Genomic DNA, 72,089 nt, shown 5'->3' with positions numbered 1-72,089 from the left:
TTATTATTTAGGAGGGCAGAATTATCTGTAGTGGCCGGCCTGCAATGTACTTATCCAACTTTATGGAAACCAGAAGGCTAAACCAGGGGCGGCCCAAGGGCCCAGCCATCCCAAGGGCCAACCAGCTGCACCACCGTACTGACCAGGTGGTAACCTGCGCTGAATCACAAGTCAATATATATATATATATATATATATATATATATATAAGAGTATGTGTGTGTCACAGTACAAACAGACAACATATAGACACAGTAGTGTGTACTATAATATATATATATACACACACAGTATATAAATACATAGTGCAGACACACAGGGTATACACACAGTATATATAATATATACCCAGCCTGCCCGGCTACAGATGTCCCGGCATATTGCAGCCCTGTCCAGCCTATATACTGCACTGACTGCACACAGCTGTGTCCGCACCATCATGGTCGCCTATAGACTACATGACAGCAGGGACCGGCTCACCCTCCGCACAGGCCGCTCGGTGCTGTGGCCGCTCACCGTATCAGCGCCTTGGGGGTTAGGGCATTAGCGTAGTCCCGAGCGCTCTGCATCCTCCCGTGTGTCCGCCGTCCGCTCTCCCCGCCGAGCACTGAGCAGCGGCAGGTTGACCTTTCCTCTACTTCCAGTGATGGAGACGCTGGATCTCCTCCCCCCGCCCCATCACTACAATGCACTCCTCCTGCACTACGGCCCATACACTCCACGTCATGTGTCACTTCATTCATGGAGAACCGGGGGAGACCGTGTAGTGATCAGTGTGACGGCAGCACACAGCGGGGACGTGTATGACGGCCGCACACAACGGGGACGTGTATGACGGCCGCACACAACGGGGACATGTATGACGGCCGCACACAGCGGGGACATGTATGACGGCCGCACACAGCGGGGACATGTATGACGGCCGCACATGGCGGGGACATGTATGACGGCCGCACATGGCGGGGACATGTATGACGGCCGCACGGGACATGTATGACGGCCGCACATAGCGGGGACATGTATGACGGCCGCACATAGCGGGGACATGTATGACGGCCGCACACAACGGGGACATGTATGCACAACGGGGACATGTATGACGGCCGCACACGGCGGGGACATGTATGACGGCCGCACATGGCGGGGACATGTATGACGGCCGCACATAGCGGGGACATGTATGACGGCCGCACACAACGGGGACATGTATGACGGCCGCACACAGCGGGGACATGTATGACGGCCGCACACAGCGGGGACATGTATGACGGCCGCACATGGCGGGGACATGTATGACGGCCGCACATGGCGGGGACATGTATGACGGCCGCACACAACGGGGACATGTATGCACAACGGGGACATGTATGACGGCCGCACACGGCGGGGACATGTATGACGGCCGCACATGGCGGGGACATGTATGACGGCCGCACATAGCGGGGACATGTATGACGGCCGCACACAACGGGGACATGTATGACGGCCGCACACAGCGGGGACATATATGACGGCCGCACACAGCGGGGACATGTATGACGGCCGCACATGGCGGGGACATGTATGACGGCCGCACATGGCGGGGACATGTATGACGGCCGCACACAACGGGGACATGTATGCACAACGGGGACATGTATGACGGCCGCACACGGCGGGGACATGTATGACGGCCGCACATGGCGGGGACATGTATGACGGCCGCACAGAGCGGGGACATGTATGACGGCCGCACACAACGGGGACATGTATGACGGCCGCACACAGCGGGGACATGTATGACGGCCGCACACAGCGGGGACATGTATGACGGCCGCACATGGCGGGGACATTTATGACGGCCGCACATGGCGGGGACATGTATGACGGCCGCACACAACGGGGACATGTATGCACAACGGGGACATGTATGACGGCCGCACACGGCGGGGACATGTATGACGGCCGCACATGGCGGGGACATGTATGACGGCCGCACATAGCGGGGACATGTATGACGGCCGCACACAACGGGGACATGTATGACGGCCGCACACAACGGGGACATGTATGACGGCCGCACACAGCGGGGACATGTATGACGGCCGCACACAGCGGGGACATGTATGACGGCCGCACATAGCGGGGACATGTATGACGGCCGCACACGGCGGGGACATGTATGACGGCCGCACACGGCGGGGACATGTATGACGGCCGCACACAACGGGGACATGTATGACGGCCGCACACAACGGGGACATGTATGACGGCCGCACACAGCGGGGACATGTATGACGGCCGCACACAACGGGGACATGTATGACGGCCGCACATGGCGGGGACATGTATGACGGCCGCACATGGCGGGGACATGTATGACGGCCGCACATGGCGGGGACATGTATGACGGCCGCACATAGCGGGGACATGTATGACGGCCGCACATGGCGGGGACATGTATGACGGCCGCACATAGCGGGGACATGTATGACGGCCGCACATGGCGGGGACATGTATGACGGCCGCACATAGCGGGGACATGTATGACGGCCGCACATGGCGGGGACATGTATGACGGCCGCACATAGCGGGGACATGTATGACGGCCGCACATGGCGGGGACATGTATGACGGCCGCACATAGCGGGGACATGTATGACGGCCGCACATAGCGGGGACATGTATGACGGCCGCACATAGCGGGGACATGTATGACGGCCGCACATGGCGGGGACATGTATGACGGCCGCACATGGCGGGGACATGTATGACGGCCGCACATAGCGGGGACATGTATGACGGCCGCACATGGCGGGGACATGTATGACGGCCGCACATAGCGGGGACATGTATGACGGCCGCACATAGCGGGGACATGTATGACGGCCGCACACGGCGGGGACATGTATGACGGCCGCACACGGCGGGGACATGTATGACGGCCGCACACAACGGGGACATGTATGACGGCCGCACACAACGGGGACATGTATGACGGCCGCACACAGCGGGGACATGTATGACGGCCGCACACAGCGGGGACATGTATGACGGCCACACAGCGGGGACATGTATGACGGCCGCACACAGCGGGGACATGTATGACGGCCGCACACGGCGGGGACATGTATGACGGCCGCACATGGCGGGGACATGTATGACGGCCGCACATGGCGGGGACATGTATGACGGCCGCACATGGCGGGGACATGTATGACGGCCGCACATAGCGGGGACATGTATGACGGCCGCACATGGCGGGGACATGTATGACGGCCGCACATAGCGGGGACATGTATGACGGCCGCACATAGCGGGGACATGTATGACGGCCGCACATAGCGGGGACATGTATGACGGCCGCACATGGCGGGGACATGTATGACGGCCGCACACGGCGGGGACATGTATGACGGCCGCACATAGCGGGGACATGTATGACGGCCGCACATGGCGGGGACATGTATGACGGCCGCACATAGCGGGGACATGTATGACGGCCGCACATGGCGGGGACATGTATGACGGCCGCACATAGCGGGGACATGTATGACGGCCGCACATGGCGGGGACATGTATGACGGCCGCACATAGCGGGGACATGTATGACGGCCGCACATGGCGGGGACATGTATGACGGCCGCACATAGCGGGGACATGTATGACGGCCGCACATAGCGGGGACATGTATGACGGCCGCACATAGCGGGGACATGTATGACGGCCGCACATGGCGGGGACATGTATGACGGCCGCACATGGCGGGGACATGTATGACGGCCGCACATGGCGGGGACATGTATGACGGCCGCACATGGCGGGGACATGTATGACGGCCGCACATGGCGGGGACATGTATGACGGCCGCACATGGCGGGGACATGTATGACGGCCGCACATGGCGGTGACATGTATGACGGCCGCACATGGCGGGGACATGTATGACGGCCGCACATGGCGGGGACATGTATGACGGCCACACAGAGCAGTGACATGTATGACAGCCGCACACAGCGGGGACATGTATGACGGCCACACAGAGCAGTGACATGTATGACGGCCGCACATAGCGGGGACATGTATGACGGCCGCACGGGACATGTATGACGGCCGCACATAGCGGGGACATGTATGACGGCCGCACATAGCGGGGACATGTATGACGGCCTCACATAGTGGGGACATGTATGACGGCCGCATATAGCAGTTGGCCGCACATGGCGGAGACATGTATGACGGCCGCACACGGCGGGGACATGTATGACGGCCGCACACTGCGGGGACATGTATGACGGCCGCACATAGCGGGGACATGTATGACGGCCGCACATGGCGGGGACATGTATGACGGCCGCACATAGCGGTGACATGTATGACAGCCGCACACAGCGGGGACATGTATGACGGCCACACAGAGCAGTGACATGTATGACGGCCGCACATAGCGGGGACATGTATGACGGCCGCACGGGACATGTATGACGGCCGCACATAGCGGGGACATGTATGACGGCCGCACATAGCGGGGACATGTATGACGGCCTCACATAGTGGGGACATGTATGACGGCCGCACATAGCGGTGACATGTATGACAGCCGCACACAGCGGGGACATGTATGACGGCCACACAGAGCAGTGACATGTATGACGGCCGCACATAGCGGGGACATGTATGACGGCCGCACGGGACATGTATGACGGCCGCACATAGCGGGGACATGTATGACGGCCGCACATAGCGGGGACATGTATGACGGCCTCACATAGTGGGGACATGTATGACGGCCGCATATAGCAGTTGGCCGCACATGGCGGAGACATGTATGACGGCCGCACACGGCGGGGACATGTATGACGGCCGCACACTGCGGGGACATGTATGACGGCCGCACATAGCGGGGACATGTATGACGGCCGCACATGGCGGGGACATGTATGACGGCCGCACATAGCGGTGACATGTATGACGGCCACACAGAGCAGTGACATGTATGACAGCCGCACACAGCGGGGACATGTATGACGGCCACACAGAGCAGTGACATGTATGACGGCCGCACATAGCGGGGACATGTATGACGGCCGCACGGGACATGTATGACGGCCGCACATAGCGGGGACATATATGACGGCCGCACACAGCGGGGACATGTATGACGGCCGCACACAGCCGGGACATGTATGACGGCCGCACACAGCGGGGACATGTATGACGGCCGCACATGGCGGGGACATGTTTGACGGCCGCACATGGCGGGGACATGTATGACGGCCGCACATGGCGGGGACATGTATGACGGCCGCACATGGCGGGGACATGTATGACGGCCGCACATGGCGGGGACATGTATGACGGCCGCACATAGCTGTGACATGTATGACGGCCGCACATAGCGGGGACATGTATGACGGCCGCACACAACGGGGACATGTATGACGGCCGCACATAGCGGGACGTGTATGACGGCCGCACATAGCGGGGACGTGTATGACGGCCGCACATAGCGGGGACGTGTATGACGGCAGCACGGGACATGTATGACGGCCGCACATAGCGGGGACATGTATGACGGCCGCACATAGCGGGGACATGTATGACGGCCGCACATGGCGGGGACATGTATGACGGCCGCACATGGCGGTGACATGTATGACGGCCGCACATAGCGGTGACATGTATGACGGCCGCACATAGCGGGGACATGTATGACGGCCGCACATAGCGAGTACATGTATGACAGCCGCACATAGCGGTGACATGTATGATGGCCACACAGAGCAGTGACATGTATGACAGCCGCACACAGCGGGGACATGTATGACGGCCACACAGAGCAGTGACATGTATGACGGCTGCACATAGCGGGGACATGTATGACGGCCGCACGGGACATGTATGACGGCCGCACATAGCGGGGACATGTATGACGGCCGCACATAGCGGTGACATGTATGACGGCCGCACATAGCAGGGACATGTATGACGGCCGCACACAGCGGTGACATGTATGACGGCCGCACATAGCGGGGACATGTATGACGGCCGCACACAGCGGGGACATGTCTGACAGCCGCACATAGCGGGGACATGTATGACGGCCGCACATAGCGGGGACATGTATGACGGCCGCACATAGCGGGGACGTGTATGACGGCCGCACATAGCGGGGACGTGTATGACGGCCGCACATAGCGGGGACATGTATGACGGCCGCACGGGACATGTATGACGGCCGCACATAGCGGGGACATGTATGACGGCCGCACATAGCGGGGATGTGTATGACGGCCGCACATAGCGGTGACGTGTATGACGGCCGCACATAGCGGGGACATGTATGACGGCCGCACACAGCGGGGACATGTATGACGGCCACACAGAGCAGTGACATGTATGACGGCCGCACATAGCGGGGACATGTATGACGGCCGCACGGGACATGTATGACGGCGGCACATAGCGGGGACATGTATGACAGACGCACATAGCGGTGACATGTATGACGGCCGCACATAGCAGGGACATGTATGACGGCCGCACACAGCGGGGACATGTATGACGGCCGCACATAGCGGGGACATGTATGACGGCCGCACATAGCGGGGACATGTATGACGGCAGCACACAGCGGGGACATGTATGACGGCCGCACATAGCGGTGACATGTATGCCGGCCGCACATAGCGGGGACATGTATGACGGCCGCACATGGCGGGGACATGTATGACGGCCGCACATGGCGGGGACATGTATGACGGCCGCACATGGCGGGGACATGTATGACGGCCGCACATGGCGGGGACATGTATGACGGCCGCACATGGCGGGGACATGTATGACGGCCGCACATAGCGGTGACATGTATGACGGCCGCACATAGCGTGGACATGTATGACGGCCGCACATAGCGAGTACATGTATGACAGCCGCACACAGCAGGAACATGTATGACGGCCACACAGAGCAGTGACATGTATGACAGCCGTACATAGCGGGGACATGTATGACGGCCGCACGGGACATGTATGACGGCCGCACATAGCGGGGACATGTATGACGGCCGCACATAGCGGGGACATGTATGACGGCCTCACATAGCGGGGACATGTATGACGGCCGCACATAGCGGGGACATGTATGACGGCCGCACATAGCAGTCGGCCGCACATGGCGGGGACATGTATGACGGCCGCACACGGCGGGGACATGTATAACGGCCGCACACTGCGGGGACATGTATGACGGCCGCACATAGCGGGGACATGTATGACGGCCGCACACAGCCGGGACATGTATGACGGCCGCACACAGCATGGACATGTATGACGGCCGCACATGGCGGGGACATGTATGACGGCCGCACATGGCTGTGACATGTATGACGGCCGCACATAGCGGGGACATGTATGACGGCCGCACGGGACATGTATGACGGCCGCACGGGACATGTATGACGGCCGCACGGGACATGTATGACGGCCGCACATAGCGGGGACATGTATGACGGCCGCACATAGCGGGGACATGTATGACGGCCGCACATAGCGGGGACATGTATGACGGCCGCACATAGCGGGGACATGTATGACGGCCGCACACAGCGGGGACATGTATGAAGGCCGCACACAGCGGGGACATGTATGACGGCCGCACACAGCGGGGACATGTATGACGGCCGCACACAGCGGGGACATGTATGACGGCCGCACACGGCCGGGACATGTATGACGGCCGCACACGGCCGGGACATGTATGACGGCCGCACACGGCGGGGACATGTATGACGGCCGCACATGGCGGGGACATGTATGACGGCCGCACATGGCGGGGACATGTATGACGGCCGCACATGGCGGGGACAAGTATGACGGCCGCACATAGCGGGGACATGTATGACGGCCGCACATAGCGGGGACATGTATGACGGCCGCACATAGCGGGGACATGTATGACGGCCGCACATAGCGGGGACATGTATGACAGCCGCACATAGCGGGGACATGTACAGTATGACAGCCGCACATAGCGGGGACATGTATGACGGTCGCACATAGCGGGGACATGTATGACGGCCGCACATAGCGGGGACATATATGACAGCAGCACACGGCGGGGACATGTATGACGGCCGCACATAGCGGGGAAATGTATGACGGCCGCACATGGCGGGGACATGTATGACAGCTGCACATGGCGGGGACGTGTATAAACACAAAGAAATTTATCGTCCTATAGTAAGACTCTCCATGTTGCACACAGCAGCCAATCACAGATCAGCTTTCAGTTCTCCTTTTGCTGTGGTAAAATGAAAGCTGAGCAGTGAGTAGAACCCTAGTACAAGACAGCTTAGCTGGCATCAGTACTTCTATTCCTGTACTGTCCTGCCAGCACCTCTTGCTTCTGTATACCATCTGAGAGAGGGGTAGTTAGGGGCATGACAGGCACACCTTTTATTCTTGAAGGGTGACATTCAACTGTGTGTGCATATTAAGGCTAGGTTCACACTACGTATATTTCAGTCAGTATTGCAACCAAAACCAGGAGTGGATTGAAAACACAGAAAGGCTCTGTTCACACAATGTTGTAATTGAGTGGATGGCCGCCATTTAATGGCAAATATTTGCTGTTATTTTAAAACAACGGCTGTTGTATTGAAATAATGGCAGTTATTTACCGTTATATGGCGGCCATCCACTCAATTACAACATTGTGTGAACAGAGCCTTTCTGTGTTTTTAATCCACTCCTGGTTTTGGTGGCAATATGAGGACCACAATACTGACTGAAATATACGTAGTGTGAACCCAGCCTAAAGACGCACAAACAGTGATAAGCATGCTGCATCTGACAGAACAGAGGTTCAGTGGCTGCCTGTCCTGTTGCTTTAGCCGGCTTTTCTAACACAGGCTAATAAATCTCCTTAGTGTGTTTTGAGACACTTTGGACAAAACAGTAACATCAGGTACATCCTTTTTTTTTTCACCTTAGCTGCTTGGCGTCGGCATAGAGACCCCGCGGTTCCCACGCTCAGCGACTGTTTTCCCAAGCACTAGCTCAGAGCAAAGGGGGCCTTACCATTGATTGTAATGGAGCTGCGTCACAGACAGGAGGGGATATCTTCACATTGGGAGGCGTCAGGCCCGTCCCCAGTGCTCCAAACCTGGCCAGTGCTTCGGAAAAGAAAGAAATGTACCTGATGGTACGATCGCTTTAAACTGTGTATATAAGCATGTAACATTAATACTGTATATATGAGACCATGGCCCAGATGTACTAGTATGTCTGCAACAGAAATCTATCCAAGAAGTGGCACGCGTTACTGCTTTGTTTTGTACAGAGTGTCTCAAAAAAACTTAAAGTACATAATCTTCATAAGCGACAGATTTATCAGCCTGTTAGAAGAAGCGACAGGACAGGAAGCTGCTGAACCTCTGTTCTGTCAGACGCAGCATACTTTCAAATGTTTGTGCGTCTTAAAGGTGCACACACAGTTAAACGTCAGGCACCATGGATATAGGTGTGCTTTTACCTTATGCCCCTGGCTACCCCTCTCTCAGATGGGGCTAAGGTAAAAAAAAAAAAAAAAAAAAAAAAAAAAAAGGTAATATACCTGATGGTACTTTTGCTTTGAAGGGGTTGTCCAGCAAAAATCTTTTTCTTTTCAACTGGTGCCAGAAAGTTATATAGATTTGTAAATGACTTCTATTAAAAATCTAAAGTCTTCCCATACTTATTAGCTACTAAATGTCATGCAGGGAATGTTTTATTTTCAGTCTGACACAGTGCTCTCTGCCGAGACAGGAACTGTCCAGAGCAGGAGAGGTTTTCTATGGGGATTCATAGAAAACGAGACAGAATTCCTGTCTCAGCCAGAGATGTCAGCAGAGAGCACTGTGTCAGACAGAAAATAAAACATTTCCTGCATGACATACAGCAGCTAATAAGTGTGGGGAGACTTGAGATTTTTTAATAGAAGTAAATTACAAATCTATATACTGTAACTTTTTAAAATCAGTTGATTTGAAAGAAAAAGTTTTTCGCTGGACAACCCCTTTAAAGTGTTTGCCTTTTTGTGCACTCCTTGATTTTGTTCCAATGGTGCTTAGGAGGCTTTTCTATGCCTTTGTTGTCTTGTGGGGGTTGTTTAAGGTTCATGACGCTGTCCTCAAGGAGAATTATTATCCCTTTGGTTCCACATCAATAGGCTTATGAATAGTCAGCCAGCACCCTGCTCGGAACTGAGGAGGGCAGTTACCCTGAAACAGCTGTCTACAGATGGGTATTTTTTCCTACAGATGCGGATATTTTTGGCTTGACATACATCTCTAGTAGAGATGAGCGAACTGGGTTCGGGTTCGAGTCCATCCAAACCTGAACGATCGGCATTTGATTAGTGGCGACTGCTGAACTTGGATAAAGCTCTAAGGTTGTCTGGAAAACATGGATACAGCCAATGACTATATCCATGTTTTCCACATAGCCTTAGGGCTTTATCCAACTTCAGCAGCCACCGCTAATCAAATGCCGAAAGTTCGGGTTCGGATGGACTCGAGCATGCTCAAGGTTCGCTCATCTCTAATCCCTAGTCATGTTCTAAGACTCCTAGTTGGAATGAAGCACTGACTTGAAGGTAAAGTTTACTATGTATGGGAGAGCTATTTTGCATGTAGCGCTGCCATATCAGAGAAGCCTTAATTAAAGACAGTAGTAGTAAGGGCAATACTAGTGTCTAGAGATAAGCGAACCTTGAGCATGCTCGAGTCGATCCGAACCGAACTTTCGGCATTTGATTGGCGGTGGCTGCTGAAGTTGGATAAAGCCCTAAGGCTATGTGGACAATATGTATATAATCATTGGCTGTATCCATGTTTTCCAGATAACCTTAGAGCTTTATCCAAGTTTAGCAGCCCCCGCTAATGAAATACTGAACGTTCGGGTTCGGATCGACTCGAACCCGGTTCGCTCATCTCTACTAGTGTCATATCTGGATGTACCTTTCCCCTCTAATGAGAGACTTTTATACCACTCCAGATAGAAACTCAAACTGGTGGCATCTAACCACAACAGGGCTTTTTCAGAAAACATTACCTCAGTTCTCTAAGTCCAATCACTGCACTTACCACAGACTGTCAGCCTGTTCTTAATGTTTTTCTTGGAGAGAAGTGGCCTCTTTTCTTCTCTTCTTTACACCACACCGGCACTTTCCTTGCAATGTGTGCAGATGCACTAAGGGGTGTGTGAAGATTTAAAGGGGTACTCCAGCAATTTTTTTTCTTTCAAATCAGCTGGTGTCAGAAAGTTATACAGATTTGCAATTTACTTCTATTTAAAAATCTCAAGTCTTCCAGTACTTATCAGCTGCTGTATGTCCTGCAGGAAGTGGTGTATTCTTTCCATTCAGACACAGTGATCTCTGCTACCACTTCTGTCCATGTTGGGAACTGTCAAGAGCAGTAGAGGTTTTCTATGGGGAGTTGCTTCTGCTCTGGGCAGTTCTTGAGATTTTTAAATAGAAGTAATTTAAAGTTCTACTTTAAACACTTGCAAAGCTCACAGCATCATAATGAATTGTGATTCTGCATTTTGGTTCCTAGCACATCTTCCGTGCATGGACTGTAACCACAGATTGTGTGAATGCCCCCTTACACCTGTCTGCAGCCATTCCTGAGGAAGCTTTGCACTGGTGTTGAATAGAGATGAGCGAACCTGCCGAGGCTGTATCCCAGTTTTCCAGGCGGTCCTCCAGCTTTATCCACCCTCTCCACAGAGCGGGCAGACAGTGGCAGTCAGAAGCCGAGAGTTCAGGTTCATACGAACCCGAACCTCGGCCGGTTTTCTCATCTCTAATGTTGAACTGATCCCATAGCTGAATTCTTTTTTAGGAGTTAGTCCTCGACTTGGGTGCCCTGAACCCATCTTCTTTACATCAGTTGAATTTCTAATTCTAATTTCTATTGAATGATCTAATATGTGGTTGATTTAGGGCAATCTTACAAGTAGCAATGTCCTTCACTAAAGATTTTTTGATGGAAGAAAAAAACTTCTTCTTCTCTGAACTGTCCAGAGAAGAAGAGGTTTTCGATGGGGATTTAAAGAAAACCGAGACAGAGTTCCTGTCTCAGCCAACAAAACACAGTTATCACTGAACTTAAGGAGAACAGTGGAAAAAAAACTCCAATGAAGTACTCAATCAAAAGTCTCCACTAATGCCCCCCAAAATTTAAATATGCAAAACAAGAGTCTCGGTTGCGAGTCTCAAAACACGGGATAACCAGATATCTCTAGCCTGTTACCACGGGGTGCCTCCATGATGGGGAGAGCACCACACCACCCTGATAAATAGCCCCTAAAGTCCCACTCAGTTGCGAGTATTGGAACATAAATAGGGAAACACCGGGTGGCCTATTTTTGTCAAGGTCTAACTCAAGGTGCGAGTATTGCGATCATGACAAGGGCTTGCCAAGGCAGGCTTCCATCCACAGAGTTCCTGTCTCGGCCAGAGATGTCAGCAGAGACCATTGTGTAAGACTGAAAATAAAACAACATTTCCTGCATGACCTAAAGCAGCTAATAAGTATGGGAAGACTGGAGATTTTTTAATAGAAGTAAGTTACAAATCTATATAACTTTCTGACAACAGTTGATTTGAAAGAAAAAGTGTTTCGCTGAACAACCCCTTTAATGAGCATGGGGAGCATGGACCACAGTTTGACAGGATGTATAACGTTGATTTAACAAAGAAAATTTAAAAACAAAAAATTTACAGTGTCTGGTACACTTTCTTAGGGCATTGAGGGACAATTTTTGCCTCCTCAAACGGGGGCTCTCTATGCTCTGTGCAGACGTAAATAATGCACACATAGGCCTTATTCACACGCCCACAAATTTTGTCCCATGGTTTTCTATGCAACTATTCACACATCCACAATTTTTATAGATTTGCAAATTGGCTGCAAAAAAATAGGACATTTCATAGTGCAAACACATAATTGCGGAACGAAACACTGCCTATAATGTAGTGGTGTGTGAATTGCATTTGAATATAGCCTGGAGCTGGAGCATATCTATTGGATGTGTCATAGAATGGCTCATTTATGACCAATGGAACCACCGTTGTTCTACTTGTTCCCATTTAAGAGTTGGCTGCTCATGTGAGTGATTTTTTGGCTTTGGAGATTTCTTCTGCATACCATCACTCTCCATTGAAGGCTATGAAAGTTACAGAAACAGCTGAATAAGCTTTCTTCTTTGTTACTGCATCTCACAGTGGTAACAGACGGTTTAGCAAAGTTATGGCATAATAATATGGATTGCCTAAACATTTGTTCATAGTAAAAGCCTTAATTACCTTCATAAGCATTTATGGTAAACTTATATTGCTGCTTGAATGACTAACTGTAATCTCCAGTGTTTAAAGAATCTGTCAGCTGTAATTCAGGTTCCCAACTGCTGAAATTCTTAGATAGCCATTAGGTCAAGGAGAAACATGGTACCTTTCATATATCTGTCTGTACTGTACATCCAGAATGTAGAAAACAGCTGTTATTCTGCAGTGCAATGAGGCTGAGAGGCTTTCCCTAACTCACAAACTGCTCAGGGTTTGTAACACTTCCTTGCTCCCCCTCCCATCCCTGAACCTGCTAGGGACTTAGCTTCTATCTGACGGACATCAAGAAGGGATTAGGATGGGAAGTGTGTGTGTGTGTGTGTATGAATATTTGAAAGGTGCCATTTTCCTTCTTGGGCTATCAGCTTTCTAAGAGTCTTACACAGCCACAGATGAGCATCTATTAGGGTGGGTTCATACTGAGGAATTGTCGTGGATAATGTCAGCGGAATTCCGCTGTTTGTCACGCGCGCGGACAGACAGCAGAATTCCGTGAACATTATCCGCGACAATTCCTCAGTATGAACCCACCCTTAGTGAGATTAAAGGCCTTAAAGGGGTTATCCAGTGCTACAAAACATGGCCACTTTCCTCTTACTGTTGTCCCCAGTTTGGGTGGGGTTAGGGGGAAAAGTGGCCATGTTTTTGTAGCGCTGGATAACCCCTTTAACAGTGTCAGCTGTTTAGAACCTAAATTGCACCTGGCAGATTCCCTTTAATGGAGAGGGTCAAATGCAAGCATGGCCACCTCTCTGTTAAACTCCATTGAGAGTGCCCTGAATTTGCAGTTGGTCATGTGACCCCTCTTCTCCCAAGAGGTGGGAGTCCCAAAGATGGGACCCAAACTCACAGTATCATTCATAGCATAGGCTGTGAATAAGATAATAACCTTTCTACAATGGTTACTTTTATTTAAAATGATACATCAGAGAATCTAATAGTTTCTTTAGCTTTTGCATGTATGATACAGTAGAGATAAATGATCTTTTATGGAGAAAACCAACACCATACAGTGCTTGCAGTGTAAGGGCTAGCAATGAATTGTCGCAGTCTGGTGAATTCAGGTCAGACTTTTATTGTCATGGTGATTGTGTGCAGTCAGAGTTCTTTTTATTCTAGAACACGATGTTCTGTATAGAGCAATGCGTGAGTCCATAGGCTTCCAGCAACTTGATGCACTGCTATTAGCAGAGTTCATCAATGAGATGAGACTTATTGTCTCTTACACTCTGCTGACCATTTTGTTTGCTTTAGATAGAAATACTAATCATCACATTACTTGGTGTCTGCACACTACATTACCATCACACATGCTGTGACATAGGAACTTGATTCAGTTAAATCCAGTAAGAAACATTCACCATTTCCAATTATATATTATTTTTCCTATTGAAATACAATTCAAAATTATCAAAAGGCATTTTCAGATGTTTAATTCAACCTACAAATTAACCCACATTAAATTTTTTATTATTTTTTACATTTTACAAATTTTTTTGGGGGGGAAAAAGAAAAATTTCAACAAACATGCAGGTCTACAAATTAACAGTGCTCTCAAAACATACAGAAAATCGTCAGGTTTATGGCACTGACCTTTCATTCAAGAATTACAGTCTAGAGTATCTATGTACATCCATTAACCAGAATATAAAAAAAAAAAAAAAGCATGGAGGAGTTGTTGGGATGAATGAAACTATGTGTGAATGTAATGGTTATATCTGTAAAGTGTTTACAATGTGAATACGAAAGGATATGTTTATTGACGAAAACATTAGAAAGTTTTGAAAAGCTCTAGTACCCTGCTGGGCCGCCTCAATACAAGATGAGATATGGTTAGGCATGGAGGCCCACAGGTTCCATATAGCATCCTGTGGCACATCTGCCCACAGATGTTGCAGCTGGGACTGTAGATCCTGCACATAGGTTGCTGAAGCCGGCATCCCAGCTGGTGCCATAAATGCTAAATTGACTACAAATGTAGTGACCGGCAGGCCAAGAAAATGTAATCTGGTGGTGACATTCCTGGCAAATCCTTGCTGGTTGTGGGTATTCATTATTCGGGGGGGGGGGGGGGGGGGGGAATTGAGGTGGAAGACCTACCATGAGATGCTACACGTGGCCCTGGACATATCGCTGAGATGTTAGTGTCCCTCATATCACTAATAAGAATGATGGGTTGTTTTATGCGATGGCTTCCCAGATTTTTTTTAAAAAAGCAGCGGTTGGGACCATTTGTCCCTCTACAGCAAAGACAGAAATACAGTATTTGCTGCAAGACCTCACAGTCATCTGATCCCAAACAGAACCTGTATATCGGTCGCTAAAGAAAATACAATTCTAGTCTATAGCAGTCTAGGTTTCTCATTTACAATACCACTACAAATTAAGGTAATAGTGGCGGTCAGTGTCAGGACTGTAGGAGGCGCGTGTCACGGAGGGAAAGGCTTTCATTGCACAACGGCCCTAATTAGCATATCGGATTACAGTCAAATACAACAAGAACCAGGTGGCAGATTCAAAAAAGCTTTACACCAGCCGACATGGTGGTATATAAATGTTATTACTGGTCATTTGCTTTAATTCAAATAATTATTCTATATGAAGACATACCAAGCATGAAAAATATTGAGAAAACTATCAATATTTTAACTATGTGCATTAATATATTTATTATTCTATAAGCACACCTATGAAACATGTGACTTTTAATACATGTTGCACCCAGAAGGTAAGGGCAAGTGTGTAGATTTAAAACCCCCATAATTTACTATTCAAGTGTCAAGTAGTAACATATGTGTAATATTTGGCATGCAGAATGTATTTGAAGTGGTGGAGCAGGATAAAGTTTCACTTCATCAGAGATGAGTATAAACTAAGCACTTTGTTAGCTCGGCAGTCAGCTTATCAGCCGGCTGCCTTTAAATTCCGCTTGTCTGAAAAAGCGGGATACAGTCATAGGACAATTCTTCCAGTTTCCCTGGCACCCAGAGAGGAGCAGCATGGAGTTCAATGGCAGCCAGCTGACAAGCTAATGAAGCGCTCAGCTTATACTGTAAATTCTCTAGTTCTCAGTAATGCAGAAAAAGGTGCAAGTTTACAATATGCCAAGTGTCTACTTTCAGAAAACATTTGAATAAATTAGTTTTGTAAAAAGTTGTAAAATTTGAAAATGATCTAGCAGTGAAAGTCTGGAGTCAGTCAAAATGCAGTTTATACAGCTTTCTTTTTAGATTTCTTAGTTTAAAAAGTTGGCCAGGAGCAATTAATGGTTGCCACTTCATAAAAATGTGTCAGTAAACAGTCACCTAATTTCTTTTACCAGTTAAGACAGATACTAAAACAAACCCTTTTCCCAAAAAGTTTTATTATAAGTTTTATTAATTTTTTTTGTACATAAGTATATAGGCAGACATCTTGCCCATGCTGAAGCTTTACTTTGGTAACAGCAGTTCAGTGATCTGCTTTACAGATTGACATCTAATAGGGAGTGTCCTAGGCATGCTCTATGACCTGAGGTCACTGGGGAAGTAGCAAAGAGAGGTAAACTGTGACCATCACTTGTTGTCAATGACGGATCCTGTTTATTAGCTTCCAGCTTTATAATAGAGGTGTTACCTTTAGTTACAATCCTGCCTGTGGTGGTGACTGCTGATCAGCACAGAAACACATTTTTCTGTGCTATTAGTACCATGTTTATGTACTACATGTACTGCATACACAGAAAAGTTTGGCACAGCTAAGCATTCCTTCGTTCTCAATGAAGAAGAGAGGGTTATCTCTCCCAGAACAAAGGGGTCAGGCAGTGATTTTCCATTATGCCCAACCCCTACCACCACCTCCATCATCAGAACACAAGAACAAGGGGGCACAATCAGATACAATGCAAGAAAATATTACTTTACTGGAAAAGTAGTATATGCTTTGAACAAACTTCCAGCAGATGTGGTAGGTAAATCTACAATGACTGTAAACCTGCCTGCGATAAAAAAGGAAATACTAAATGATCCACATGGTCTTTTTCTGCCAGCAATCTTCTATTTTTTTTTTCTGTCAGTGCACAGTCAGGAGAGACCCATACACTATATACTGACAAAGTATAACGTGTATGGGAATTTTTAAATCTATACTGTACCCCCGGGTGTTCCAATTGGTCAGGGACAGGTGTCGCTCCTGTTGCTGACACACTTAAACGCTGTAATTGCTTAAGATTGCTGCTCTTAAGGGGTTAGGGCCCAAGCCTTCTCCACACCATCTTAACTACCCCATGACAAAAAACAAATCATTGGTTGTTAAGGGGTTAAAACAAGCATCAGCCAGCCAATCACTGCCCACAGCAGTGTCCTGTCTTGGCTGAGGTGGCAGGTCCTGCTTAAAAGGAAAGCATGAGGGAAGACTGGGGGACTTTCTTCTTTTTAGACATACCACCACATTCCAACCCCAACCTTTCAGCAGCAAAGTCATTTTTAAAGAGGGGACAGAACACCTCTTTCAAATAATGTATTGCACAAATTAGTTTTTACTTATTAGATCTAGATAATTTTTTTTGTAGTACATTATGTGGGCTGTTTTTAACAGCATTTAATGATATGCTTTACAGGACCCCTAATGAGCATAGACACAATGAACATCTTTCCACCCTATTTCTTGTATAAGACACATTTGTAAACATACTTTGTGACATCATTCCACAGAAGAGGGGGCCTAGTCGCTATTATTTTTGATATCAAGAGGTGTCACCTATTGCTGTAATGCTGTACAGATCACTTTTCAGCAGCCCCCTACTTATCAGACAGAACATTACCATTAAACATTACCAAACACATAAAAACTTCTTGATTTAAACAATAAGTAATTTTTTGACAACACATTCCCCTTTAAGGCTTACAATACAATGCCCACACAATAAATTTACACTCCGATTTTCAAGCTACTATTCAATGTAAGAATGCTGCACATGTAAAACATGGATTGTATTATGCAGTGTTTCTACCTAAACAAAGAAATGCAAGCAAAAGCACAACAAAAATACGGTGTGTTAGTCCAGAATAATAGTTCATAAATTTTACATAAAAGCAAGATTGCATTTTAGAATTCTTTATATTAGGCGTAGCCCAACAAACAGCAGTAGTGTTCTATTCTCACAGAAACTTAGAAAGGGATTGTGAAAAAATAAAGTTTAATTTTAGTTGTATATTTCACATAACATCTTGGATTAAAATGATAGGACAGATGTAAAATATCTGCTTATCTTCTGGCAATTTGCCAGCAAAAATTAAAATAAAGAAAAACTCTTTGCTAACAAACCAAAGTGACTAAAATAATAGTAACAGAAGCACATTTACAATGCTCTACCCATCTTGGAAAAACACAAAACAATACAAGTAAAAAACAATGGTATGCTTGTACACCAAAGTAAGTGTGTGTATGTCCACAGATAGGTAAACATACAGTAAGTCTTAAATGTCAGTCATCATCTCTTCCATAGTCAATAGGCTGCAACTCATGAGCTATACTCTTTGCCAGCTCCATCGTACCAGCTGCTACCACACGACATGACATAAGGTCCAGAGGTCCACCTAGAGAAACACAATGTCATCAGCAAATTGTATATTTCAACCTATTTGCTGTTAATTTGTAAGTGAAATTTGCAGAACACACCAAAAAAATAAATTAATAAATAATAATAATTCTGGATTATTAAAAGTTACTTATTTTTATGCAAGCCACACCTTACATTCACTACATGATCTGAGCTTAGCAGGAGTGTAGGCTACTGCACCCTTCTATAAGTCACCCATGAACACTGGTGTAAAATTATAGCATGATTTGCACAGACATTGAGAGATGCCTTAAATTAATGGGGGGGGGGGGGGGGTTACAGCCATACAGCCTTTTTGCCTGTGCTTCCTGAATGTAGAAAAAACGCTTTTCTCCAGTGAAGGTATGAGAAGTGCCTTGTGTGTCTCTGACCAACAGCTCTAAGAATCTGTCTGCTGCAATTCAGCTTCTGATGCGCTTTAATGCATTTGTGTTGCAGTTCTCTGCATAGCACCTTGTTGGGCTGGTGCTGTGCAAACCACCAACCAAAAGAGATCACTAGTCACAGTGTTTAGACACCTGTGATCTGTATGTAACAATATACCTGAGTAACCACTTGAGAACATACCTGTTACAATAGCTTATCTTAAGAAGTCACTTGAAGTAAGTACATTAGAAGCAACAATGTATCTGGTTGGTGAGTGGAGGCCGACGGCCATAGTGTCTGCCATACACTGTGCACGCACACACACAAATATTTTTATATATATATATATATATATATATATATATATATATATATATATATATACATACATACACACACACACACACACACACACACACACACACACAATCAACATAGAAAACGATGATAAAGCTGAAGTGAGCAGTCTAAATGTGTACAAATCCCTGGGGTGAGATTTCTTAAGGGCCTTTTACACAGTGCAATTAGCTTCCAGGAGTGTTGTAAGACACTCTCCTGCAGCCAATAATTGGCCTGTGTAAAAATGACAGCGATCAGCTGAGGACCAGGAAAACGCCCAATCCTCAGCTGATTGAGTCTTTAGAGCTTGCTTCAAAATTTATCGCAATCAGCCACACATCCCAATACATGGATTGTTCGTGCAGCCCGGCTGCCCAGTTTGTTATGCTGTGTAAAGGCACTTAAAAGGAGCACCAATCTCGCTGATCGGTGCTTGTTTGCAGCTGCTGGCGCAAACAAATCTGTTCATGTAGAAGGACCTTTATTAACAAATTTGTCTTTTAGTGGTCTTTCGGCAATAAGTGTGTTCTTTGGCACTCTCTCTCCTATTTCCCCCACCATAGACTTGTATTGCTTATAATCTGACCTCTGAGCTAGCTACAATTCACAACCAGTAAACAAAGGTTGCTGTTTAGAAGGTAGGCTAAGGGAAGGATGCTTGATAACAGGAGAAAGACATTTATATAAACACAAACCTAAAGGACAGAAATGGCTGCACATCACACCCATGGTTGACATGAAAGTTTGTTCAGCTGCATTAAAAACCAACATCAGAAGTTGGTATACAATTTGATCAAACCATATTGCCTCATGTACAACAAGCAGGTCTCTAACCAAGTCCCTAAACAAACAACACTGCCGGTCAGAGAACGCAATCCCCGCAAAGCATGCACAAGCAGGGAAGGGGGACCACGGAATGGCCCTGCAACCCCACTGTCACAGGACCAAACCCTAAAGCCCCCCCCCCCCCACAAACCCACAGGCGCCACCAGCGGAGAAAACTGCCACCAAGCAACACAAGTGTGAACAAGCTGGTTAGGGACTCCTATGTATCAGAGACCTGCACTAGTACATGAGGCAATATTATTTGATCAAATAATATACTAACTTCTGATGTTGGTTTTTAATGTAGCTGAATAAGCTTTCGTATCAACCATGGGTGCGATGTGCAGCCATTTCTGTCCTTTGTGCATATATGTATGTATATATTTTGTGTATTCTGTCCCTTTTTTCATTGTGGCTAGCAGTCCTCTTTTCTAAGATCCATGTGATCCAAATTAGCAGGAAGCACCTGTGTACATATAGTAAGTACCTCCTTTGTTTCTCTCATTCTACCTGCAGGAGCAATGTTGAGAGGTAACAGCTTGTTCACACTTGTGTTGCTTGGTGGTAGCTTTCTCCGCCAGTGGCGCCTGCTGGGTTTGGGGGGGCCCTTGGGGTTTGGTCCTGTGACATTGGTGTTGCAGGGCCATTCCGTGGCTTCCTTATCCCTGCCTGTACACGCTTTGCGGGGATTGCGTTCGCTGACTGGCACAGTGTTGTTTGGTTAGGGACTCGTGTGTTTCAGAGACCTGCACGTTGTACATGAGGCAATATGGTTTGATCAAAATATATACACTAACTTATGATGTTTGTTTTTAATGTAGCTGAATAAGCTTTCATGTCAAACATGGGTGCAATGTGCAGCCATTTCTCTCCTTTAGGCTTGTGCATATTTATATAACGTTTCTATATTTGCTTGCACTATTAATCAATTCAAAGTTTGTTAAAACTATAACGCCTACTAATGCTTATGACTATATGGGTTCAACGTAGGTCACAATTCTAATTTCTCATATTATAACACATTTCTTGGCAGGAAACAATATTTTCGTCAAACAGATTACAAAAAAACTCTGTAGTTTTAGGAGATAAATTTGTGACAGAAACTGAAGCTTTTAAATATAGATTAACACCTACCTGAAGTGTCTATTACAAACCCTCCAGCTTCTCGAATTATTACAGTGGCTGCTGCCAAATCCCAGCAGTGCAGTCCAAACTGGTAATAGGCATCAGCAGCCCCTGATGCTAGGAGACACATGGCTAATGTGGCACTACCAATCACTCGAACACTGTAAACAGACAAAGAAGAATTAAAAAAAAATAATAAATTAGAATTGTGCCTTTCCTCTTCATTTTGATCTATATGTACACACAGCAGTACATTAATTTGTTGTAGAGACAAATGCAACTGAAATCCAGAATGTACAATTAGGCTAGGTTCACATTGCGTTTTCAGCATCCGTTTAACGGATCCGTTTTTTTTAACGTCCAGAAAAATAGGGTCAGCAACGTTTTTTGGTCCGCCAAAAAAAACGGATCCGTTTTTTTTTATAATGAAAGTCAATGGAAAAACGGATGCACACAAATGAATCCGTTTTTTGCAATCCGTTTTTCATGCGTTTTTTGCAAAAAACGGATGCGTTAAACGGATGCTGAAAACGCAGTGTGAACCTAGCCTTAGGTTGTTACCAAGATCAGCTACTATACCGCCCCTAAACTAAATTTTGTACACAAATCCAGTTCGCTTAACCAGATTACGCAAAGTATTAAGAAATGTGGACTGTGTAGTGAGTGCATTTAGGGTGCAAGGATTTAACAAGATGTTAATTATCATCAACCGGTCTTAAGAAAGAGTACACACAATCATTTACTTCTTCTGACATCTCTGCAGTTGAATAGAGATCACAGCTGTTACATTAAGAAACAGAGCTACAGTGTTTACCCGAAAATAAGACACCCCTACAATCTACCCTATAGTGTAAAGTAAGGCATTCCCTGAAAATAAGGCACCCCCTACTCTAAACTAGGGCACCCTCCGAAAGTAAGGCCAACCGCCACCCACGAATCCCCTAATCCCCTCATGGAGCTCGACCGGCGCCACAGGAGAGAAATAAGACATAGCCCGAAAATAAAAACAGACATAGTGCCTAATATGAAAAAAAAAAAAAAAACATATATATATATTATATATATATATATATATATATATATATATATATAAATAAATATAAGGCACGGTCTTATTTATTTTTTGGCGAAAAACGGTATTACTTAGGGTACCTTTACACAGAGAGATTTATCTGACAGATTTTTTACGTCAAAGCCAGGAATAGATTTGAAAAGGAGAAAGTCTCAATCTTCCCTTTATGACCTGATCTCTGTTTATACAGGGGTCCCTCAACATACGATATTAATTGATTCCAGGATGACCATTGTATGTTGAGACCAAAACTCTATGGAAAAACTAGTAATTGGTTCTGAACCCCCAAAATCTCATCTCGAAATGAGAAAAAAAAAAAAAAATTAAATGAAAATTTAAAGGAAAATAAGCAGCTAACTAACATGGTAAAGCAAGTCCTTACATACAACAGTCAGAAAGAGCTACTGAAAGCTGTGAATCACTTTCTTTATGGAAGACGGGAGTGTTCAGGGTCATGTACAGATCACACAGGGTCCCAGAAAAATAAAATGAAGCTGTCCTCACCTGGTGGCCAAAGGAGCAACTCATCCTGGTGCAGGTAAAGAGCAGAACCGGGCATGTAGTATCATTCTGTACTATAGGGTGGGGATACTAGACAGCCAACCAGTGCATGCACTTCACCAACACTGGTGTTTTACCAGTAAAATGGGCACTTTCATTGGTGGAGTATCTAGTTTATTTTTTTACATGTTCCGCAGATCTGGACCATCTGTAGCATTATTTGTTGAGTCTGGTCTCAAGTTACGATGGTCTAGAAAAGAACACTATGTCGAAAATATTGTATCTTGAGGCCATTGTAAGTTGAGGGATCACTGTAGTGTTCCTGGCTTTGGCTTCAATGATCTGTCAGATAAATCTCTCCGTGTAAAGGCACCCTTAGAGGCATCCTACAGGGCAGGGGCAGGATTGTAGAAACCTCTAGATTACAGCGGCTTGGAGCCCACAGCATGAACAAAGGATGCTGTGCGCCGATTGGGTCACCAGGTATTCCAGTGACCCCACTGGGGCAACAAAAAAAATAGTATCACTATTACCAGCCTGTGTCTAAGTGACACAGAGCATATGTATAACCTGAAAAATTGATACCTTCTTAATACAGTATAAACCAAGGCCTCATACAGCACAGTAATAAAACTGATGCACAAAAAAGTAGTATTCTTGTTTTCAGACCACTTCAATGTAAAACACACCTGTTAGCAGGGAAAACCTAGCCATAGCCTTATTTACATCCATGGTTTTCCTGCTTAAAGGTCCACTTTAAACCCCTTAAAAACATAAAAACCACACACACACACACACACACACACGGTTAGTGTTAGAATGTACAACTACTTACCCATGAGCCTGGAATGTTAAGAATCTCTCCATATTGCTCAAAAACAATTTTAAAGTTGCCGGATCACGTTTAGGACCAATTTCAGTTAAAATTAAAGAGTTCTTGATACCTAACAAATAGTAAAACATACAATTAGTGAACTTATTCACAGTTGCACAAAATACACAACTAAAAGATGTTTTCTGGAAACTACAGTGATAGCCTTTGCTGTCAGGTCAGACTGAGGCTCCATCACATTGAACAGAACTATAAGCAGTGAATCATTCATTTTAAAGTGGTGGCTCAGCTTCCATTCACTTCAATGGCAGTTGGGCTGTATAAACCCAAAGCCACCACTACACACGAGAGTGCTGCAGCCACTGACTGGCTGAGCAGGACATCCAGACACCAGGAATCCCAAAGCAAGCTCGCAGTGGGACGTCAATGAGTATTCTCATTGAGAATGAAAGGCAAGGGATCCGCAGCGGATTTCACGCTGCAGGTTCGCGGATCCGGTGTGTTTCTACCCTTAGTGGGATCAGCTGACTTCCTGTGATGGCAAAATATAATCATATACCTTCCAGGCCTTTGTTACGTTACAGTGTTGCTGTTTTGTCATTAAATTCCCAAACTATGCTAGAAACAACAAATTTATACTGAGATTCTGGGAACACCCCCCACGGCAAAACATGTAATATTTTATTAAATGCATCAAAACTGCATAATATATGAGAACCAGCTGCTGTCTTAGGAAAGAGAAGTCAATTTCAACACAAGTCTTGCACTGTCCCAGTGTGGGCAATTAGCAGCATAATGCACCTGACACACATCTGTCTGGAGTCTTAATTCGACATATGTACAATCCGACTGTAAAAAGTTGCAATATACAACACCGTATTGCATGCACTCTTTCTCCTATACATATGCATTAATGTTATTTTGGTTTAAGAACTTGTCTAAAGGCCCTATTACACCAACAGATCTGACGACAGATTATCTGCCAAAGATTTGAAGCCAAACCCAGGAGTGGATTTGAAAAGAGGAGAAATCTCAGTCTTTCCTTTATGACCTGTTCTCTGTTTATAGTCTGTTTCTGGGTTTGGCTTCAAATCTTTGGCAGATAATCTGTCGTCAGATCTGTTAGTGTAATAGGGCCTTAAACATGTTTTGAAGCCCTGTACCGTTTTTGCTGTGACCAGATCCTGTGGTAGACTGTTCCACAGTTTATGGTAAAGAAGGCTTGTCGCTTCTGAAGACGGAACCTTTTTTTCTCCAGGCGGAGGCAGTGCCCCCTTATGGGTTTTTACCTGGAATATATTTCTTGTAGGGACCATTAAACATACTTAAATAAATTAATCATATCTCCGCTTAAACATCTCTTCTCCAGACTAAACAAATTTAGTTCTTTTACTCTATCCTCATAACTAAGGGTAGCTTCACACGTACCGTATCGCTGCGTTTTTAACGCTGTGTTTTTGGTGCGATTTTTACATGCGAGTTTTGATTTTCACATGAAAATCATGTGAAAATCAAAATGTGCATGTAAAAAAACGCAGCGATAAGGTACGTGTGAAGGCACCCTAATGCTGCGTTTACACAGATTTATCTGACAGATTTTTTAAGCCAAAGCCAGGAATGGATTTCAAAAGAGGAGAAATCTCATTCTTTCCTTTATGACCTGTTTCCTGTTTATAGTCTGTTCCTGGCTTTGGCTTAAAAAATCTGTCAGATAAATCTGTCTGTGTAAACGCACCCCAAGATGCTTCATTCCCCTTATTAGTTTAGTTGCCCGTCTTTGTACCCTTTCCAGCTCTAGGACATGAATCGGGTTCCAAATCTGAACAGCATACTCCAGATGAGGCCACACAAGTGGTAATTTATTAATGTTCCCACCAACTCCTGTCAGTTTTTTTTTTCTCTTTGCTTGGACTACCCCTTTACCTTCTCTAGAAAGTACATTAAATGAAAAGTATATTTTCACCGGCATATGGCCTAAAACACAGGTGTCAAACTGCTGCCCTTCAGCTGTTGCAAAACTACAATTCCCATCATGCCTGGACAGCTTTGGAACAGCTGACTGGCTGTGAATTTGACCCCTGGCTGAGAAAATTTCAGATACTGACCCGTTTCTTTTGTTACATGAAGTCGCTCTTGATTGCAAAACGCTCCTTGCCCTTTTCTTGCAGTGTACAATTTTTCATTAGTGCAATGGTAGATTACACCAAATTCAAGCTATAGGAAAAAAAAACAAAAAACAAACTGTTGTCGCCGTTTCTGTATTTGACACCTTAAAGCCCTCCCTGGGCTTTTTCTTTTTACCTCAGAGAAGGCTATGGATGACACACTGGTCTCATTTATTCTTGCTTTGTTAAGCTATGTTTCCATACAGTATTTTTGCAACCAAAACCAGGAATGGATTGAAAAACACAGAAAGGCTATGTTCACACACAGATGAAATTTAGTGGATGGCTGCCATTCAACGGCAAATAATGGTAATTTATTGGAAACAGCCCTAGTTTTAAAATAAAGGCGGTTATTTGCCATTAAAAGACTAAATTTCATCAATCATCATCAATTTCATAGCCTTTGAGTTTTCAATCCACTCCTGGTTTAGGTTGCAAAAATACTGTGTGGGATTCCGCCGAATTTACACAGTGTGAACTGGCCCTTAAAGTGCCACTGTCATTAAGAGTTTTTTTTTGCAAAAATCAATAGTACAGTCGATTTTAAGAAACTTTGTAATTGGCTTTATTAGCCGAAAAAATGCATTTTTATCATGAAAAAGCAGTTTGAAGCTCTCTGGTTCGAATCCCCTGATGGAAATTAAATAGATGGCCTTTTTTTAAAGGCTATGTTCACACACAGTATTTTTGCTCAGTATTTTGCAACCAAAGCCAGGAGTGGATTGAGAATACAGAAAGGATATGTTCACACACTGTTGAAATTGAGTGGTTGACTGCAATTTAATAGCAAATAATTACTGTTATTTTAAAACAAACGTCCAATATTTGCCATTAACCCCTTAAGGACAGAGCCTGAAATGGCCTTAATGACAGAGACAAATTTTATGAATATGACCAGTGTCACTTTATTCATTAATAACTTCGGGATGCTTTTACCTATCCGGCTGATTCTGAGATTGTTTTCTCGTGACATATTGTACTTTACATTTCTGGTAAATTGGAGTCGATAATCATAACAAATCTTTATGAAAAAAAACCAAATAATGTGAAAAAATGTGAAAAACTGCATTTTTCCAACTTTGAAACTTTTTTGCGTATACAGAAAGTGGTTATACCACATAAATTATATATTAAATAGCATTAGCAACATGTCTACTTTATGTTGGCGGCATTTATTAAACGATCTTTAATTTTTTTTAGACAATAGGAAGCTTAAAACATTAGCAGCAAATTTCCAAATTTTCAGTAAAATTTCAAAATCAGATATTTTTAGGGACCTGTTCAGGTTTAAAGTGTATTTGAGGGGCCTGTATGTTAGAAAGCCCCACAAAGCACCCCATTTCAGAAACTGCACCCCCCACACTCTGCAAAAGCATATCCATAAAGTGTTTTAACCCTTTAGGGAAGTCACAGAAATTAAAGCTAAGTGTGTAAGAAATTTGAAAATTTTAATTTTCTGTGCAGAGATTTTATTGTAATCCAATATTTTTCATAATTATAAACCTATTACCAGAGAAATGCACCCCAATAATTATTGCCCCGTTTCTGCAGTTTATAGAAATACCCCATATGTGGCCCTATTGCGCTATTTGACGCAACCACAAGCCTCAGATACAAAGGAGCGCCTAGTGAATTTCAACGCCTCCGTTATATTTGGTCATTTCTGACTGTACCACTTCAGGTTGGCAGAGGCTCTGGGGTGCCAAAACCTAAAAAACACCCCTAAAGGGACACCATTTAGAAAACTACACCCCTCAAGGAATGTAACAAGGGGTGCAGTGAGCATTTGGACCCCACAGGTGCTTCACAGATTTTCCGAACAATATGGCGTGAAAAAAGAAAAATGTATTTTTTACACTAAAACGTTGTTCTAGCCTTCAATTTTTCATTTTCTTAAAGGGATAAGAGGAAAAAAAAGACACAAAATGTGTAGCGCAGTTTCTCCCGAGTACGGAAATACCCCACATGTGGCGATAAAGTGCCAAGGGGGCGCAGGACGAGCCTCCAAAGGGAAGGAGCGCCAATTGGCTTTTGGAAACTGAATTTCACTGGAAAGGATTTCAAGGGCCATGTCGCATTTACAGAGCCCTCGTGCTGCCAAGACACTGGAAACCCCCCACAAGTGACCCCATTCTGGAAACTACACCCCTCAAGGAATCTAACAAGGGGCACAGTGAGCATATGGACCCCACTGGTGACGGGCACAAATGTGGAACAATGTGACGTAAAAGTAAAAAATTTCATTTTTTCACTTTCATGGCACAAATGTGCCCGTCATCAAGGGGTCCATATCCTCACTGCACCCCTTGTTAGATTCCTTGAGGGGTGCAGTTTCCAGAATGGGGTCACTTGTGGGGGGTTTCCAGTGTTTTGGCAGCACGAGGGCTCTGTAAATGTGACATGGCGTTCATCATCCATTCTAGCCAAATCCAACCTCCAAAATCCAAATGGCGCTCCTTCCCTTTGGAGGCTTGCCCTGCGCCCACATGGCGCTTTATGTCCACATGTGGGGTATTTACGGACTCGGGGGAAATTGCTCTACACATATTGTGTGTTTTTTTCTCTTTTAACCCCTTGTTAAAATGATAAATTCAAGGCTAAACCAACATTATAGTGTAAAAAATGTAATATTTCATTTTCACGCCACATTGTTCCACATTTGTGCCCGTCACCAGTGGGGTCCATATGCTCACTACACCCCTTGTTACATTCCTTGAGGGGTGTAGTTTCCATAATGGGGTCACTTGTGGGGGGGTTCAACTGTCTTGGCAACACAGAGGCCTTTTGAATGCAACATGGCCCCTTAACCCCTTAAGGACAGAGCCTGAAATGGCCTTAATGACAGAGACAAATTTTATGAATATGACCAGTGTCACTTTAGTCATTAATAACTTCGGAATGCTTTTACCTATCCGGCTGATTCTGAGATTGTTATTTCGTGACATATTGTACTTTACATTTCTGGTAAATTGGAGTCGATACTCATAACAAATCTTTATGAAAAAAACCCAAATAAGGTGAAAAAATGTGAAAAAATGCATTTTTCCAACTTTGAAACTTCTTTGCGTATACAGAAAGTGGTTATACCACATAAATTATATATTAAATAGCATTAGCAACATGTCTACTTTATGTTGGCGGCATTTATTAAACTATCTTTCATTTTTTTTAGACGATAGGAAGCTTAAAACATTAGCAGCAAATTTCCAAATTTTCAGTAAAATTTCAAAATCAGATATTTTTAGGGACCTGTTCAGGTTTAAAGTGTATTTGAGGGGCCTGTATGTTAGAAAGCCCCACAAAGCACCCCATTTCAGAAACTGCACCCCCCAAACTCTGCAAAAGCACATCCAGAAAGTGTTTAAACCCTTTAGGGGAGTCACAGAAATAAAAGCCAAGTGTGTAAGGAATTTGAAAATTTTAATTTTCTGTGCAGAGATTTTATTGTAATCCAATATTTTTCATAATTATAAACCTATTACCAGAGAAATGCACCCCAATAATTATTGCCCCGTTTCTCAAGGTTATAGAAATACCCCATATGTGGCCCTATTGCGCTATTTGACGCAACCACAAGCCTCAGATATAAGGGAGCGCCTAGTGAATTTCAACGCCTCCGTTATATTTGGTCATTTTTGACTGTACCACTTCAGGTTGGCAGAGGCTCTGGGGTGTCAAAACCTAAAAAACACCCCTAAAGGGACACCATTTAGAAAACTACACCCCTCAAGGAATGTAACAAGGGGTGCGGTGAGGATCTGGACCCCACAGGTGCTTCACAGATTTTCCGAACAATATGGCGTGAAAAAAGAAAAATTTATTTTTTACACTAAAACGTTGTTCTAGCCTTCAATTTTTCATTTTCTTAAAGGGATAAGAGGCAAAAAAAGACAAAAAATGTGTAGCGCAGTTTCTCCCGAGTACAGAAATACCCCACATGTGGCGATAGAGTGCCAAGGGGGCGCAGGACGAGCCTCCAAAGGGAAGGAGCGCCAATTGGCTTTTGGAAGCTGAATTTCACTGAAAAGGATTTCAAGGGCCATGTCGCATTTACAGAGCCCTCGTGCTGCCAAAACACTGGAAACCCCCCACAAGTGATTCCATTCTGGAAACTACACCCCTCAAGGAATCTAACAAGGGGTGCAGTGAGCATATGGACCCCACTGGTGACGGGCACAAATGTGGAACAATGTGACGTGAAAGGGAAAAATTTCATTTTTTCACTTTCATGGCACAAATGTGCCCGTCATCAAGGGGTCCATATCCTCACTGCACCCCTTGTTAGATTCCTTGAGGGGTGCAGTTTCCAGAATGGGGTCACTTGTGGGGGGTTTCCAGTGTTTTGGCAGCAGGAGGGCTCTGTAAATGTGACATGGCGTTCATCATCCATTCTAGCCAAATCCAACCTCCAAAATCCAAATGGCGCTCCTTCCCTTCGGAGGCTTGCCCTGCGCCCACATGGCGCTTTATGTCCACATGTGGGGTATTTACGGACTCGGGGGAAATTGCTCTACACATATTGTGTGTTTTTTTCTCTTTTAACCCCTTGTGAAAATGATAAATTCAAGGCTAAACCAACATTATAGTGTAAAAAATGTAATATTTCATTTTCACGCCACATTGTTCCACATTTGTGCCCGTCACCAGTGGGGTCCATATGCTCACTACACCCCTTGTTACATTCCCTGAGGGGTGTAGTTTCCATAATGGGGTCACTTGTGGGGGGTTTCAACTGTCTTGGCAACACAGAGGCCTTTTGAATGCAACATGGCCCCTCAAAATCCATTCCATCCAAATCCAGCCTTCAAAAACGAAATGGTGCTCGTTCCCTTCGGAGGCTTGCCCTGCACCCGCATGGTGCTTTATGTCCACATGTGGGGTATTTCCAAACTCAGGGGAAATTGCTCTACACATTAAATGTTTTTTTTATCTTTTAACCCCTTGTGAAAATGAAAAAACATGACAAGATTAATGATTTAGAGTAAAAATTTTACAAAAATTACACTAAATGTTGGTCTAGCCTTGATTTTTTTCCATTTCCACAAGGGGTTAAAAAAGAAAATGAACACAAAACGTGTAGGGTAATTTCCCCTGAGTACGAAAATACCCCACATGTGGACATAATGTGCCATATGGGCACAGGGCAAGTCACCAAAGGGACAGAGCGCCATTTAGAGGCTGGAATGGAGGATGGAGGCCATGTCGCAATTACAAAGCTCCTGTGCTGCCAGGACAGTAGAAACCCCCGACAAGTGACCCCATTCTGGAAACTACACCCCATAAGGAATCCAACAAGGGGTGCAGTGAGCATATGGACCCCACTGGTGACGGGCACTTACGTAGAACATGTGCCGAGAAAATAAAAAATACAATTTTTTTCATTTTCACGTCCCAAATGTGGCCGTCACCAGGGGGCCATATCCCCGCTGCCCCCCTTGTTAGATTCCTTATGGGGTGTAGTTTCCAGAATGGGGTCACTTGTGGGGGGTTTCTACTGTCCTGGCCGCACAGAGGCTTTGTAATTGCATCATGGCATCCTCTAATGGGAATGGCGGCCATACCTATTTAGCTGGGGAAAAGGGACAATTCTAATTTATTTTGGGGGTATTAGGCCAATTATTAGTTTATAAGGTTGGAAATGACAGGTGTCCATCAAACTCAACCTGTGTTGATCCAGAGGAAGGCAAAAAAAAAACCCTCGTAAGGCAGACGACAGTAGCCTCATCACAGGGGAAAAATTCCTTCCCGACTCCATAATGGCGATCAGAATAATCCCTGGATCAACGTGACCCCTGAAATAGGAATAAGGGACAGAATTTAGATAATGTAGAACCCCAGTGACGTGTGGTGCGCCTTGAAGCGATCCAGTATGCAGAGGCCGGGGTGATCAGGACAGGTGTCACACTGGAAAATGTTGTCCTTCCTGATCCCCCTGTTACACCACACTCTGCACTTCTTCTGGGGTCTCCCTTTCTCCAGTGTGGGGGACGTCACCTGGAAAATGTTGCCCTGGTGCGATACGGGGTCCCTCATATCCAGACGCGCTGGGTCCGCTCCATGGCTGCTAAATATTAGGGCGCTATTACTGCTTCTGATATGTTCGGATCGTGCCGCAAGCTACAGGGCAGCGAGGGACTGGAAGAGGGGGGCGCTGGTATAAAAGTTATCCCCGTACAGATGGTGGTGACCTTTATCCAGCAGTGGGAAGATCAGTTCCCGGACGATCTTCCCACTAACTCCGAGGATGGGGGGGGAGGGGGCATCTGGCGGCTGGATTCGGGTGTCCCTTCCTACATACACTCTAAGGGTACGTGCACACTGCGGAATCGCGACAGATAACCCTTCGTGCATTCCACAGCTGGCACCCACCGGCGGACTGATGCAGGCGCACGTCTCCACACGTGTCATAGACTCCATTCTATGCACGGGCGGATTCCGCTCTCCGTCCAACGTGTTCATTCTTTGGATGGACGATGGAATCCGCCCATGCATAACATGGAGTCTATGACACGGGTGGAGACATGCGCCCGCATCAGTCCGCCGGCGGGTGCCAGCTGTGGAATGCACGAAGAGTTATCCTTCGCCATTCCGCAGTGTGCACGTACCCTAAATCTGTAAGTGTACCCTAAGGTACGCTCACAGAGTTTGTAGAATTTCACTCCATACCGTCATCTCTTATTGGGACGGTACTGGCGGAAAAGATGTGTCTGGGGGGCAGCGTACGCTACACTACCCCCAGACACGTCACTGGAGGATGAGGATGATGAGGATGAATGGAGGAACGAAGGACCCCCCATTCATCCTCACTGGCTGTTTCGGTGTCGGAGGTAATAATAACGTATCCCTCTGACGCCGAAAACACCCAGGGGGCCATCTTTATACGGGGAATAGTATATGGGGTATGTAGTGGTGTAGTGTCAAACTTTATTCAATGTAGTGTGGTGTAATGTAGTGTTTTTTACGTGTTTTTTTACAGTAAGTATAAAAAAAAAACCTACGCCAACAAAGGAGTTGCTGATAAATGCGCACTTATGTGCGGCACTTATAAGCAGACCGTGGCAGTAGAATATAGAAAAAAAACACCCTACGCCAAAAAGGAGGAGTTGCTGATTAGCAGCGCACTTTCGTGCGATGCTGATCAACACTCAGCGGCGATAGGGTGCGGAAAATAGAAAAAAAAAAATTTGAAAAAAAAAAAAAAAAAAATTCTGAACATCCCTGTAGCTGCTGATAAGTGTATTACACATATCAGCCGCTAGAGGGCAGCAGAGCGCAAAATACGGAAAGAGCCGACGCTGGAGCCGAAAATAGCCGAGAGAAGCCGAACGTGACGTCACGGAAGAAGCCGAAGACCCGAACGAAGACGAGGATGCCGCGAACCCGGAAGACGCCGATCAGGAGCCCGGGACAGGTGAGTAATGTACAAATACCTGCTCTGGACCCCTCGGCTGCCTAGCTGAGGGGTCCAGGGCAGGTATTTACTATATTGTGGGACTCTGATCGCCGTGCCACCGGCCCGATCGCCGTGAATGGCCGGCCGGTACCGGCCGGCCGTTCACGGCGATCGGGCCGGTGGCACGGCGATCACCATTACTTTTTACAGTAATGGCGGTCGGTGCCGTCCTCGGACAGCACCGACCGCCATTTTTTTCCGGGTCATCGGGTCGCCGATGACCCGGAAAGGTTCCGATCGCCGCTATTGGCTGATCTGAATTGATCAGCCTATAGCGGCGATCGTAAGCACGGGGGGTGTTAACCACCCCCCGTGCCGTGAAGCTAAGATGGCCTGCTATGATTTATAGCAGGCCATCTTCCCCGACCGCTGTGTGTGAACACGCAGCGATCGGGGAAACATCGGGCGTAAATTTACGCCCTGATGCGCCAAGTACCAGGGCGCGAGGGCGTAAGTTTACGCCCGATGTCGTTAAGGGGTTAAAATCCATTCCATCCAAATCCAGCCTTCAAAAACGAAATGGCGCTCCTTCCCTTCGGAGGCTTACCCTGCACCCGAATGGCGCTTTATGTACACAAGTGGGGTATTTCCGTACTCAGGGGAAATTGCTCTACACATTTAGTGTTTTTTTTTATCTTTTAGCCCCTTGTGAAAATGAAAAAGTCATGACAAGATTAATGATTTAGAGTAAAAATTTTACAAAAATTACACTAAATGTTGGTCTAGCCTTGATTTTTTCCATTTCCACAAGGGGTTAAAAAAGAAAATTAACACAAAACGTGTAGGGTAGTTTCCCCTGATTACTAAAATACCCCATATGTGGGCATAATGTGCCATATGGGCACAGGGCAATCCACCAAAGGGATAGAGCGCCATTTAGAGGCTGGAATGGAGGATGGAGGCCATGTCGCAATTACAAAGCTCCTGTGCTGCCAGGTCAGTAGATACCCCCGACAAGTGACCCCATTCTGGAAACTACACCCCATAAGGAATCTAACAAGGGGTGCAGTGAGCATATGGACCCCACTGGTGACAGGCACTTACGTAGAACATGTGCCGAGAAAATAAAAAATACCATTTTTTTCATTTTCACGTCCCAGATGTGGCCGTCACCAGGGGGCCATATCCCCGCTGCCCCCCTTGTTAGATTCCTTATGGGGTGTAGTTTCCAGAATGGGGTCACTTGTGGGGGGTTTCTACTGTCCTGGCCGCACAGAGGCTTTGTAATTGCATCATGGCATCCTCTAATGGGAATGGCGGCCATACCTATTTAGCTGGGGAAAAGGGACAATTCTAATTTATTTGGGGGTATTAGGCCAATTATTAGTTTATAAGGTTGGAAATGACAGGTGTCCATCAAATTCAACCTGTGTTGATCCAGAGGAAGGCAAAAAACCCTCGTGAGGCAGACGACAGTAGCCTCATCACAGGGAAAAATTCCTTCCCGACTCCATAATGGCGATCAGAATAATCCCCGGACCAACGTGACCCCTGAAATAGGAATAAGGGACAGAATTTAGATAATGTAGAACCCCAATGACGTGTGGTGCGCCTTGGAGCGATCCAGTATGCAGAGGCCGGGGTGATCAGGACAGGCGTCACACTGGAAATGGTGTCCTTCCTGATCCCCCTGTTACGCCACACTCTGCACTTCTTCTGGGGTCTCCCGTTCTCCAGTGTGGGGGACGTCACCTGGAAAATGTTGTCCTGGTGCGATACGGGGTCCTTCATATCCAGAAGCGCTGGGTCCGCTCCATGGCTGCTAAATATTAGGGCTCTATTACTACTTCTGATATGTTCGGATCATGCCGCAAGCTACAGTAGCTCGGGCAGCGAGGGACCGGAAGAGGGGGTGCTGGTATAAAGGTTATCCCCGTACAGGTGGTGACCTTTACCCAGCAGTGGGAAGATCAGTTCCCGGACGATCTTCCCACTTGTTCCGAGGAGGGGGGGGGGAGGGGGCATCTGGGGCTGGATTCGGGTGTCCCTTCCTTCATACACTCTAAGGGTACATGCACACTGCGGAATCGCGACAGATAACCCTTCGTGCATTCCGCAGTTGGCACCCGCCGGCGGACTGATGCAGGCGCACGTCTCCGTCCGTGTCATAGACTCCATTCTATGCACAGGTGGATTCCGCTCTCCGTCCAACGTGTTCATTCTTTGGACGGACGATGGAATCCGCCCATGCATAACATGGAGTCTATGACACGGGTGGAGACGCGCGCCTCCATCAGTCCGCCGGCGGGTGCCAGCTGCGGAATACACAAAGGGTTATCCTTCGCCATTCCGCAGTGTGCACATACCCTAAGGCTGGGTTCACACACTGTATACTTCAGGCAGTATTTGGTCCTCAAGTCAGGTCCTCATAGCAACCAAAACCAGGAGTGGATTGAAAACACAGAAAGGCTCTGTTCACACAATGTTGAAATTGAGTGGATGGCCGTCATATAACAGTAAATAACTGCCATCATTTCAATATAACAGCCGTTGTTTTAAAATAACAGCAAAAATTTTCCATTAAATGACGGCCACCCACTCAATTACAACATTATGTGAACATAGCCTTTCTGTGTTTTCAATCCACTCCTGGTTTTGGTTGCTATACAGCCTCACAAATACAGCCTCAAATATACATAGTGTGAACCCAGCCTAAATCTGTAAGAGTACCCTGAGGTACGCTCACACAGTTTGTAGAATTTCACACCATACCGTCATCTCTTATTGGGACGGTACTGGCGGAAAAGACGTGTCTGGGGGGCAGCGTACGCTACGCTACCCCCAGACACGTCACTGGATGATGAGGATGAATGGAGGAAAGAACGATCCCCCCCATTCATCCTCACTGGCTGTTTCGGTGTCGGAGGCAATAATAACGTATCCCTCTGACACCGAAAACACCCTGGGGGCCATCTTTATATGGGGACTAGTATATGGGGTATGTAGTGGTGTAGTGTCAAACTTTATTCAATGTAGTGTGGTGTAATGTAGTGTTTTTTACGTGTTTTTTTTACAGTAAGTATAAAAAAAACCTACGCCAACAAAGGAGTTGCTGATAAATGCCGCACTTATGTGCGGCACTTATAAGCAGACCGTGGCAGTAGAATATAGAAAAAAAAACACCCTACGCCAAAAAGGAGGAGTTGCTGATTAGCAGCGCACTTTCGTGCGATGCTGATCAACACTCAGCGGCGATAGGGTGCGGAAAATAGAAAAAAAAAAATTTGGGAAAAAAAAAATTTTTTTTTTTATATTCTGAATATCCCTGTAGCTGCTGATAAGTGTATTACACATATCAGCCGCTAGGGGGCAGCAGAGCGCAAAATCCGGAAAATGACGAGGCTGGAGCCGAAAATAGCCGAAAGAAGACGACGAGGACCGCCGGAAAGACCCGAAGACCGAACGGAATGACGGAGGACGCCGCGAACCCGGAAGCCGCCGATCAGGAGCCCGGGACAGGTGAGTAATGTACAAATACCTGCTCTGGACCCCTCCGCTACCTAGCTGAGGGGTCCAGGGCAGGTATTTACTATTTTGTGGGACTCTGATCGCCGTACCACCGGCCCGATCGCCGTGAACGGCCGGCCGGCCGTTCACGGCGATCGGGCCGGTGGCACGGCGATCAACATTACTTTTTACAGTAATGGCGGTCGGTGCCGTCCTCGGACAGCACCGACCGCCATTTTTTTCCGGGTCATCGGGTCACCGATGACCCGGAAAGGTTCCGATCGCCGCTATTGGCTGATCTGAATTGATCAGCCTATAGCGGCGATCGTAAGCACGGGGGGTGTTAACCACCCCCCGTGCCGAGAAGCTATGATGGCCTGCTATGATTTATAGCAGGCCATCTTCCCCGACCGCTGTGTGTGAACACGCAGCGATCGGGGAAACATCGGGCGTAAATTTACGCCCTGATGCGCTAAGTACCAGGGCGCCAGGGCGTAAGTTTACGCCCAATGTCGTTAAGGGGTTAAATGACGGCCATCCACTCAAATTCAACAGTGTGTGAACATAGCCTTTATGTGTTCTCAATCCACTCCTGGTTTTAGTCGCAAAATACCGACCAAAATACTCAGCAAAAATACTGTGTGTGAACATATCCTTAAAAATGATACAATAATGAGAAGAAAAAAAACAAAAACAAAAAAACAACATTTAATATCCATCAGGGGGGATTCGAACCAGAGAATGAACTGCTGGCAGGTCTCTAGACAGGTGTGTTACCCCTAGACCACAGCTCCAACACAATAGGGATAAGAGATTCAATTCTACCCGAGTGTTTCTTTCAGACATAAACTGCCTACAGAGGACTGATCTGCACAGCTGAGCGAGCAGGAGGCCGGGCAGCATTGATTAGTCATGAAGAGGGAGGAGGATGCATGCCAGAGTGTGGCACTAACAACTAATCTGTGACTCTTTAGTACAGTGGGAGACATAAGACTGTACATAATCCGCTGCACGGAAAATTACCAAGAAGGCACCATGCTCACTGGGGGCTGCCAGCTACAGCACACTGTAAGCACCTTAGGTAGGGCCCATGAGCTGAAAGATTCCCTTTAAAGCTATTCTTTTTTTATTTTAAGAGAGCAACCTCTTACCCTTCCCCTATGAGATACCATTAGGGATCTCAGGTTACCAACTTAAAGAACACTTTTTATACCTCTCGATTGACAGCAAATCCAATGCTGACTGCCACCGGAGGAAACCTGTGAAAGTAAACAACTGAATTTCAGTATGTACCAGTATGTGAATTGTGAAGTCATAGGATGAACAGCAGTGATGGAAAATACTAGAGATGTGGAAAGAAAATTAAAAATAGCATTTTGAAAAGTATTTGGGGCAAATGGGAACATATTTAGGATTTTTCCAATTCTACTTATGGATGACTTTACGGAAAATCATGGAAGGATATTAACATATCACAATGAAACCCAATTCATTTTCACATTATACATTTACCTAACATTATAGTGCAGTTACCAAATGTTATATAGCAGTAAAATGTATTCTTAACTTAAAGTATTAAAAAATAGAGCTGTTGAATCACAGTGTTTATTGAAAACTGAGCTCTGGTTGGAAACAGTGGGGGGAAAATCGATGCTTGGCTTCTCCACAATTTGCACCATATATTTGTGAATTTAATGGGGCTGGAAAATTTGCTGTCACAAATGTGTGTGTAGTTTTGTTTGTAGCTCTATAGGTAGGGTCACATGCACTTATGCCACAGAATCAATATAAATAAATAGACGAAATCTGCAGCAGCAGCAAAATAAGTACATGCAAACGTACCCTAAAAGGGAGTCCAGGTTAGATTACATCTGCTGAAACGTCTGGTTGGTTTATTTTTTTACCCCCAAACTGATCAGTGTACAGATTCTCAGTTGAGCAGCAGTCATGACTAATGGCCCTATTCCACGGGCTGACTGCAAGGAACAAACGAGTGCTGTCAGTACTCGTTTGCTCCTCGTTCCCCGCTCGCTGCCACCAATATTACACGTGGCGGCAGTGAGTGGGTGAGTGCGGGAGGGGCCGCGGGGAGCTGCCTGGGTAATCGCTAGATCGTCCGGGCAGCCCATAGAAGATAGTGACAGTCTACTGCCACCACTCCTATTCCACGGCAGCAGATCGCTGCTTTCAACATGGTTAAAAGACAAACGACAGGAACGTTCAGCCAACATGAACGATGTCAGCTGATCTTTGCCTTCTATTCCACGGGACGATTATTGGCTGTAACAGAAGGATTATCTGCCATAGATTTTAAGTCAAAGCCAGAAAGACTATAAACAGATCAGGTCATAAAGGAAAGCCTGAGATTTTTCTTCTTTTCAAATCCATTCCTGGCTTTGGCTTCAAATCTTTGGCAGATAATCTGTCAGATAACCTGTGTAAATGGACTCTTAGTGTTTGTCTGACAAGTTTCCATCAGGAAACAGAAAAATGAGACACCAACAAACAGGATTCTTAAAGACCTGATTTTTATGCAATGCAAATCTATGGCAACAGGATGCTGCAGAATAACCATCCTGTTTAGCAAGCTGCAAAGTCCATTGCAAGTTTTAATACCCCCTAAGGAAAAATGAAATTAGACATTTAAAGTGTGGATGTAACGTGAACTGTTATATGAACCTAGCCTAAGCCACACCTAATGGTAGTTGAAATCTATCATGCCTCTGATCCATCTCTACCTGGTCAGATGAAGTCAGGAGGCGCCTATAGAAATCAGATGGTGAGGCGAATGTGCCCATTTCAGCAGGAACAGCTGATATGTAATGTGTAATGTGCATGGGGGGGCTTTATTTATAATCTGAACACAGGTCGCTCTGTGTCTTTTTTAATCACGCTCACAGAATTGTCAATTTTAGACAGCATGGATCTCTCTATGCTGAACATAGTTTTCCTGATGGTAAGTATTCATGTTAGTATTTTTCAGGAATGACCCGACAAGCGTTTTACCATTGGTTGCTACTTGCACTGTAGGGTGCCGAATGGAGGTCTGAGATGGTGGACATCTGTCAGACAACCACCCAAATGCTTGATCATGGCATTAAGCATATATTAACATATGAAGGAGTTTATCGCAATGAAGGACGGCAAAATAATTACTGCATGAAGTGATTAATTACTGCAATTAAATGTGATGCAATGTGAATCCTTAATCCTTAGGGGATTATATGACCGGCATCAATGGGATCATTGATGTCAGTCATTTGCGGCAAGCGTCTGCAGCAGATAGCAGCTGAAACCTGTTGTGTATAGAGTAGGCTCAGCTCCCTTTCCCTGCCTGCTATGGCAATTAATGGACAGTTCCATATAATCCACCTCAAAAGACAAGGGGGTAATTAAATTAATAAATAAGTTTTGTTCTAAAGTTACCATACTTGTCCCCTATCAAAAATCTCTTCCCCTTCTTTGTTTGAACTTTATGGAGGACGCGTGTACACTAGTGTTGCACGATGCACCGAAATATCGATACTACTATCGATATTCCGGGCCGAAAAACTGTTTGATACCAGGATTTCCAGGTATCGAAACTTTATGTTAAACTGCGCTATTATGCAGTTTAACATAAAGTATAGCACAGAGAACACAGCCGGCGGCTATCTGAGCACCGGCCGTGTTCTCTGTGTGCAGACCCCTGCTGCTAATGACTGCGGGCAGAGCAGGGTTGCAGCTGGAGAGGAAGAGCAGTGTATCAGTGAGGAGAAGGCTGGAGGAGGGGGCGGCAGGAGATGCGGCCACTACATCTGGACGGGACTATGAGGTGGGGGCGGCAGGAGTGTGAGGAGGGGCGGGAGGCCGGGGTCGGCAGGAAACTCCCGGAGCAGACATTAATAATGTGGGGGGGTTTACAGTCGGCCTGACTGACTGGGAAGGGGAGGGTGAGGGTGGCTGTAACATGCAGATTACTCAACAGCCAAATCCAGGTCACCCTTGCTGGGTCAGTGGTCAGCATGCCGTGACACCAGGAATAGTGAAACTACAGCCCCCATCATCCCCCCTGCTGGCTGGTGTGTGTTATATGGCTAAAACCCCCATCACCCTCTGATAGTTAAAGTGTTACATGACTACAACCCCCATCCTTCCCCTGATAGCTGGTGTGTGTTACATGACTACTACCCCCATCACCCCCCTGATATTTGAAGTGTGCGTTACATGACTACAACCCCCCATCCCTGGCAGCTGAAGTGTTATTGTCCATACTACCTGTCACCTTCCTGATCACGCACGGTAAACAGAGCAAGCGCAGAAACCACCCAATTCAGTACCACGTAAAAACATGGTACTAAATAAAACTACAGATCACGGCAGAAAAAAAAAAAATGCCCCCTCACCCCCCAGGCAGAGAGATAAAAAAAAAAAAAAAGTGAGTCAGAGTTGGGCAAGTTTTTATTTATTTTAAATAATGGGGTCTTTATTTTTAAAGTAATAAAATTAGGGGAACATAAATTGGTTTGTACTGACCTGATCCCGGGGGTGTCATTTCTATTCCTGTGTTTTTTGTTTTTTTTGTTTCTTAATATATTTAAGTATCGAATTGGTATCGAGCATTGAAAAAAAAGTTGGTATTGGTATCGAACTCAAAATTCTGGTATCGTGACATCATTAGTGTACACCATACTATGCAACTACAGAAATCTGACCAATTTCTACAACCCCTGGCAAAAAATAACAAAAAAATAAAAAGTTAGATATCTAACTATATATATATATATATATATATATATATATATATATATATATATATATATATATATATATATATATATATATATATATAAGTCCACGTCTCAGTCTGGCCAAAATGTATAGTTGAATTAATCTAGTCCATAAGAGGCCTCAGTAAAATCATGCTGTTATAGTATCCTAAGGGGCAGCAACAAAGTACTAATTGGGAAAAACATATGCAATTATTTAAAATAATGTACTTTAACTGTTTGAGGCATGTTCCATAAAGACAGAGTGTTCAGATACTAAACATTGTATCCTGCATGTGATTTGGGTATTTAGAAAGTTAATAAAGCTAATAATTGTCCCCATTACCCATTTCATACTACAGTATTTAGCAGAAATTCAGAACAGATGTCTGACAAACTTTGTGCTCTTTGTTTTAGAGATAGCAGCAGGAAGATGATAAAGTTACACAACAACTCAAAGAATGGCCAGGAAGAAGTGAAACCTTGGAGGGCAGCTCACAGAAAATGGAGAAAGAACACACAAAAGGCAGTTTGTACTTGACACAACATATACAATTCTTCACTGCAGAGAATATAGAGCTAACACAACAAGCTGCAAAGGCTGTAGAAAAGGTAATATAGAAAATTATGGAAACATATGGAAAAAATGTCTTTTGCGTAAAAAAGCACAAATCAGTAACTATCCCTGTCTGTACACTCGGGGAATTAGAGATATAGCCAGTGCTTGATTCAGACTCACTGGTCTCCTTAGTCCAGAATGAACTGAAAAAAAATTTCAATATGAAACAAATCCATGTGTATTCACCATGTGTGAAAATAATCTTACACAAAAATTATACATAAACAACCCCCCCCCCCACACACACACACACACACAAAACACTGCAATAAAGTGAAAATGTCACAAGAGTCCATTTCAGATATTAAATACTGTACATGTTAAAAAGATACCAGACAGAAAACCTACTAGAGGTGGTTTTAAACAGACAACAAAAACAAACAAAAAAACCTATATGAAAAACTACCACAAAGCTAGAGATCGAAAAAAAATTGTCCTTTCTTGATAAGACACTTATGGCTTTATCTCAAAATACTGAACAATGACAAATGCAGGGGCAACAGCAATAATCATCATCATATATACCTGTGCACAAAGTTGCAGGTACCATCAATCGGGTCAATAATCCAGGTTGGACTGTCAGTTAGAAGACATTTGGAACCCGCCGAGGTAGATTCTTCACCAATAAATCTAGACATGGGAAAAAAAAAAAATCATAACGGGCATCTTACGAATGGAGTTTTCTTGTTAGCAAGCATTGTTGGTTGCATGAAGGATGTGTGGTATTACTTTAGTGGTGGACAGAGGCAAATATAAGCACTTTAACAAGTCTGTGGTTATACAGCCCTATTTGATGCAAGTTTTGGGGAGAGATTTATCAAACATAGTGTAAAGTGTCTGTGAGGAATGAAAGGTGGGATCTGATTGGTTGCTAGGGGCAACTAAGCCAGTTTCACTTTACACCATGTTTGATAAATCTCCCCCTTGATGCACAGGTTTGATCATCTTTCGACTTGAATTAGCTTTTTTTTTTCCAGCAGTTTGCGCTATAGCAGCTTTTTAAATGGGATCATACAAGATGGGACAATTAATAGATGCCTGGACCCAGCCGGTGGTTTACTTTCAAGGTGTTCCAAGTAGTGTTAGTAACTACCAAAAGATCTGCTCTGACCCTTTAGTGTAGCAATTAAAGGGAACCCGTCACCCCCTGTGCTGGGGTGAAGGCCACACGACCCCCCCTAGAGCCCTGGATACTTACCCTATCTCGCCAAGTCCCGTCTCTGGAGCCGGTCCTGGGATGGACATATCTTTGTTGGGAGCCTGGTGCGCGCAGCAGAGATGAGTCCAACGCCCATAGAGAATGACGGCTCTATTCATTCTCTATGGGCATCGGACTCATCTATGCAGCGCGTGCGCCGGGCTTCCTACAAGGATATCTCAGTCCCAGGACCGGCTCCAGAAGCGGGACTTTGTGAGATGGGGTAAGTATCAGGGTCTCTAGCAGAGGGTGGGGGTGTGTGACAGGTTTATTTTTTAAACTTGAGCAATATTAAAGACACTCGGAACTAACAAAATGGGAAAGGATTTACACCAACAGATATCTGACAGATTTTTACAGCCAAAGCCAGGAATGAATCTGAAAAGAGGAGAAATCTCAGAGGTCTTTCCTTTATTACCTGTTCTCTGTTTATAGTCTGACTGATTTTTACAGCCAAAACCGGGAACAGATATGTTTTGGTGTAATAGGGCCCAAACACTTAGGGGGAGATTTATCAAACATGGTGTAAAGTGAAACTGGCTCAGATGCCCCTAGCAACCAGATTCCACTGCTCATTTTCCAAAGAGTCTGTGAGGAATGGAAGGTGGAATCTGATTGGTTGCTAGGGGTAACTGAGACAGTTTCACTTTACACCATGTTTGATAAATCTCCTCCTTAGACTTTAAGAACTAACCGTCCACTTGCTGCATAACATATCCCACCCCTATTCAGTCATGAGATAACCAATGGTATTCACTTTGCCTACCAGTGGTTTCAATGTTATGGATGATCAGTGTATTTATACATTTAAAAATTTTTTTTTTATAATATATATATATATATATATATATATATATATATATATATAACCCTCCAGTATTGTTATTTTATAGGGAATACATCATATATTCTAATATCTAGAAATTGACTGCGGCCATTAAAAGCATATCATTTAACTTACTGAAGAAATAAAACAGCTATATTCAGAGGGTTGCGAAAATGGTAAGACTTGGTACAGAAAGCTGCTGACCTACTTTGTGGCTAATCATGGCACATAGGGAACATACAGTTCTAAAAATCCTCTAGAAGTGGTAAGGTGGTAATTTAGCAACTAATTTTTTATAGTGAACTATGGGAATCCCCATAGAAAACCTCTCCTGCTCTGGACAGTTCCTGTCTTCTCGGCCAGAGGTTGCAGCAGAGAGCACTGTGTCACACTGAAAATAAAACATTTCCTGCAGGACATACAGCAGCTGATAAGTATGGGAAGACGAGAGATTTTTTTTTTTTTTTTTTTTTTTATAAAAGTAAATTTCAAATCTATATAACTTTCTGACACCAGTTGATTTGAAAGATTTTCGCTGGACAACCCCTTTAAGAAAACCTGATACTTTGCAATCAGTTTTTAATAATATGGACTGATACATTCATGAATGAGAAACGCAGGTGTGAACCTACCCTAAGCCACTTATGTTTTATGCCATATTCATAAAGTTAGCTGCCTGTTTGTGTGTGTCCACCCTCCCCCCGCTCCCGGTCTAGTATTTTACCTGTGAGAGGGAAACTTTTCCCTCAGGGCAGAAATAATCAGCTCTTCCACAAAATGGTCGGTTTCTGTCACCAGATCCACCACTGATGTTTTAGTAGACACCCTCTTCTCTTCTGTTAGAGCTTTTCTGACCACCTGACAAGAAGAAAAGCTTCTGTGAGTAATTATATTAAGGCATTCAAGGGGAGACAAAAGCCATGGGAATGGAACACCACCACTTATTTCTTGCATGCTGTAACTCGTAGCCTGGGCCTCACAACAAACAGAATGAGCACATCGCTGTTTAGACATGTATTGCTCCACACACTCGAAATGTGTAAATCAAGATGCAAGAGTGTCAGAAGAGCTGCCCAGGAAATGCTTTGCACCACAATGAAGTTATACAACATCCTGAGACCCTACACATCTCAGTCAGTTCAATCTACGCATGGAACCCTTCCCTAGCTAATAACTCACATCTACAGTATGTAATGAGACAGATTTACCAAAGTATGGGCTGGCTAGGAATTGGAGTTATCCAGCATTAGAAGAAGCAGTACCTCTGGGTTGTGTGGGGTATTGCAATTCAGCTCCTTTAACTTCAACAGAACAGAGCTGCAAAACCACGCCGAAACTGAGGACAAGACAGGTGCTGTTTCTGTTCCAAATGTTTGCCCTCAAAGTAAATACAGTGGTACCTTTGTTTAAGAGTAACTTGGTTTAAGAGCGTTTTGATTTAAGAGCTCAGTTTTTCAAAATTGTGATTTGGTTTAAGAGCATTGCTTTGGTTTAAGAGCTTTCTGTACTGGGTGGGGGCGCGAGTAGAGGAGGGGCATGGTCTGCATAGTGTGGTCTACAGCACTGTACTCTGACCCAGGAAGTCTCCCTCACCTTCCAAATCATAGCAGATCCACTTCAGGCTGGGGCTTGCATCAGGAGACAGGACTGTGGATGTAATCTCTTCATAGCTGTAACCTCTCTCCCCGGACAGAGAGTGCTGCATGCATGTGCCCACATCTGCCCTGCTCATTCCTTCATGCTCCCTGCAGTCCCTGTCCGCCCTTGTGTTTCCCATACTCTCCATTACTGTACAGTAACTTTTAATATCACTTTATTCTGCTGTTTCTGAATGTTTGTTTCATCTGTTTTACATGTTATTCAGAATAAAAAAAAAAACACACATTTTTGGGGTGTGGAACCAATTGTCTGCATTTCTAGGATTTCTTATAGGAAAATGTGCTTTGGTATATGAGTGGATTTGGATTACAAGCACGGTCCCGGGACAATTATGCTCCTAATCCAAGGAATCACTGTACTAGTCAAATGTAGTGGGCATGAAAAAAGTTTCCTATATGCACAATTAAAGGAAAGGTTAAAAAATCCCCCCCCCCTTCTTCCCTCTTCCTCCCCTCCTTACTCTTCTCCTCCTTGTAGTATGTGTAGTTTTTTGTTCCCCCCCCTCCCTTTTCTTAGCCCCACCCCTTTTTTTTTTCTCTTCCTCCCCCCCCCCCCTTTTTCTTTTTTTTGTCTTTTTTCTCTTTTCTTCTCTTTCCAATTCATAGGTGCGCAGTTACTATTATTAGCATCTGACACCCCCTGGGGAGCTTCAATAGCCATATTGACTTTTTGTTTGGAGTTTACTGATGTTGAATACATTGTTTATTGCTTGGTTGCTTCTGATGTTGCTGATTGTCTCCACCTTCAGGAGCTCACAAACCACAGTTGACTTTGTTCTCCCCGCTTGTAGCGGGACTCCCCTCCTCTTTTTTTTTTTTCACATTCAATTTTTATTAAGGTTTTTTCCATAATAAAACAATACAAAACCAAAAAGGGAAAATGCCCGAGGGGGGCGTCAAAGATATACAGTATACAAGCAAACATTTTACAAAATATATATAAGAGCCCAATCAGTATAGAAAGGATATACGAGCAAAAAAAAGAAAGGCATGTCAATGGGAATAAGCAATGCTTCTCTGGCCCCAGTTATAAAGATTATATACAGTTTGTGTTAATAACATGTCCCAGAGAAACATAGATCCCCTAAATGTATAGTGCATGAAAGGGAGGAGGAAAGAGTAAGAAGAAGAAAAGCCTATATGTCTGGTGCACAAAGAAGTTTATAATCAGAGGATGTAAATTTGATCCATTGGTACCAGATTTTTGTATGTTTCGCCGCTTGCTGTCTAGAGTCAGCTACCAGCTCCTCCATCCTACAAATGTTGGCCACCTCAGCAAGCCAACTACCTACAGAAGGGGGTGAGGTAGATTTCCACAGTCGGGGGATTACAGAGCGAGCGGCCATCAATAGGAAACATATGAGCGACTTACCTAGGCGCCTATCCGACAAAGGTATTATAGATAAGAGTAAGGGTGCAGGGTCATGTTCTAAGCGTATGCCAGTTAGTTTATGACTAATACTGATTACCTTGTCCCAGAAATCATATACTGGCGGACATTTCCACCATATATGGGTAAGGGACCCCTTCTCAACCCCACATCTCCAACATGTATCCGGTATGGTAGGGAACATCTTGTGGAGCACTGTCGGTACTCTATACCACCTTGTCAAAAGCTTATAGTTAGTTTCTTGCGCCTTGCATGAGATGGAGGTTTTGAAACACAAGGCCAGGGATTTATCCCAATCTGACTCAGACAGGTCTCTACCCAGTTCCTTATGCCACCCTGCAATATAAGGCAATGGCTTAGCATGGATGGGTTCCAGTAGCAAGGAGTAAATCACAGAGACCATCCCTTTCAGTGGGGTGGACTGCCGGCATAGTTGCTCAAAGGGAGATAAAAGATCTGGTAAGAGAGAGCTGTCGTTTGTTTCTAGAGAAGAAGTGATTTAGCTGAGCGTATTCCATCTCTCGCAAAGCAGATCTGAGAGTAGCAGGAACCAGCTCCTCATATGTCTTAAGGGAGCCATCCCTGACCATGTCACCAAAACAAAGTCCCTGACTACGGGGGAAGCCTAGATAGGAAGAAGCAGCAATAGCTGGCAAGAACGCTGGGTTGCCCAGTACAGGCAAAAGTGGGCCATCTGCAGTGAAGAGGCGAAAAGAAGCAGGCATGGAGGCAAGTACTTTCATAACTGATCGAAGTACCGGAGGCATCTGATCCCCCATGGCCTGCCTAGGTAACCAAGGCCAAGTACTGGGTTCCCGACCAGAAGCTACTGTTTAGTAGTGCGGGAAAGAAAGCAATCAAGAATTCTAGAGTATATGACCGAAAAAAATATAGGCGAGGGTCCGGTAAGGCCAAACCCCCACGCGATTTTTTCTTAATTAAGATAGTTCTTGCTATGCGGGGATGTTTACCTGCCCAAACAAAATGAGAGAATAACCTATCGAGAGTGGAGAAGGATCGTGAAAGATGTATTGGTATCGTTTGAAAAAGATAGAGGGGTCTCGGAAGGAGTTTCATTTTCAGTATATTGATACGACCCAGCCACGAAAAGTCCTTCTTCTCCCATCTCGCTATATCTGATTTAAGGAGTTGTAGCAGCGGTGAAAAATTAAGGGAGAACAAATCTGACAACTTTGCAGGTATTCGTATACCTAGGTATTTCAATGATGAGGATTGCCACATAAAATGAAAAATTAGATTTGAGCTGTGTCACTAAGCCCAACGGAAGGGAAACGCTGAGCTCTTAGAGAAATTAATTTTGTAATTGCTAAAATGGGAACATGCAGCTATTTCAGACAGTAAGGAAGGAAGCGAGAGTAAGGGTTTGGATAAGTATAGTAGGAGGTCATCGGCGAAGGCCGAACACTTATGATGCTTGGCCTTCACCTGCACCCCAGTAATATTTACATTCAGCCGAACCGCATTCAAAAGATGTTCCATACACAGAACATATAATAAAGGGGAAAGAGGGCATCCCTGCCTGGTGCCATTGTAGATCTCCATTGGGGCCGATAAGATCCCATTCACCCTGATCTGAGCCCGAGGGGCTTTATACAACGCGCCAATACGCTGACAAATAGCGGGGCCCAAACCGACCTGATGTAACGTTGGCATCAAAAATCCCCAATCCACCCGGTCAAATGCTTTCTCCACGTCTAAGGATAGAAGCATGAGCGGAATGTCATGAGAGCGAGCATATTGCATCGTAGAGAATACTCGAAGAGTATTGTCTCTGGCTTCACGCATAGGTATAAAACCTACTTGATCCGGGTGGATTAGGGACGTGAGATGTGGAGCAAGTCTGTTAGCTAAAATTTTGGCGTATATCTTGGCATCCGTATTTATCAGTGGGCGGTAACTGGCACACAGGCAGGTGTCTTTACCCTCCTTCGGGATCACAGTAATGTGAGTGTGTAGAAACGAGGGCGGGAAAAGTTCTGTGTCTGAAACAGTATTGAAGGCTACTATCATTTCAGGGACTAATTCTTCCGTAAAAACTTTATAAAAACGCGCTGTGTAGCCGTCTGGACCCGGGCTTTTCCCAGAGGGGAGATTCCTGATAACTTCACGAATTTCTCCCTCTGTAAAAGGCTCGTCTAATTCCGAGACTATTGATTCTGATAAACGAGGGAGGGCGGTGTCTGAAATATATTGGGAAAGGGAGCCAAAAGATCCTAAAGATCCCTGTCTAGGAAGATGATAGAGGGAGGAGTAGTTGGAGAGAAAGGCTTCGGAAATTTCGGTAGTCAAATGGGTAAGTGTTCCTGTTGCATTTTCAATCATTGGTATATATGTGGCTGATCGCCTTTCTCTAAGAGCTCTAGCTAAATATTTGCCAGACTTGTTCCCCCATTCGTAGAAAGTTTTAGAGCAAAGTTGTCTATACCTTCTGTATTTGAGATGTAGGCACGACTTGATTTCTTGGCGAACTTGTTCAAGTTCTCCTGAAAGCAAATCGGTAACCGCTTGTTTATGCTGCGTCTCCAATATGTGGAGTCGAGTAAGAAGTTTTTTAAGCTTAGTCGCCGCATCTTTCTTCAGGCGGGAGCCATGTTTGATAAGAGTACCTCGGATGGTACATTTCAGTGCCTCCCACTTGAGCAAAGAAGAGGTGGTATCTGTCAAATGGTCAGTTTTGAAATTGGAGAGAACAGTCTTTACGTCAGAAACGCAAAGAGGGTCCAGCAACAAGCTCTCATTGAGTCTCCATGTGAAGTGAGGTTTACAGCTCGACGCCAAGCGGAAACCAGCATATACAGGTGCGTGATCAGAAAGTAGGATAGATCCTATAGAAGAAGTAGAAAGATTGGGTAACAAGTGGTGGTAAGTAAAAATGTAATCAATTCGACTATAAACCTTGTGAGGAGCAGAGTAATAGGTATAGTCCTTATCTAGAGTGTGGGCTATACGCCAAGTATCTACAAGCTGGAGAGAGTGGAGTTTCTTCTTCAAGGCAGTGAGTTGGGAGTGTGAGACATGTGTGTGACCGGATGAAGTGTCTAGGGTAGGTGTCAAGGGAATATTAAAATCTCCACAAACATAAAGGGCACCTTGGGCAAAACCCGCCAATGTCTCCAATGTGTGGAGCAAAAACGAGATCTGCCCAACGTTTGGGGTATAAATGGAAGCTAACGTTATCAATGTCCCATTAATCTCACATCGTATGAAGAGATATCTAGCCTGAGAATCTTTGAGGACATCTAATATCCTTACCGCTAGGTTTTTGTGAAAAGCTATAGACACTCCCTTCGTCTTAGCCTCGTCATTTGTATTATGCACCCACAGAGGATAATATCTGTTAGTGAGACTCGGAGCATGGTCGGTCTTAAAATGAGTCTCTTGCAGGCATATAACATCCGCTCTCTGTTTATGAAACCCATATAGAATTTGGGATCGTTTCTCTGGGATGTTAAATCCCTTAACATTAAGGGACGATATCAACAATTCAGCCATAAATTAAACGTGGGGATGTATTCGCCACAAGGCCAGGGTAACCAGATGATAAAGGCGAAAGAAAAAGAACTAATTTGAGAATTGGGCTCAGAGTGCAATTCCCCCAGGGGCATACAAATCAAAGGAGAGGGAAAGAACACCACAAACACAACAGAAAAAAGAGACAGGGCCAAAAAAAACGGTGCCCATGTCGCAAGGGTACTAACTTCTGCAGGAAAAAGATCTGCGTTCAGGTCAGGAGTGTAGCTCCGACCATACCCTAATGGGGTAGTCATGGTTGAGACGTGCGGGAGCACGAAAGGAGAACAATGTGTCAGAGCCAGCATCAGGAAGGAAGAAAATCACCTGGAGGCATACAAATCTTATAACTCACTCATGAATATATATGGGGAGGAGAAGATAACAGAATAAGCACTGAACCTAGATACATCATTGATACCTATGGGGAAAATCAACAGATCGCATAAAAAAACATAAAAGAGCAAAGCAATAAAAAAAAGTAAGAAATACAGTAAGAAAATACATATCGAGAAAATGTACTTCTATCACGATGTCCGTATGGAGTTGTGTCAACAGTCAGAATAGTCCTCCGAACGTAGCTGCTGACGTCTCTTCATCTTGGAGCCACTCGCTGATGTACGTTGAGGCTTAGGGTTTCCTCCACTATCATGGTCAGATGAAGCGAATGGGTCATGGAAGTAGGAGGGCCATTCCGGTAAGACCATTCTAGGCAATGAAAAAGTCTCCAGGAAGTCAGGGTTCTCCGGTGAGGGCAAAGTAGCATATTTATCCCCTGACCGTGCCATCAGAGCGAATGGATACAGCCATTTATATAGTATATCCTTTGATTTTAAGACTTTAACCCCTTAACGACATCGGGCGTAAACTTACGCCCTGGCGCCCTGGTACTTAGCGCATCAGGGCGTAAATTTACGCCCGATGTTTCCCCGATCGCTGCGTGTTCACACACAGCGGTCGGGGAAGATGGCCTGCTATAAATCATAGCAGGCCATCATAGCTTCTCGGCACGGGGGGTGGTTAACACCCCCCGTGCTTACGATCGCTGCTATAGGCTGATCAATTCAGATCAGCCAATAGCGGCGATCGGAACCTTTCCGGGTCATCGGTGACCCGATGACCCGGAAAAAAATGGCGGTCGGTGCTGTCCGAGGACGGCACCGACCGCCATTACTGTAAAAAGTAATGTTGATCGCCGTGCCACCGGCCCGATCGCCGTGAACGGCCGGCCGTTCACGGCGATCGGGCCGGTGGCACGGCGATCAGAGTCCCACAAAATAGTAAATACCTGCCCTGGACCCCTCAGCTAGGTAGCCGAGGGGTCCAGAGCAGGTATTTGTACATTACTCACCTGTCCCGGGCTCCTGATCGGCGTCTTCCGGGTTCGCGGCGTCCTCCGTCATTCCGTTCGGTCTTCGGGTCTTTCCGGCGGTCCTCGTCGTCTTCTTTCGGCTATTTTCAGCTCCAGCCTCGTCATTTTCCGGATTTTGCGCTCTGCTGCCCCCTAGCGGCTGATATGTGTAATACACTTATCAGCAGCTACAGGGATATTCAGAATATAAAAAAAAATTATTTTTTTTTCCCAAATTTTTTTTTTTCTATTTTCCGCACCCTATCGCCGCTGAGTGTTGATCAGCATCGCACGAAAGTGCGCTGCTAATCAGCAACTCCTCCTTTTTGGCGTAGGGTGTTTTTTTTCTATATTCTACTGCCACGGTCTGCTTATAAGTGCTGCACATTGCGGCATTTATCAGCAACTCCTTTGTTGGCGTAGGTTTTTTTTTTATACTTACTGTAAAAAAAACACGTAAAAAACACTACATTACACCACACTACATTGAATAAAGTTTGACACTACACCACTACATACCCCATATACTAGTCCCCGTATAAAGATGGCCCCCAGGGTGTTTTCGGCGTCAGAGGGATACGTTATTATTGCCTCCGACACCAAAACAGCCAGTGAGGATGAATGGGGGGATCCTTCTTTCCTCCATTCATCCTCATCATCCAGTGACGTGTCTGGGGGTAGCGTAGCGTACGCTGCCCCCCAGACACATCTTTTCCGCCAGTACCGTCCCAATAAGAGATGAGGGCATGGTGTGAAATTCTACACACTCTGTGACAGTACCTCAGGGTACACTTACAGATTTCGGGTACGTGCAAACTGCGGAATGGCGAAGGATAACCCTTTGTGCATTCCGCAGCTGGCACCCACCGGCGGACTGATGCGGGCGCATGTCTCCACCCGTGTCATAGACTCCATTCTATGCACGGGCGGATTCCATCGTCCGTCCAAAGAATGAACACGTTGGACGGAGAGCGGAATCCGCCCGTGCATAGAATGGAGTCTATGACACTGACGGAGACGTGCGCCTGCATCACTCCGCCGGCGGGTGCCAACTGCGGAATGCACGAAGGGTTATCTGTCGCGATTCCGCAGTGTGCACGTACCCTTAGAGTGTATGTAGGAAGGGACACCCGAATCCAGCCCCCAGATGCCCCCTTCCCCCCCATCCTTGGAGTTAGTGGGGAGATCGTCCGGGAACTGATCTTCCCACTGCTGGATAAAGGTTACCACCACCTGTACGGGGATAACATTTATACCAGCACCCCCTCTTCCAGTCCCTCGCTGCCCTGTAGCTTGAGGCACGATCCGAAAATATCAGAAGTAGTAATAGCGCCCTAATATTTAGCAGCCATGGAGTGGACCCAGCACTTCTGGATATGAAGGACCCCGTATCGCACCAGGACAACATTTTCCAGGTGACGTCCCCCACACTGGAGAAAGGGAGACCCCAGAAGAAGTGCAGAGTGTGGGGTAACAGGGGGATCAGGAAGGACACCATTTTCCCGTGTGACATCTGTCCTGATCACCCCGGCCTCTGCATACTGGATCGCTCCAAGGCGTACCACACGTCACTGGGGTTCTACATTATCTAAATTCTGTCCCTTATTCCTATTTCAGGGGTCACGTTGATCCGGGGATTATTCTGATCGCCATTATGGAGTCAGGAAGGAATTTTTCCCCTGTGATGAGGCTACTGTCGTCTGCCTCACGAGGGGTTTTTGCCTTCCTCTGGATCAACACAGGTTGAGTTTGATGGACACCTGTCATTTCCAACCTTATAAACTAATAATTGGCCTAATACCCCCAAATAAATTAGAATTGTCCCTTTTCCCCAGCTAAATAGGTATGGCCGCCATTCCCATTAGAGGAAGCCATGATGCAATTACAAAGCCTCTGTGCGGCCAGGACAGTAGAAACCCCCCACAAGTGACCCCATTCTGGAAACTACACCCCATAAGGAATCTAAGAAGGGGGGCAGCGGGGATATGGCCCCCTGGTGACGGCCACATTTGGGACGTGAAAATGAAAAAAATTGTATTTTTTATTTTCTCGGCACATGTTCTACGTAAGTGCCCGTCACCAGTGGGGTCCATATGCTCACTGCACCCCTTGTTAGATTCCTTATGGGGTGTAGTTTCCAGAATAGGGTCACTTGTCGGGGGTTTCTACTGTCCTGGCAGCACAGGAGCTTTGTAATTGCGACATGGCCTCCATCCTCCATTCCAGCCTCTAAATGGCGCTCTGTCCCTTTGGTGACTTGCCCTGTGCCCATATGGCACATTATGCCCACATGTGGGGTATTTTCGTACTCAGGGGACACTACCCTACACGTTTTGTGTTCATTTTCTTTTTTAACCCCTTGTGGAAATGGAAAAAAATCAAGGCTAGACCAACATTTAGTGTAATTTTTGTAAAATTTTTACTCTAAATTATTAATCTTGTCATGTTTTTTCATTTTCACAAGGGGTTAAAAGATAAAAAAAAACATTTAATGTGTAGAGCAATTTCCCCTGACTACGGAAATACCCCACATGTGGACATAAAGCGCCATGCGGGTGCAGGGTGAGCCTCCGAAGGGAAGAAGCGCCATTTGGTTTTTGAAGGCTGGATTTGGATGGAATGGATTTCGAGGGGCCATGTTGCATTCAAAAGGCCCCTGTGTTGCCAAGACAGTTGAAACCCCCCACAAGTGACCCCATTATGGAAACTGCACCCCTCAAGGAATGTAACAAGGGGTGTAGTGAGCATATGGACCCCACTGGTGACGGACACAAATGTGGAACAATGTGGCGTGAAAATGAAATATTACATTTTTTACACTATAATGTTGGTTTAGCTTTGAATATATCATTTTCACAAGGGGTTAAAAGAGGAGAAAAAAAACAAAATGTGTAGCGCAATTTCCCCCGAGTCCGTAAATACCCCACATGTGGACATAAAGCGCCATGTGGGCGCAGGGCAAGCCTCCGAAGGGAAGGAGCGCCATTTGGATTTTGGAGGTTGGATTTGGCTAGAATGGATGATGAACGCCATGTCGCATTTACAGAGCCCTCGTGCTGCCAGGACAGTGGAAACCCCCCACAAGTGACCCCATTCTGGAAACTGCACCCCTCAAGGAATCTAACAAGGGGTGCAGTGAGGATATGAACCCCTTGATGACGGGCACATTTGTGCCATGAAAGTGAAAAAATGAAATTTTTCCCTTTCACGTCACATTGTTCCACATTTGTGCCCGTCACCAGTGGGGTCCATATGCTCACTGCACCCCTTGTTAGATTCCTTGAGGGGTGTAGTTTCCAGAATGGAATCACTTGTGGGGGGTTTCCAGTGTCTTGGCAGCACTAGGGCTCTGTAAATGCGACATGGCCCTTGAAATCCTTTTCAGTGAAATTCAGCTTCCAAAAGCCAATTGGCGCTCCTTCCCTTTGGAGGCTCGTCCTGCGCCCCCTTGGCACTTTATCGCCACATGTGGGGTATTTCTGTACTCGGGAGAAACTGCGCTACACATTTTTTGTCTTTTTTTGCCTCTTATCCCTTTAAGAAAATGAAAAATTGAAGGCTAGAACAACGTTTTAGTGTAAAAAAATAAATTTTTCTTTTTTCACGCCATATTGTTCGGAAAATCTGTGAAGCACCTGTGGGGTCCAGATGCTCACCGCACCCCTTGTTACATTCCTTGAGGGGTGTAGTTTTCTAAATGGTGTCCCTTTAGGGGTGTTTTTTAGGTTTTGACACCCCAGAGCCTCTGCCAACCTGAAGTGGTACAGTCAAAAATGACCAAATATAACGGAGGCGTTGAAATTCACTAGGCGCTCCCTTATATCTGAGGCTTGTGGTTGCGTCAAATAGCGCAATAGGGTCACATATGGGGTATTTCTATAAACTGCAGAAACGGGGCAATAATTATTGGGGTGCATTTCTCTGGTAATAGGTTTATAATTATGAAAAATATTGGATTACAATAAAATCTCTGCACAGAAAATTAAAATTTTCAAATTCCTTACACACTTCGCTTTTATTTCTGTGACTCCCCTAAAGGGTTAAAACACTTTCTGGATGTGCTTTTGCAGAGTTTGGGGGGTGCAGTTTCTGAAATGGGGTGCTTTGTGGGGCTAATATACAGGCCCCTCAAATACACTTTAAACCTGAACAGGTCCCTAAAAATATCTGATTTTGAAATTTTACTGAAAATTTGGAAATTTGCTGCTGTTTTAAGCTTCCTATCGTCTAAAAAAAAATGAAAGATAGTTTAATAAATGCCGCCAACATAAAGTAGACATGTTGCTAATGCTATTTAATATATAATTTATGTGGTATAACCACTTTCTGTATACGCAAAAAAGTTTCAAAGTTGGAAAAAATGCATTTTTTCACATTTTTTCACATTATTTGGTTTTTTTTCATAAAGATTTGTTATGAGTATCGACTCCAATTTACCAGAAATGTAAAGTACAATATGTCACGAGAAAACAATCTCAGAATCAGCCGGATAGGTAAAAGCATCCCGAAGTTATTAATGACTAAAGTGACACTGGTCATATTCATAAAATTTGTCTCTGTCATTAAGGCCATTTCAGGCTCTGTCCTTAAGGGGTTAAGGAGAGGCTTCAGTAGAGCCCGCTGGCGAAGGGTGCGAGAGGAGAGATCTGGATAGAGCTGTATCTTAGCGCTTGCATAGTCAATATCTCCCACTTGTCTGGCTTTGTAAAGGATGTCATCTTTAAGCCTAAAATAATGAATGCGACATATGACGTCTCTTGCAATAGTAGGATCTCTGCTTTTGGGACGTAAAGCCCTATGCACTCTGTCCATTTCAATATGAGCGTCATCTGGTTTATTGAGAAGCCTGTTGAAGATACACATTAAAGCTGTATATAGATCCTGGGGGCACACGGATTCGGGAAGGCCCCTCACTCGTACATTGTTGCGACGATTTCTGTTCTCTAAATTGTCTAACTGATTTAATATGGATCTGTTAGTTACTTCTTCTTTTTTAGCTGTCTCCTGAAGCCCACGGATTGCAGCAGTCGTAGTAGACTTAAATAGATCCATGTCTGACATCTTACTTTGGAGGGCAGAAACATCGTTTTTCACAACTTTGAGGTCTGAACGCCAGGCGGCTTTCAGGTCAGCAGCAAGAGCCAGCATATCAGATTTGGAGGGCAGCAGTGCCAGAAGAGCTTGCAATTCAGGGTGATGCGTAAGGGTGGACGCAGCCACCTCAGGTGGAGGGAGATCTCTCACTGTAGGAGGTTGGGAGGAACTCACCGAGGGGGAAAATCTTTATCAAAGTCACCAGATTCAGGGTCCCCTAGTGGAGAAGAGGTGTCCAGAGAGTCATCCGAGGAATCCTCATTAGAGGAGTAGACAACAGTGGGTATAATTTTAACTGGTGTTTTCAGTAGCTTCTTCTTGGCAGGGGGAGGGCCCTGTCTCCAATCCCCCTGCAGGTGTTGTGGTGTGGGAGAAGCTGGCATTATGGACCCTCCTGGGGTTATCTGAGAGGGCAGAAATATGGATGGGATTCCCGGAGTAGGTGAGGGGGGTTTGTCAGTGCCCTGTGTGGGAAGGAGAGCAACAGCAAGCGGGTCCTGTGCAGGGGACTGCGGCGCCGCGCCGGACTTCTCACCTGCAGTGTTCTGAAGATTGCAGCTAGTGAGCTCTACCACGTCAGGCTGGTGAGTAGTGGGGATGGGGCTCGGGGTTGCGGTAGTCTGCTGGTGCTGTAGCGCCACAGTGAGAGCCTGCTGTGCCGTCGGGTGCTGGGACTGCTGCGTGGCCGCCGCCATCTTGGATTCCGGAGGCAGCGAAGGTCCTCTGTGCTGCGCCCGGTCCGGTGGCCGAAAGAAAGCGGTGATCGGCTGGGTAGACAGGGGACACGATCCCGGATCTCTTGGCTGTTTAGTCTTCTTTTTATTCCCCATAGGTGTGCGAGTCCTCCCCAGAGAGAGCTAGGCCTCCGTCGGAGCTCTTCTCACATGCGTCCTCCCGCCAGCGTCGCAGGTCACGCCCCCCTCCCCTCCTCTTTTAACCGCCTTGTTATTGCTTTCAACATTGATTATGGTCTGTGCCCTTCCTCCTTGTTTCTATATCCCCTTTAAGAAATTCTTATAAAAATTTTTTGAATCGAACAAAAAAAAAAAAATCCATGAATTTGTCAAAAGTCCCACTGTACTGCCTGGTTTTCAGCAGCAATAATTTCTCTATGGTTGCAGATGGCTTCTTCCAGTCTATAGAATGACTAGTTTATAGACCTGTAGTTACAGCTGCAGAGAAGGACAGGTAAGTATACATTACTGACATGACCACCGTAACCCCAGCAGCATAGCTAATTAGGTGTTTCTCGTGGACCACCCCTTTAAGACCCCTTTACACAAGCCAATCACTGGCGAGGAGCGCTGCCCGGAATCAATCATTCTTTGGACGATATAAGAGTGTCAGTGATCGGCCGAGGAGTGGGAAAACACCCACTCATCAGCTGATCGCATCTTTTGTGCCACGCTGATGGTGTGTTTACATGGAGAGATTGATAGATTTTTAAAGGGGTTATCCAGTGCTACAACAATATGGCCATTTTCCCCTTACTGTTGTCTCCAGATTGGGTGGGGTTTTGAAACTCTGTTCCATTGAAGTAAATGGAGCTTAATTGCAAACTGCACCTGAACTGGAGACAACAATAGGGGGAAAAGTGGCCATGTTTTTGAAGCGCTGGATAACCCCTTTAAAGCCAAAGTCAGGAACAGACTATAAACAGAAGAGGTCCAAGAGAAAAGACTGAGATTTCTCTTTTCTTCAAATCCATTCCTGGCTTTAGCTTCAAAAATCTGTTAGATAAATCGTTCTGTGAAAACGCACCATAACATATATGACTATCGGCACACTATCGGCACACATCTCCTTGTGTAGACAGGGGATTTGCGGAAGACAATAATATATTTAAATGGCTGCTGCAACGCAATTAAAGGAGTTATCCAGCGCTACAAAAACATGGCCACTTTTCACCCTCTCTTGTCTCCAGATTGGGTGGGGTTTCAAACTCTGTTCCATTGAAGCAAATGGAGCTTTAGGGGCCTATTCCACGGAGCGATAATCGTCCTGATTCGGCAGATTATCGATCAGTGGAATAGAGAGAACGATCAGCCGATGATCGTTGTCATCGGCTGATCGTTCATTTAGGTTCCTAAAATCTGTCACCACCCGCCCATCGCTACGTGGAATAGGGGGCGCATCGGGCGACTGACGATCTCACAAGCACCATACATTATCTGTCCAGGCGCAGGTCTTCTCCCGGTCCCGCGCCACAGCAGCTTCGGAGCAACCTGTCTGAACTGACAGACCGCTCAGCCAATCACTGACCGGTACCACCGCGACCAGTGATTGGCTAAGCGGTCTGACAGCTCAGTCAGGCCGCACCGAAGCTGCTGCGGCGCGGGATCCGGAGAAGACTTGCGCCTGGACAGGTAATGTATGAAGCAAGGGCTGCAAGGACATCGGTAACGATGTCCCTGCAGCCCCCACTAAACGATTGTCGGGCTGTAGAAACAAGAGAGGGGGAAAAGTGGCCATGTTTTTGTAGCGCTGGACAACCCCTTTAAGCATGCCTTCTAAAGGCACTTCTGAACACCCTGATCAGCACTAGTTTTTATCCTTGCACAGCCCCATATCGGGCTGTGTAAAATAAACCTATGTGCACACTGAGAAATAGGTGAGGAATTTTGAGCGGAATCTGCTCTGTTTGAAATTCCTTCCGCAAAATATGAAGAGAGCAATGTCCCATTGAGTTCAATGGGATATCTGCTCTGTTGTTCACACAGCAGGAATTTCTGCCACAAATCCACTTTCTGCCCGAAGAATTGACATGACAATTCTTTGGGAGGATTCCGCTAGAGGAACCCTATAGAAGTTAATAAGGCTTGAATTCAGGGTGCACATAATGTTAGAATTAAACAGGTGGAATTCCACAAGGCGACCTCCTCCATGGACTCCGTTTGGAATCCTTCCCGCCTTAGTGGGCCTCACGCACATCCTGTGACATCCTTAGGCTTCCTTCAGACATTTTTGCATCAATATTTTGGCCTATTAAAAAAAAAAAAAAAAAAAAAAAACCTTCCTTAGGCTCCATATATCCAGATTTCTTATCAGGATATCCGGATTAATTTCCAGACCCACAGGGTTCTATTAGGCACAAACACCCATCAGGATGTCCTTTCTGGAAAATAGGTCTGGAAATTATAGAACCTGTCCTATTTTCATCTGGAATCCCAGCACAAATGCCCCCATAGAAGTCTATGAGAGCAACTGTAATTACAGACAATATTTTTTAACCCCTGAATGTACTCCTGATTGTTTCCTGACCATAAATACTGACTACTGTCAGGAAATACTGATGCTTTCCTAAAGCCTCCTGATCAGTATTTGCTGACATGGATTCATATATGCCTTTCATCATCTATGCTTTTCCTCAAGTCGTGTCATTCTTTGATCATGTTAATTGAAAAGTGTTCCTATTTTCAGACTGCAATTTCTCCCCCCCCCATTTTTTGTACATTGTTATGGGGGCTGCCATCTTGTTTGAGCAGTTTTTAACAGCATTTAGTGACAAGCTACAGTTAGGGCCGATTATCGTTTAGATTATCGTTAAGTCATTCGAATCTAAACGATAATCATTCGATTGAATAGCAGTTAACGATTAATGACCGAATGAGAAATCGTTGATCGCTTAATAAGACCTGGACCTATTTTTATCGTTGCTCGTTCGCATTGAATAAAACCTCGTTTGGTCGTTCGCAGTAGTGACGAACGCAATAGCGACGACAAGACGCTGCAAGAACGTACATAAGTAACGATTATTGTTCCATGTAAATGGGTGAACGATTTCAGGTCTTTCGCAATGGCGTCGTTTGAGATAGTTTATCGTTAACGATTATGCGAACGATAATCATCCGGTGGAATAGGACCCTTAGACTCATGGACATAGACAATAGACAGTCTGTCCCCTTGAGATCAATGTGAAACATTACTGAGTGTACTCTGTGACCTTTGAAGAGGTCATTGCACAAGGAGCTGCTATCTATATACTGGTGTCACCTGTAGCTGTAATGCTGTACAGATCACTTTGAAGGTAAAATGGCATGAACTGTGCACATTGAACTCAATGTAATCCAACAGGAAATGCATTATAGACATAAAGAAGGTTTACTATTAAGTGTGGTACCAGCATTTTACAGATCAAAATATAGAAGGAAAAGAAAAGCGCAAAAAAAAAAAAACAAAAAAAACAATTACATGTACCATTAAAAAGAATGCACATTTTCTAGAGACATTTTTCAGTAAGTTAAATGCCACAGAATAAGGCTGTGTGAAGGAAGCCTAAAGCAAATGTTGTAAAGTATGGAAGGAGAATGGTCTTGCATTCTAAAGCGGCGTCTTTGTCAGCTGGAGTCCGGTGCAATGTGCTGTTTCATTGTGACCTTCACTTCCTGGAGGACGGCGGCTGCTCACAATGCATAGCACTACTTTGACAGCAGCGCACGTGTTCCAGAATCTCATATATAGGTCAGGCTGAAATAAAACCATCAAAAGCAAGATTCTACCAGATATGTCATATGCTTCATCTCCAACATGCCAGCACTCATTACTAAGCAATGGTATTTTTATGGCTTCTTGGCATGCGATTGTACCAGCTGATACCAAAACTCGACAAACAACCTATAAAAACCAATTTTACATCAGAAAGTGTGTCTCTGGGTGTGAGAGCAGGGCACAACTGCACAAAATGTCATCCCTAAATAAAGAAAAAAGGCTGTCTGCATGTGGGAAATGTGTGATTCTCAGCTACAGAGCTATCCCAGGGCAGCCCTGCAGTACCCCATGCTGCTGCTACTAACAGTACAGTATGAGCAGGGCTCTCAGCTACAGAGCTATCCCAGGGCAGCCCTGCAGTACCCCATGCTGCTGCTACTAACAGTACAGTATGAGCAGGGCACTCAGCTACAGAGCTATCCCAGGGCAGCCCTGCAGTACCCCATGCTGCTGTCACTAACAGTACAGTATGAGCAGGGCTCTCAGCTACAGAGCTATCCCAGAGCAGCCCTGCAGTACCCCATGCTGCTGCTGCTAACAGTACAGTATGAGCAGGGCTCTCAGCTACAGAGCTATCCCAGGGCAGCCTTGCAGTACCCCATGCTGCTGCTGCTGCTAACAGTACAGTATGAGCAGGGCTCTCAGCTACAAAGCTATCCCAGGGCAGCGCTGCAGTACCCCATGCTGCTGCTACTAACAGTACAGTATGAGCAGGGCTCTCAGCTACAGAGCTATCCCAGGGCAGCGCTGCAGTACCCCATGCTGCTGCTACTAACAGTACAGTATGAGCAGGGCTCTCAGCTACAGAGCTATCCCAGGGCAGCCCTGCAGTACCCCATGCTGCTGCTGCTAACAGTACAGTATGAGCAGGGCTCTCAGCTACAGAGCTATCCCAGGGCAGCCTTGCAGTACCCCATGCTGCTGCTGCTAACAGTACAGTATGAGCAGGGCTCTCAGCTACAGAGCTATCCCAGAGCAGCCCTGCAGTACCCCATGCTGCTGTCACTAACAGTACAGTATGAGCAGGGCTCTCAGCTACAGAGCTATCCCAGAGCAGCCCTGCAATACCCCATGCTGCTGCTGCTACTAATAGTACAGCGTAAGTACATACAGGGCTCGCAGCTAATGCACCAGCACTGCAGCCTCTTCAGACAACTGATCATTATAGGTGCTGGGAGCCAGCTGATCAAATATTGATGTCGAAACCTGAGGATGGGTCATTCATTTTTAAAGCTGGATAACCCTTTTAAACTGGCTACCTGGCTTAAATTTGCAGCTTCCTAATATACAGTTGTCTCCTTTATTATTAAAATGAAACTGCAGTATAACAGCAGCTCCTGTGCTTGGCTGACAATTTTATAGGGCATCAGTCTTAAAGGGCATGTGTCCGATACTAAAACTTATTTTCTGATTATAATCTGTTTCTATTTTCTGACTTTAATTTTTATTTTATTTAACTTTTTGTACATTGTTATTGGGGCTGCCACATTGCCTGGGTTATTCTTAACTGCATTTAGTGGCATGCTTTACACCAAGACTCATGGACATAGATGGCAATAGACACGCCCTGTCTCCTTGAGATGAATGTAAACCATTGTTGAATGTGCTCTGTGACCTTTGAAGAGGTCATTCCAGGGGAAGCTGCTATAGTCTTCTCTATATACTGGTGTCCAGTGTCACTGTAAGGCTACGTAAGGTCCTCGCTGCATATTTGCAGCGATACTCGCTGCGGATCCCGGCCCTATTCTTTCAATGTTAGACAAAATCGCAGCAGGGATATACATCCCTGCCGCGAGTTTGTTCCCAGCCCGCCCGAGCATATACTATACCTGATCCCAGCTCCGGTTGCCGGAGTCTTCAGCAAGTCGGAGCCGGGATCAGGTAAAGTATATGCTTGCTCCAGTGCCCGTCCGCAGCCCCGGCCGTCTGATTACATACACCCCCCCCCGCAGCCCCGGCCGTCTGATTACATACCCCCCCCCGCAGCCCCGGCCGTCTGATTACATACCCCCCCCCGGCAGCCCCGGCCGTCTGATTACATACCCCCCCCCCCCCCCCCGCAGCCCCGGCTGTCTGATCACCCCCCCCCCCCCGATCGTCTGATCACCCCCTCCCCCGGGCTGCAGGGGGGTGATCAGGTGGCCGGGGCTGCAGGGGGGTGATCAGGCGGCCGGGGCTGCGGGGGGGTGATCAGGCGGCCGGGGCTGCGGGGGGGGGTGATCAGGCGGCCGGGGCTGCGGGGCAGGGGGGGGGGGGGGGGAATTGTGCTCAGGGGGCCGGGGCTGCGGGGGGGGGGGGGGGGGGTGATCAGGCGGCCGGGGCTGCGGGGGGTGATCAGGCGGCCGGGGCTGCGGGGGGCACTGGAGCAAGCACATACTTTACCTGATCCCGTCTCCGGCTTGCTGAAGACTCGGGGAACCGCCGAAGCAAGCCGGAGCCGGGATCAGGTAAAGTATATGCTCCGGTTGCCGGGGGGTTAACGGGGCGGGCTGGGGACAAACTCACAGCAGGGATGTACATCCTTGCTGCGATTTTGTCTAACATTGAAAGAATAAGGCCGGGATCCACAGCGAGAGGACTCGCTGCGGATCCGGCAAGTGTGTTTGTCCCCTTAAGGTGCCCATACACTTTAGCCTCCAGACTCTCAACCGACAGATTATGCTGGTGGAAAGAAGGGTCTGCTCTGGACAATTCCTGTCATTGACAGAGGTGGCAACAGAGGGCACAGTATCAGACTGGAAAGAATACACCACTTTCTGCAGGACATACAGCAGCTTATAAGTATGGGAAGACTTGAGTTTTTAATAGAATTAAATTACAAATCTATATAACTTTCTGGCACCATTTGCTGAACTACCCCTTTAAATGACAGTACACCCCAAAGGCTTCTATAACAATCAGACTTGTACAAGTTTAGCAGTGCATGTACCAGGTGCCCAAGGTATTTTTCCCTCCCCAAAATATGGCAAAGTAAGAACAAAAAACCCCCCACAGGATTCTATATACTTCAAAAACGTGATCCACCTAGATTTTATTCTTAAACAGGTTAGAAAATTGGAGCCAGTCTGGGGTGTGTCTTGTTGTATTCCACTTTAAGGGTATGTTCACACTGAGCAAATGGGGCGGAATTCTGCGGCAGAACTTTCCACTGTGGAATCCTGTGGAAAGTGTCAGACGGCATCTCTATGGGAGGGCTCAAGTGCCTCAGTTCTCCTCTTCTCCAACTGACCTGTCAATTCTTTAAGCGGAGAGCAGATGCCGTCTGACACTCAAGCAGACAGGATTCCGTGTTGGTAAGTTCCACTGCAGAATTCCGCCTCATTTGCTCAGTGTGAACATACCCTTATGGTATATATGTGCAACATGAGTCCGAACATACAGTCTGAGTATACATTGTTGCACCATGTCTTCCCCACCCTAGCATGCTCCTGAACTACCTACAGAAGTAATCCAATTATTATTCCCCCACAGTAAATGGAGCAGGGCATAGAGATGCAGCAGACGCTGCTCTGGTCCAGCATGAGATCACATGACTGCACCCCTGACAGTCCTCTGTGCATCTGAGGGGGACAGAAGTCTCTGTGTATTGTGTATGAGTGCTTCTCCCATAGAAGACTTCTGAGCAGTCCACATGCACCTGCACAGTGTAGAATAAATGTGGGCTAGTGGAGGGCTTCTATAAGGTAACCTCCCATGGAGCTGACTTATTGTAGAACCCTTTAAGACTCCTCCACTCATCTGAATGGCGCTCACAGAAATCCAGGCACTTGTCACTAAAACAAGGTCACATTGGTGACTGGAGCTGCAGGAATATCTGTGCACATTATAGTGACCATACTCATAGGGAAACAATGGAGGCACCATGACAACTCTCCCTGGCCCCCCATCCTGGTGACTGGAGGTGCAGGAATATCTGTGCACATTATAGTGACCACGCTTATAGGGAAACAATGGAGGCACCATGACAACTCTCCCTGGCCCCCCACCCTGGTGACTGGAGGTGCAGGAATATCTGTGCACATTATAGTGACCATACTCATAGGGAAACAATGGAGGCACCATGACAACTCTCCCTGGCCCCCCACCCTGGTGACTGGAGGTGCAGGAATATCTGTGCACATTATAGTGACCATACTCATAGGGAAACAATGGAGGCACCATGACAACTCTCCCTGGCCCCCCATCCTGGTGACTGGAGCTGCAGGAATATCTGTGCACATTATAGTGACCACTCTTATAGGGAAACAATGGAGGCACCATGACAACTCTCCCTGGCCCCCCATCCTGGTGACTGGGAGGAATGGTGAGATGCTGGTGCTGTGGGGGAGGCCCTAGGAGGACATGTTGGGGATGACAATAGTCACGTAAGCCGCGGCATTGCTGGGTGCAGTAGTCCGCCACATGCAGAGCTCACCTGGCCGGCCCTCAGCGCCAGCTGCACCGCGGTGTCCATACACTCCTTCCAGGGATCCCCGGCCCCGGTGTGCGGCCCCTCCAGGCACTCCCGCTCCCCCGGTGTCGGCGTACACCGAGCCCCGTCTCCGTGCTGCCTGCTTCCGGCTCCTTCACACGGCTTCATGGCTCCTTGTGTCCCGGTGGCCGCTCTGCACACTGCTCTGTACTGCAGCGCTGTATGGCCGGCGGACTGTGCGCATCCAGCGGTGCTGTGTGCCCGGAGGAGCGGCGAGCATGGGGCTGAGGCTCAGCGTTATCCCTTATTATAAGACTCTCCTCCCCCTCCTAGATGCCTGCACTCCTCCTCATCAGCGGCAGCAGCAGCAGCAGCGCCCCCTCCTCCCCGCCTGTGTCATTACTGCTGCTGCTGCCGCCGCCGCCGGCCCCTGCACCGCTCTCCATGCACCACACTACAGCGGCGCCCCCTAGTGTCGCTTCCCCCAGGGTCACGGACTGGTCATCTGAGGGCAGGTCACTCGTACACACGGACAGCACTTATCCACAGCCAGCAGCCAATCACACTCCTGCTTCATGTGTATGTCTGCAGAGTAGAAAGTGAAAGGAGAGATCTGATTGGTGCTCTGGAGAACTGCCTTATCTGATTGTTTTTCACTACAGATTTGATACCTGGGCCATGAGTGATACTCATACACATAGGGGGAACTGAGTAAAACTGCCTGCACCCTGATTTATACAAGTTTAGTGCAAAAATACACCACAAGTGCTTTTCGCCCTTAATTTTCTGAGCACGCAGCCACACTGTCTTCTGTGCCACAGAGGGTAGTTTACACCTGCCAAAAATGGGGGCTTATCATGTAAAATTCATTGCAAAGTCATATCAGACACAAGATTTGATATTTTATTATGCAAAAACAGCTGTTTTTCATGGTAAACCACCTGCTCATTAGGATTTATTTGAAAAAAAAAAGAGAACAAAAAATTACATTACAAGGTAAAAATCATAACGCACGATTAAAAAAACATCACATTTCATAGTGATTAAACACACATGCAGTGAAGTTCACCTTATTTTCAATACAAAGGAGCATATGTATCATTCTTTTTGCTCCATTATTTTGGTGAACAAGGCATTTTTCCCTCACGGTATACATTTTTAGCAATTTGTGCTATTTTTTATCAGTTTACGATGTCTACGCCTTTTTTATTTTTTTGCTTGGAGGGGGCGTGGTTTATATTCAGTACTTTTTAAAACCAGATTTATCATGTGCGAATTTTGAGTTTTTGTGCAAATAATTGCACGGCAGTACTCCAGTAGTTTTTTTTAGCCAAGCTGTTAGCAAAAAAAAAAAAACCCTGAAAGTATTGCACAAGATTTATCAAGAACCACGCTCCTAATGATGAATTTTGCGCATGGATTGCAGATTGTTACACAGCAGGTGAAAGGTGCGAAAGCAGAAATATTATTGTGCAGATGATAAATGTCTCTGAAAATGCACATAAAATTTATCTTGCGCAAAAGCCATGCCACATGCTCAAAAATTCACATTCCAAAGACTGGTCAGTTTATTTGATCCTCCATAGGGCCAGAGATCCCTGGTTTGGTTACTAATTGTACACCATAACCAGGAGAAGACAATAGAGCTCTGATGGAAATAACCAACTGGAGAGTATATTGGGCTGGCACCACGGCGGAAATCCAACTAGGAGCTTTAGGAGGTAGGATGTGTATCATTCTCAGACAGTTCAGCAGACAGATTAGGTATGCTACAGAGGTGCATCGTCAAAGCAGGTAAATAGATATGTATACGAACAGAGAAAGTACTATGCACTCACCTTGTTAGCTGAAACAAATTATCACAATTTATTGTAGGCGAAAGTTCACATGAACATGGGGAGGGAGTTGTGGACGCACCTGCACTTATCTCCCTCCTCATGTTCATGTAAACTTTCACCTACAATTGTGATCATTTGTTTCAGCTGACAAGGTGAGTGCACAGTACTTTCTCTGTTCGTATGCTCTGATGGAAAGGTTTGTACCTCTTTTTCGTTTTGAATCTACTCATGGTTTTGCCCTTCAAAATATTGATTAAAGCGACTCTATACCAGCACCTTGCCACCCCCGAACTGCCGACACCGCCTTGTAGAGCTCCTCATGCCATGCCTAGATCAGTGGTCGGCCTGTCTCGCGATGCCGGTATTTAGAAGAAAAATTACCTTTCTCAATGTGGTGGGGTGGGGAAGGCAGGCACATTGTCTGCTGTGCCGTAGGCCCGGGGGCACTGATGCTCAAGGCACTGATGCTCAAGGCCACGCCTGTTTGACTGTCTGACCCGCATTTTTAAAAGTTGTCTTCTAAATACTGGCACAGTGCCGGTACAGAGTAGCACTTAGTAGGCACTTTCTGGGCCAGTTGTGAAGGGGTTAAAAAAAAGCAAATGTGAAGGTTGTCTATTCTCTATTTACATTTTTTTAGGGCCTCTGTGTTATGTATGATAAATAGAGATGAGCGGACCGCCAGACTTTTGGTCCGACGGCACTGGCGCTCTCTCCTCATGCCTGTGATCCCGCGAATATGCGGCCAGGATATTCCAGGGAATTCAACATCGATTCCCTTGAATATCCTGGCCGCATATTCCCGGGAGCGCAACTATGCGGCTGGGATCGCAGGCATGGCGATAGAGCAAACTGCTTTCGGACCAAAAGTCCAAACAGTTCACTCGATGGATCCAGCATTAAATTACTGTAAACTTGTGAACTTTATAAAGTTCACAAGTTTTATTGAATGCTGGATCCATCGCTTTCTTTCTTGTTTGCGTGCGGCTGGATGCAGATCTAGGCACACATAGGAGGTAGAGGTGAGCTGGCAAGGCTGCCGACTCAACCTGCACCCCCTCACCCCAACAAGTGCACTGATGTAGGACCATATAGCCTGCACTGCCTCAATAGCAACAGCCCATATGGCGCATTTATTTCTCCACCATTATATAGGAGCGCCGTCCATATAGTGGTAGATATCAGTCCTACACACAATACAAGCGATTACAGTGCAGTTACATTCAGTGACTCACAAGGGGGCGTTTTCTCTGTGTGAATCACGTCTTCTCTGAGTATATTACAGGAGGCATCCTCTCTGATTAGAGTTGCTCAATTTGCCCTTTCTTCTCTATCTGGTCTGGAGGACTTCTCTCAGCTATGGTTCCCCTCTACAGATACTGCAAGACAAACATTTTAGACTCCTTACTCTCACACCCTCCTCATCCCTTTACAAATGCCAAATCTGTGCCCTCATATAGTGAGTAGGCCCAACTCTGTGCCCCTATATCATCCCTTAAGCACCAATACAGTATTAGGCCCCTCTGTGCAGCTCACATACAGTAATAATATGCCAATCAATACAAATTCCCTTTAATATCATGCCACTCTGTGCAGGTCCCATGTAATATGAGGCCTTTCTGTGCAGCTTCCACATAGTATTAGGTCCCTCTGTACATCTATCTAAAAATACAGGAGTATATGGCTCCCACTGTGCATCCCCATATAGTAGATGGCCCCTTGTGTATTCCTCCCGTAGGAGATGACATTCTGTGCAGCCCTGCCTGTATAAATGGCAGCTGTCAGTAATAAATACAAAGTAGATGACTAGAACCAAGCAGAATTTGAAGGGGAAATCCAAAGATATTTACAGAAGCCTGAGCTGAAATTAGGGCTAGTAAAATACCCGACATTAACCCTATAAAAAAAAAAATAGTTTCATTGCAACTGGCTTCTTTTGAGTGGCTAGTGGAATATTTTGGTTCTTAGGTAGATCTAACCATAGATGATACAAATGAAAGTGTGTGAGCTCAGCTGACAATATATGTGTTGGTAGCTTCCCAGTGCACTTAGGCTGCTGTTACTTGAGCTATTAATGTTTGATTTTTCCAAATTAGCTGACAGGTACACTTCATTGTGTTTTGTCTATTGTAGTCATCTTAACATTCTCTAAAAGGTGGGCGTCAGGCAGTTTTCCATCAGCTGCCCCCTGAATGAAAGAATTTTGCTTAATTTTTTAAACTGGGAAAAGACCCTGGCAAATAACACATAACACATGCCTTCACTGAAACAATCAGCAGCCAAGACAGCACTATATGTAGAAAGGGGCAGCTGTTACTTGGGAAGATAAAACTGCTGCAGTATATAAAAAAAAAACATACGGTGACTAGAAATGTAACTGTTCCTAACCAAACCTATGTTCTATGTGGAGTGGAGACAGGCTGGCTCCAGGTTTTTGTGGGCCCTTGGGCAACAGAACTTGAGCGGGCCCCTCATCTATTTACTATGTACCCATTATCCGCACACTATGCACAATCACTTGAGATACCACTAACATACACAAACAAACACACATTATTGACACAGACTCCTGCTCCTGTCTCTTCTGATGTTCAGCACTCACTCTGCACTACAGTGAGCAGACTGAACATACCAGGCCCCTCTCCCTCTCTGGGCCCCTGAACTTTCCCAGGTAAGCCCTGTGCTGACGCTGGCCCTGAATCGAGATATGGCTGCCATTTAATTGCTTTAAAACTAAACCAAACTTTTATCAAAATAACAATTCTTTTGGCCATTACAAGCCTACAATTCCACAATGTTCTCATTTTATCAGGTTTGGGTGAAGATGACCTAACTCTTTAACTAGCTCTAAATTAAATTAAGATAGGTTCTCTTTTTAAAGCGACTCTGTACCCACATGTGACCCCCCCCCCCCCCCTTAAACCGCTTGTACCTTCGGATAGCAGCTTTTAATCCAAGATCTGTCCTGGGGTCCGTTCAGCCTGCAGTGTGTCCCCGCCCCTCCTCCCTGCCCTCCTCATGACAAGGAATGCCCTCAGGCAGAATTTTTCCTATTCCTCACCTGAACGCTGCACAGGAGCCCTAACGATCATGTGCAGCTCATGTGCAGTGTTCACGCAGGTGATGAAAAAGAGAAATAGTTCTTGGGGCGTTCCTAATGATGAAGAGGGTGGGGAGGAGGGATGGAGAGGTGTTGCAAACCTAGGGCATAGACACTCTAGGCCATTTCAATCTTACACAGGGCTGCAAGTTTAAAAGTTGTTTTTTTATGACAATAACTGCATCACCTGTCGAACGGACCCCAGGACAGATCTTGTAATAAAAGCAGCTATCCAAAGGTACAAGCGGTTTAAGGGGGGTTAGATTGTGGGTACAGAGTTGTTTTAGTAACATATAGTCATATTTTGGGGAACGCAATTACTGTAGGCAAGGGGGCACAAGTGCTGTCAAGGGGTATCAATACTTTGAGTAGGCACTATGGAGGTACGAGAATTATTGGGGCAATAAGGTGACATCTTTACTATGTTAGGGAAAAAATTATTCACAGAGACTTTACAGCTTAGATTAAAAAAAAAAAAAAAAACTTTAAATTTTTATTGACATAATAAAATCTCCAACCTTTTTTCAAATGTGTAAAAAGATCCAGTAATAAAGACAATCACAACCACCAGGTATTAATATCATATAGGTGTTCAAATAGTTCCAACAAGCATAAAGTTAACAGTCCAATCAAAACTGGTTGTATATCTACATGGCCTCCTATACTAGGAAAACACAATTGTGTATAGCCTATATACAACAACGTGGATCCCTGCAAAATCATATTGTATGCTTACCCATAT

General features: G+C 45.8%; 2 protein-coding genes across 3 annotated transcripts in view; both read right to left on the bottom strand.

Moving 5' to 3' along the window:
- The window catches only part of CIDEA (cell death inducing DFFA like effector a), a 23,810-nt gene extending 23,130 nt beyond the window's left edge, over positions 1 to 680 (bottom strand). Inside the window, exon 1 of the mRNA XM_069960107.1 lies at positions 517 to 680. Coding sequence (XP_069816208.1) covers positions 517 to 569 — 53 coding nt within the window. The 5' untranslated portion in view covers positions 570 to 680. The remainder of the gene's footprint in view (positions 1 to 516) is intronic.
- Positions 681 to 14,472: 13,792 nt separating this feature from the next.
- Positions 14,473 to 66,938, bottom strand: IMPA2 (inositol monophosphatase 2). 2 transcript variants are annotated; one of them, XR_011361659.1, is made up of 9 exons: positions 66,413 to 66,938; positions 45,211 to 45,344; positions 42,988 to 43,092; positions 38,309 to 38,354; positions 26,136 to 26,244; positions 24,034 to 24,142; positions 21,635 to 21,786; positions 20,988 to 21,246; positions 18,889 to 18,947 (listed from the first exon to the last, which is right to left on the bottom strand). XR_011361659.1 is itself a non-coding variant. In XM_069957795.1 (8 exons), exons 1-8 carry the CDS (start codon positions 66,575 to 66,577, stop codon positions 18,835 to 18,837), a joined length of 933 nt encoding a protein of 310 aa, XP_069813896.1. In that variant the 5' UTR covers positions 66,578 to 66,936; the 3' UTR covers positions 14,473 to 18,834. The 2 variants fall into 2 exon arrangements, 1 of the variants encoding a protein (XP_069813896.1); XM_069957795.1 differs by lacking the exon at positions 20,988 to 21,246 and having other exon boundaries at positions 14,473 to 18,947; positions 66,413 to 66,936.
- Between the last annotated feature and the right edge of the window lie 5,151 nt (positions 66,939 to 72,089).

This window comes from Dendropsophus ebraccatus, chromosome 2 (assembly GCF_027789765.1).
Source record: "Dendropsophus ebraccatus isolate aDenEbr1 chromosome 2, aDenEbr1.pat, whole genome shotgun sequence".
NCBI lineage: Eukaryota > Metazoa > Chordata > Amphibia > Anura > Hylidae > Dendropsophus > Dendropsophus ebraccatus.
Note: the sequence above shows the minus strand (reverse complement) of the source record. Positions and strands in the feature narration are given on the sequence as shown.

Bases quoted from the DNA above. Each gene is read 5' to 3' on its own strand.
- IMPA2 (XM_069957795.1), bottom strand. From the start codon at position 66,577: ATGAAGCCGTGTGAAGGAGCCGGAAGCAGGCAGCACGGAGACGGGGCT. The intron at 21,787-24,033 runs GTAAGTAGTTGT...GTCTGTTTACAG, and splicing joins TTAACATTCCAGGCTCATGG to TGTTCGAGTGATTGGTAGTG. The intron at 18,948-21,634 runs GTAGGTGTTAAT...GTGTTTCTCTAG, and splicing joins GTTTGTAATAGACACTTCAG to GTGGACCTCTGGACCTTATG.